Source organism: Camarhynchus parvulus, chromosome 1 (assembly GCF_901933205.1).
Source record: "Camarhynchus parvulus chromosome 1, STF_HiC, whole genome shotgun sequence".
In the NCBI taxonomy this organism is placed as follows: domain Eukaryota; kingdom Metazoa; phylum Chordata; class Aves; order Passeriformes; family Thraupidae; genus Camarhynchus; species Camarhynchus parvulus.
In genome coordinates, this window is record NC_044571.1 from 100,095,992 (window position 1) to 100,168,080 (window position 72,089).

General features: G+C 42.8%; 1 protein-coding gene across 2 annotated transcripts; it reads left to right on the forward strand.

Moving 5' to 3' along the window:
- The first annotated feature begins 22,733 nt into the window (after nt 1-22,733).
- LOC115906116 (transforming growth factor beta activator LRRC32-like) lies at nt 22,734-41,653 on the forward strand. 2 transcript variants are annotated; one of them, XM_030953039.1, is made up of 3 exons: nt 22,734-22,832; nt 34,184-34,274; nt 39,281-41,653. In XM_030953039.1, exons 2-3 carry the CDS (start codon nt 34,188-34,190, stop codon nt 41,219-41,221), a joined length of 2,028 nt encoding a protein of 675 aa, XP_030808899.1. In that variant the 5' UTR covers nt 22,734-22,832; nt 34,184-34,187; the 3' UTR covers nt 41,222-41,653. The 2 variants fall into 2 exon arrangements, with proteins under 2 accessions (XP_030808899.1, XP_030808889.1); XM_030953029.1 differs by lacking the exon at nt 22,734-22,832 and adding an exon at nt 30,192-30,329.
- Nucleotides 41,654-72,089: the final 30,436 nt, after the last annotated feature.

Sequence of the window (72,089 nt, forward strand, 5' to 3'; positions counted from 1 at the left end):
GCCTGCTCTCTTTTTAATTATCTTTTACTTTCTCCACAGCTCTGCAGTTGTGTGAAGTAATTTTTAAAGTTTCCTTACCTGGGAACAATGAAGTCCAGGGTCACCTCTGTCATTTGTAGGGAAAATAACTTCTGTCATCCAGGAAAATATTAAATAAAGGAATTGGAAGAATGCATCCTTCATGGTGGAGAAAAGTGTAAAGAAGGTAATGCTCTAGTTCAGCTTTATTTAGTGCTTTAATGGCTTTATTTAGTGCATTGGTGATTTAGTCACTGAAGGATATGGAACAAACTAGAAAATTAAGAATATTTTAGCAAGATGATTAAAAGAATAATGGAAATAGGCTGAAATATATTTATTTTACCAGCATGTGCCCTCGTTTGGGGACACTACACAGAACGCCTAAGGCAATGATGTCTTAACTAATCAGAGGAGTGAAGTAATAAATAAAATAAAGGTTTCATTCCTCCTTTGGAGTTGATCTGTAGCATTGAGGGGATGACATGGACAAATGACAGTGCGATGAGGCCAAAGGGATGACCAACACTGTCACAGCAACAGGGAACCCCAGTGTCTGGAAATGGGCACTGAAGTCCAGGCATGTGGATTGTCCAGCTGCCAGGGGGTCACAAAGGCAGTGGTGAGCCATGTTTCTGTGTCTGTAAGCTAGTGAAGGGGTCAGTGTGATGATGGGCCCAGGTATTGGCAGAGCAGGGATCCAGGGGGTCACTGCTAGCTGGATGCTCACTCTTCCTGTCACCTTGGCTGGGTAATGGGGGTGGCTGCAGGTGGCAGGTAATGGTCATAAGCCTTCCAGTGCTCTGAGAGTGCTGGAAAGGGACTTTGGACACGGGTCTGGAGTGACAGGACAAGGGGAATGGCTTCATGCTGACAGAGGGCAGGTTTAGATTGAATACTGTGAAGAAATTTTTTCCTGTGAGGGTGGTGAGGCCCTGGCACATCTTGCCCAGAGCAGCTGTGGCTGTCCTATCCCTGGAAGTGTTCAAGGCCAGGCTGCATGGGTCTTGGAGCAATGCAGTCTAGTGGACAGTGTTCCTGTCCATGGCAGTGGGGTGGAATTGGATGATCTTAAACCTCCCTCCCAAACCAAATAATTCTGTGATTCAGTGATGATTCCATAAAACAGACTGATGTTCAAGAAATTTCCCTAAGGAAATTTGCAGAGCTTCTGTGAGGAAAACCCTTATTGGACCAAGGCTCGTAGAGCTGAGCACATTGCAAAATACAGCTTAGCCCCTCTTGTCTCTATCTCATAATTAAGATGATTTGGATTCTCTGTTGGAGATGTGGAGTTTGTCTGTAGATAGAATGTTCTTCAGCCTTGGGCACAAAAGTCAAAGAAAGTCAAGGTCAAACACACCTTGCTTTGGGTGTTCTCCATTCAGAGGGTCCCCATGTGGACTGGTCATTTGGGATCCTTTTCTGGTCTGTGGGGAAAAGGTACATTTGGGGTCACGCAGGTCCTTTGCACTGAGGAGAAGTTGAGCCATGTTATGGAAATGCCCACTTCTCTAAGGGAATTCAGGGAATTGGCTCAGGAGCAGTCCATCAGCCTCCTTGTTTTGCTAGATTACAATCTTTGATACCCAAAGTCCTCCTCACTGTTTTTCATACTCCAGCTGCCACTGGTTGGATGCTTACAGCATTTTCCATGGCCATTGCAGTTGTGTTCTGCTGTTGTTGCTGATTTTCAGAGGAAAATGTAGAATTTCTTTTGACTTCCATGTTGTTTCCTGGTACACAAAATACTAATGATAATAATTTTCACTGTAATTCTTTTGGCTGATGGAGGACATCATCATGTTCTTTACCGTAGTAAGAAATGTTTCATGACATTCAAAGATGCAGTAACAAAAAAGTCAGAATGAGCAAGTGGCTTCAGCTGAGATGAGGGGGACACACCCTGGCAGTTTACAGCCCTTATACGTCTTTATTTTACGTAATGTAGCCCTACAGTTGTATTATTCATATAAACTGATGCTTTTTGGTTTTGTCCAGGAAGGTTCAGACAGTGTGTGCAACTCTTTCCCATTTATTTTACATTTAAAATTCCCGAGGTACAAAGATTTTCTTCCTTTTTAACAGAAGTACTTTGTGGCTTATAAAGATTTAATGCAGAAAGGCCTATTCTCCCAAAACCTATGGTATATGCTTGTTTGCTGCAGAAAAAAATAGCAGCATTTTGGAAACTTCCAACAACTTTGATTCAAGCCACAAAAGAGCTGCTACCCTTTCATGGGCACAAATTCCTTGGGAATTTTTCTATTTTCTCTAACAGTGTGTAAATCATAACTAAGACAATACTTGTAAGAAAAAAAACCCCTTGTGTTTGTTAGGTTTAAGCTAAAAAAGAGGAGAAATCAGGCTTAATTAAGGTTTTATGCCATTCCTTGGTTTCCTTATCCCAGTTTAAGAGAGGGGAAATAAAGCTCACTTGGAAATGTTTTCTGCATGGCCATGAGTAGTTCAGAGTAATGGTTGATCTCATACAATTTCCGAACTTTATTAAATCTCTGGTAATTTTTAGATAGTTTTACCTTTCACCAAGAAACTCATCTCCATAACCATATAGGAGGAATCCATTTAATATTACTAATAAATAGATTTTCTGCCACTCCAAGATTTAAATGCAATTGATATTTTGTTTACTCTCTACCTCTCACCTAATCTGATCTTCTCCACTTCTCATCCTTTTTTTTTTCCAAACTGGTAAGCTTTGAGGGTGTAATTTATACAAAAAATTCTGTGCTAATAAAGAACCCAAGATAGTTTATTGTACCAAAATAAAATTCCCAGCATGTGAAGTCCTTAAAATTAGCATTGATTTGAAGTTGTTTTCAGACATATTAGATCAAATTCTCATCCCTTGGGGCCTGTTGACATGGATTACAATCATATTTTTCCATCCTGGTCCCCAACAGAACACAGTAAATCAAAATGAAACAATTAATCTGAAACATATTTTCCTGTTAACAGAATAGTTGCAGAAATAACTCACTGCTACTTTGGAGTTAACATGGTTTTCCCCTTCCTTAGTGTTATCCTTAGTGGGAAGTGCATAACTCCTGCAATAAATCAATGGGCACAGCTACTGCTGATGCTGATCTCGTTTGAGCACGCTGCCTTGCCCTCCAGAGATGCTCTCCAGGAGGTTTTCTTGGCTTGAGCCCACACATTTATTTAACCCACATGTTATTTTCCCAAAGGAGCATCGCAACAGTTTTGAATCCCCCTCCCAGCAGATGGAGACAGTACAACCATGAACTCCAGAGCAGCAAAAGAGGAATTTCCACTACCCAGCATTTGTCATGCAGTGCAAGTGGGCTGTTGTGTCAAGGCCAATGGGAATCTCTGAAGGAAGATTGGTTGTTTCTTCCCAGTGGTATCTTTGCTGTAAACCTGCCCTCTCACAGTGGGGACCCATTACGCCTTGTCCTGTCACTCCAGGCCCTTGTTCAAAATCCCTCTCCAGTTCTTTTGGAGCTCTTTTAGGCACTGGCAGGGGCTCTAAGGTCTCCCTGAAACCTTCTCTTCTCCAGGCTGAACACTTCCAGCTCTCCCAACCTGTCTCAGGAGCAGAGGAGCTCCAGACCAGAATATCTTTGTGACCTCCTCTAGCCGTGATCCAATAGGTCCATGATGTTGTAGCCAGGTGGGGATCAGTCTTTTCTCCCATGTAACAAACAACAGGACAAGAGAAAAGAGGCTCAAGTTGTGCCAAGGCTCGGGTTGGATATTGGGGAAAATTTCTTCTTGGAAAGGGTTTTTCAGCCCTAGCACAGTCTACCCAGAGTCCTGGTGGAGTCCCCATCCCTGGATGGATTTAAAAGCCACATGGATGAGGCATTTGGGGACATGGGTTGGTGGTGGGTTTAGCAATGCTGGGGGAACAGTTGGATTTGATGATCTCAGAGGGCTTTTCCAACCCAAATAATTCTGTGATTTTATATCCTATGATTGTCAGAGCAATTTCCCACTTGAATTTCTGATTGCCTACAAGCAGAGATGGTGTTCCTCATGGTGGAGTCCCTGGACACTCATATTAAAAATCTTTCCTGTAAACATTTGGGAGAAGTTGTATTTCCAAACGCGGTTGGTTTGAAATACTAATTCTTACACTTGGGGGGCAATAACAGTAAAAACAGTGCAAATTGGTCTCTCAGTGACTAGGAGCTCTTTGGAGTTTTAGGAATGCTTTTCATAATAATTAATATCCAGGGACAAACACAAACAAGGCTTGCACAGCTAGGGCTGGAGCATGCTGGAGCCTCAGGCAGCCTGAGCATCAGATGGCCTGGGTCCTAGAGAGCATGCAGTGGGACTTCTAATGAGATTAAATCCTTTCAACTCTACTTTATTTTCCAGCTCTGCCCTGTGAAGGATCTCCAGGGGACCTAGGCTGTAGAGGAAGGTTACACTTCAGGCTGCTTTGCGGATGTGGGGCATCATCCTAGAACCATTTTTTTGTCCAGCTGTAAGTAAACTCATGAACACCACTGTGTTCTGTGGATGTCCCAGGGTACATCAAGAGTTTTCATTTTCCTAATTAGGACTTGCTGGGAAATACTTTCATTTTCACATCCTGGAGTTAAAGAGAAAAGATTCAGTGAAGCATTCATTTATGTTAAAAAATTCTTACATTGAGGCTTTCTGAATTAACTTTTACTCTCTTTATTTAGTTTTTTCTTAAAATTAAAAAACATGTCTGCATGCCTTTTTTAAACTATTCATGGAATCACAAAACCACAAAAACATAGAATCACAGACTGGTCTGGGTTAGAAGGGGCTGTTAAATGTCATCTAGTCTAACCTGCTGCCATAAGCAGGGACATCTTCCACTATACCACGTTGCTCAGAGCCCCGTTCTCTCCTTCAGTAGATTCCTTTACTGGTTTTATAGAGCATCCCCTTCTTCTACCCCTATCTACCCCGTTCTCTCCTTCAGTAGATTCCTTTACTGGTTTTATAGAGCATCCCCTTCTTCTACCTTGGGGGAAGGGGGTGGGGGGTTCAAATTCCCCAATTTGAACATTTGGGGAGTTCAAATGTCAGCTCTGCATTCACCTTATCTTCTTCCCCTTCACCCTGCTCCCTACTAGAGCTGGGCATGATCCCATACAGGACCAAACAAATGCCTCAGGAATAATGATCCCAGCTTGCCCCAGTTTAAAAATTTACTTACCCTACCATTGACTTGGAATTTCAAAAGTTTTGGGTAGGAAAATACTAATTTCTTTTTATGGAGATAAAGCAATTGGTGTCACTCTTCAGGTCCACAAGCTCCCCACTCTTCAGTTTTACTAAGCATGCACAATCAGCTCTTAATAAAATAGTGGAATAAGAGCAGATTAATAAATGGATATGCTGTGAATATGGTGAGTGACATGGCTGTATCTAATCTCTATTTGGATGCCATAAAAATGCATTTCCCTGCAGCATGTGAATTTTATACAAATTGCAAGAACAAGAACTGAGAGAGGTACAGGGTCAGGGGGACAATGACACCCTCCTTCCCCATTGTCTTTGTGTTTTTCCTGTGCACCAAGCATGTGCTATCCTGTTACAGAGGGGTGAAGAACTTGGTGTGATTCCCAAAAGCACAGTCAGTCTCGTGCAGCTCATGCCACACAGCCTCCAGGGTGCTGTTCAGGTGAGCAGCCCCAAATTTACAGGTAGAGATGTGAGTTTTTTGGGGAGTGGGGTGAGAGGGGGGTGTCAGTGGGTTGATTCAAGGGGCAACTCATCTGAACAGCCCAGACTGGACAAATGAGGAAACTGAGGCTGGTGAAAAGCCACAGGACCCTCTCAAGGTGCAGATGTGGGTGATCCCAGCTCATACAAATCCGTGAGCAGTGGGAGCCCAGAGCTGGCTGGGGTTTCGTTTTTTATTTTGCTTAGCAAAAAAATTTCAGTTAAAGTAATTATTTTTAATTTTCTCACTTTGCCCAGAGATATGCATAGAAATAAAACCAATTTGGAGGCCCAGGACTCTCTGGTGAGCTGCTGGGCTGCAGGATACAGGATGTTCACGTCTTCAGGTATTCCAGCTCTGGGACTTCACACGCTCCCGACTGGCGTGGAGGAGTCTCTTCCTTCTGTGCTCTAACACTGCCACCCCCTGGCACATCGACTCTTCCCGGGATGGGGCAGCCACAGCTTTGGGCAACCCTCACAGGGGAGAATTTCTTCCCAATATCTAATGTAAATCAGAGAATCACAGCATGGTTAGGGTTGGGAAGGGCTTTTAAAGCTCATCTCATTCCAAGACCCCTGCCATGAGCAGGAACACTTTCAATAGACAGGGACACCTTCCACTAGACCAAAGTGCTCCAAATTTTGTGCAAATGACCTTGAATATTTCCAGGGATGGGATATCTACTACCTCTCTGGGCAACCTAAATTCCTGAATTTTGCACTGTGACTCCAGGAGCATCCAAAGAAGCCACCAGTGTGTGCATCAAAATGTGTGTTTTAAAGGACTTGTTTTATTTCTTATTATCCTGCTCTGATTTTGTTAGCAATAAATTCATCTTATATTTCAAAGTTGAGCCTGTTTTGCCCTTGATGGTATTTGGTGAGTGATCTCTCCGAGTCCTCATTTCAATTTACAGACCCTTCATTAAATTTTCTCTCCACTGTTCAGCTGCAGCAGGGAAGTGAGTGAGTGGCTTTTTTTGAGTTCCGGGCATCTGGCCAGCATCAACCCATGGCATGTGGAATATCACTCTGGCCAGTTTGGGTCAGCTGTCCCAGCCATGCTCCCTCCCTTGTGTAGCTCCTCACTGGCACAGCATGGGACAAGGAGAAGTCCTTGATTTAGAGTAAGCACTACTGAGCAAAAATGTCAGTGTGTTCTCAACCTCATTCTCGTACTAAATCCAAACCCCAGCACGTTGCCAGGTACTGGGAAGAAAATTAACTCTATCCCAGCTGAAAACAGGACAATGGAAAGTATTGGCAGGACAGGAAAACATGGGGCCTGCCAGGAGTGGAGTGGAGGGGCTGCACAAATCCTTGACCACCTGAGCACCAGAGAGAAGGGAATATGAGGAGGCTGAACCAGGAGGGATAACATGATGTTGATGGAAAAGCAAAGGCTGCTGTGTGTAGGGGAACCACAGGCAGATTGAAGGGAGGTAGATGAAGATCTTCATTCACTGCTCAGCAGGAAAGAACAGACAGAGGAGGATGCAGAGAATGCAGAGGAGTTTGGTAATTTCTTCTTTTAGCTTTAATCTTCATAAAAATGCAGATAATGAACGGGAAGGTGAGAAAACAGGTCACAACAGGAGAGGTAGGATAAAGGAGAATGTAGATGTATACCATGTATTCAGTGTGGGGTGTCTGGGAGAGATTGTGAACATGCTGGAGAGAACAGGAGGAGGAACAAGCCCAGCCAGAAAAAGAGAGTTTATCAACCCATCTTCAGGGTGATATTGAATAACTGTTCACTGGATGCTTTTGTGTTTGAGACCATTTGTGCCACAGAAGATGATCTCAGCAGGTTTTTGGCTTATGGCATGTCTGGGTGTCCCTGTCAGATGAAAATCCAGAGTCCCTGAAAACAGAACTATTGCTAAAACCCAGACAGAAAAGAGATCCTAGAGGTGTGCATGTACAGCAATCACTGCATTGCTATGACTGGTGTATGAACTCTGGCTATTTGGGCTTGTGCCATGTCCCCAGCCCCAGGCCCTCAACATTCCCTCCAAGGACCAAATCTCCATTGGCTCCTGAAGAGAATGATCAACTGGAGGCCAAGTTTTGGGGCATCTTGCAGGAGTTTGATGAGGGCTGTTCTGAAACTGGGGGCTGGGTTAAATCACAGTGCTGAAACTGTGGACAGTTACCTTCAGGAGCCAGTTCCATGCACACAGGACTTCAGATGGCTTCATGGAAGGGGTAATTTGGAAGGGGTAATTTCTCAAGGCTAAGGAAGTGAAAATCTGTGGTTAATCCCTTAGTGGAGCCAAAATAGGGTATCATTCCCCACTGCAGCCCACAGCATCAGCCAGGCAGACTTCCTCTCCTCATCCTTAGACCTCTTGTTTCCGAGTCAGTCCCAGAGAGAAGTTGGGAGATTGGGCTCAGTCCAGTGATTAGGTAGGTCCCATGAAAGTGAGGGGCTGCAGGGTGCTGGCAAGAGTGCTTAAGGTGGCCAGACTGGACGTGTGAACTGATGTGAGCTGGTCATGGCAGGTACCCTGAATGGTCTGTGGGGAGAAGCAGGAGCTTCCCTGAGTTCATTCAGTCAAAAAAGATACAGAGCCAAGGACTAATTCTGATATATACACATAGGCCTGATGGCCAAATGAAGGCCACAATACGATGCTTGAAATTCCAGTTGGTCTTCAATATTTATTAAGGATTAAAGTTTTTTTTTTTTCTGCAGATGTTCTGCAGTTTTCAAGTGGAAAATGGTCTGGTCTTCAAAGTTTGTTTGCCAGACACCTCAGCTGCCTGCCCTCTGGGCTATCACAGTCACTGATTCCAAAGCAACCCTGGAGAGAGTTTGCTTAGATCCAAACTCCACATCTGATTTCCTCCTTTATTTGTTTTTCTTTTTGTTCAAAAGCTTGAACTGAAATAACATTTCAAAATATTGAAATGCTTCAGGAAACCAACTAAATTTTCTCCACTCTAGTCAGAAAACTGTGGGCAGGAAGAGAAGGCAGCAAACTGACTCTGCAGGGCTGAAGCTCCAGCCTTGAGGCCTTCACTCACCAGGAGCAATGTCTGAGCATTGCAGAATAATAATCTGATGCATCTGATTGCAGATGTACTGAGATTAACATCTTTAATAACCATGGCTTATTGAAGATTTCTTCTGCTGCAGTACCAGATGACTTAAGCCATGAACTGTGAGTCTGGTGCTGTAAATCATAGAATCACAGAATATCCTCAGTTGGAAGGGACCTACTCAAGTCCAATTCCCAGCCCTGCACAGGGCACCCCAAAAATCCCACCATGTGCCTGAGAGTGTTTTCCAAACAGTCCGTGAGCTCTGGCAGTCTTGGGGCCATGATCATTCCCTGTTCAGTGCCTGACCACCCTGAATGAAAAAACTTTTTCCTGATACCCAAACTAAACCTCCTGTGACTCAGCTTCAGGCTATTCCCTTGAGTCCTGGTTACAAGAGGGAGGAGATTGATACCTGTCCCTCCACTCCCCTTCATGATGATGTTGAAGATTGCAATGAGGTTTCTCCTCAGTCTCCTTCAGGCTGAACAGACCAAGAGAACCTTGGCCGCTCCTCATCCTCATATGGAGCCTTAAGGCCCTTCACCATCCTTGTTGCTCTCCTTCAGATTCTCTCTCCTGACAATGTCTTCTCTATTTCATGGTGCCCAAACCTGCCCCAGCACTCGAGGTGAGGCTGCCCCAGTGCAGAGCAGAGCAGGACAATGTCCCCTCCTGCCTGGCTGGCAATGCTGTGCCTGATGCCCCCAGGACATGGATGTCCCTCCTGGCTGCCAGGGCACTGCTGACTCGCGTTCAGCTGGCCACGGACCAGGAGCCCCAGGTCCCTTTCTACAGCTGCTCTCCAGCCTCTCCTTCCCCAGCCCATGCACACAGCCCTGTCCCAGCTGCAGAATTTGCTTGTACACAGAATCACAGAATGGGCTAGGTTAGAAGGCACCACAGGGGGTCATCTGGCCCAGCCTTTCTCCTCAAACAGGGTCATCTCAGAACACGTGGCATAGGGTTGTGTCCCGACAATTGTGGAATATCTCAAGTGAGGGAGACTTCACACCCTTTCTGGATGATCTGTTCCAGTGCCCAGTCACTGCACAGGAAAGAAGTTCTTCATGTTCAGGTGGAACTTCCTGTGCATCCATTTCTGCCTGTGGCCTCTTGTCCCATTGCTGGGCACCACTAAGCAGAGCCTGGTCCCTGCTCTGACCCCTCCCTGCAGGCACTGACAGACACTGATGAGGTCCCCTGCCAGTCATCTCCTTTTGAGGTTGAACAGCCCCAGCTCCCTCAGGCTTTCCCCATAAGAGATGCTCTGGTCCCCTCATCATCTCGGCAGCCTCTGCTGCACCTGCTCTAGGACCTCTATGTGTCTGTTATCCAGAGGAGCCCAGAACTGGACACAGCACTCCAGAGGTTCCTCACCAGGGCTGAGCAGAGGGGCAAGATGAGCTCCCTTGACCTGCTGTCAATGCTTTCTCTTCCTAAAGCCCACAGGGATTGCCCCATTGGCCAGTGCACCCAGGCTTGGAAGCACCTGGGGAGAAGGAACCAACATCAGCTTTCATATCTGTCATCTCCATTGCACAGTCCCAGAATCACAGATTGAACTAGGTTGGAAAAGACCTTTGAGATCATCAAGTCCAACCTATGACCTATGCATGCCAATGCACCCACTGGCCCCCTTGGCCCCCAGGGCACTGCTGGCTCAGAACATCATGTTGTCCACCAGGACCTCGAGGTCCTTCTCCACAGAGCTATGCTCCCTTGCATGTGAACTCTGCTTTGGTACATTATTGCTTTAAAGAACAAACCTGCAAACTGTTGATGTAAAGAGTTCTGATTCTAAAGGAAGTTCAGGCATAGCTCTGAGCATGCATTTTGTGACTTGTGGCTGTTTGCAAAAAGAAGCATCAGAGGAGCACAGCACTCCTTGCCAATCCTTGTTTTGAGCTCTCTGTGAAATCTTGGCACCATGTCCCAAGAGCACAGCATGGAAATAAAGCTTTTGTTTAACCTACTTATGTGGGCTCACCTCCCATGGAGGTGACTGTCTGCCTGATGAAATCTGTAACCCTGGCTGCCTGAACACCATGCAGAAAGCTGGGGGGAATAACTGCAGGTTATTATCCAAATAAGGTGCCAGAGTTTATTCATGGACAGATGTCATTGAAGATGCTCTGATTGACTGCAACACAGCCAGGACAAGAGGGAAATATGATCCCCTACTCATGGTGGGTTCATGCCTCAGGTCCTGTTTGTAGGCTGACCCCAGGAACTCCATTTCTCACACAAGGGAGGGAGGGATCAACCTGAAAACCTTCTCCTCTTTACTCCTGTAGCTTTGTCCTTGTGGCTGATATTATGAAGACTGCAGACTGTGCACACTGGTGTCTGTGGGTGTGGAGAGGAACAGGAAACATGAGAATAATGTCCTGACCAGGTGAGGTTAGAAGACAAAAAGGTTTTCATTTAGTTAGGATGAACCTGCCTTGGTTGCCCACCCAGGCACTGTTGTCCACATGTGCCCAGCCAGCAGAGAATGAGCAGGTGGAAAGAAAATGAGTGAAGAATCTCTCCAGACAGAAAATCCTCCAGCTGTAATGAGACAGGAGGTTTCACATCCTGAGAGGTCTCTAGCAGATCATTCCCCATATCTGGAACAACAGGAGGCCCTAAGCAATGAGAGGAACAAGCCTTGCATGTTGCTTCGGTGGACTCAGAAAAGGAAAGGCACAAATGGATGCTCCTCAGAAAGCACTGGAGATGCATTTGTGATTAAATGGCATCTGCTTGGTACCTTTCCCTGGCCAGCTAATAAACTGCCTTCCCCTTCCAAACACCCAAACTCCATGTTTGGAATATCCAGATGTGCCAAATATCCAGATGTTTGGCCCCAGATGTGCCCCAAGGTTGTTTACGGTGGTGCTTGTTGGGCTGCAGGGACCAACTGCCCATATTTTATGGACAGTTTTATGAAAAATCCTTTTGTTAGGATTTTTTCTCCTGAGAAGCTGAGACACCTCAGAAATGAAATGTAAACAATAATTATCTGCTGCTGTGGAATGCAACAGGTGCATCTTTGGTCTCATGTGGTTGTTTTTAATTAATGGCCAATCACAGTCCAGCTGTCTCAGACTCTCTGGTCAGTCACAAGATTTTATTATTATTCCATTCCTTTCTATTCCTTGCTAGCCTTCTGATGAAATCCTTTCTTCTATTCTTTTAGTATAGCTTTAATATATAATTTTCTTTTAATATAATATATATAATAAAATAATAAATCAGCTTTCTGAAACATGGAGTCAAGATTCTCGTCTCTTCCCTCGTCCTGGGACCCCTGTGAACACCACCACAGTCACTACAGAAAAGGCAAAAAAGTACTGCCCCAGGCACTGGACAATGTGCAATAAATGGTGGGTTGGGGCAATACGGAATCATAGATTAGAATCATAGAATATCCTGAGTTGGAAGAGACCCACATGGATCATCAAGTCCTTCTCATAGCCCTGCACAGGACCATCCCAAGAGCTCCACCATATGCCTGAGAGAGTTGTCCAAACACTTCTCCAACTCTGGCAGGCTTCGTGTTGTGACTATGTCCCTGGGGAGCTTGGGACTTTGGACATAATCTCCATGTTGCCTAAGGCTATGGAAGTCCAGAGACACAGTGTGCTGCTCCCTGTACATGGCTTCAAAACAAAATCTCAAGTAAATATGTAGTCAGAATGATAATAAATGCACTGAGTGGCAAATCAAGGTGTTGTTGAGAAGTTACTCTTGTTCACTTTCCTCTGGACATAGACAAGGCCCATCAATATGAACTGTAATCACTGTAATAGGTCATCTGAAGAGAAAAGGCTGAACACCATGTTTAGGCAATACCTCTGATATTTGTTTCAGTCACAGGAGATGCAGTGTTGAACACGTTTACCCTCAGTACCTCACACTCAGTGCTGGACACATTTCTAGAAGGTGTGACAACCCACATGGCTGCTCTCTGCAACTACAATGGGAAATGAGTTTAAAATTACTTGAAAATAAACTGCACCAAAGGTGAAAGAATATATCTTCTCCAAACTTTCCCCTTCTGTGCCCCTCTGCTATCCCATACTGGCATTGTGTAGGAAAAGGCACATCCATTCTGCAGCAGTTGTTTTTATGCTGCCCTGTATTTGCCATAAGAACTGGTCCTAGAAAAACATTTTGCTCTTGATTTTGTACAGCTCACCCAGTTTCAGCAGAGTTTATAGAGAAGAAAGGAACACATGGAGGCCTCCCTAGTGTCTCCAAGCTGGAAAAAAAATTCCATTCTAGTCCTATTATGTTCATGCTGAAATATTTAATCTGAACTAAATTTTAACCAATCACAAGAGAATCTTCAGCATTAAAAAGACCAGTTACCACCAAATGAACAATTAACTACTGCTCACTTCTGTAACATCAAACACAAGGTACAAATATGACTAAAGTGTTTTCTGCTGTATATGTCACTGCACACATATATATGTACATATACATTCATATGTGTATGTAGAAATAGATATGCATGCATACACTTAATCAGCACCCATTCACCACAAGAGGGCAGGCAAAGAATATGAAAATCAGTTGTCCTGTGTGTTCCCTGCAAATGCCAATGAGCAAATCATTCAGTGGCCAGAAAATATCACCACTGTTTTCTTTAATCATCTCCAATGATTTTCTTATTATAGAATCATAGAATAGTTTGGTTTGAGAGGCACCAAAGCCATCTAGTTCACTCCCCCTGAAATAAGCAGGGACATCTTCAACTAGACCAGGCTTCTCAGAGCCCTGTCCAGCCTGGCCTTGAACACTTCCAGGGATGTGACAACCACAGCTTCTCTGGGCAACCTGTGCCAGTGTTTCACCACCTTCATCAAAAATGTTTTCTTAACATCTAAACAAAATCATCCATCTTTTAACTTAAAACTATTACCCTTTGTTCTAGTGCAACAGGCCCTTCTAAAAAGTCTTTATCCTGAATCTCAACCCTTACAACAACCTCACAGGGCACAGTTTGATGGCTATTTTTTGTTTTGTTTACTTGTTTAGAAAGTCTCTGCATTTTTCAAGGATGAAATGGTCTGAGCTAAGAGTAGTTCATCATGGGTTAAACCCAAGAAATGTCACAAGTGAAAGATGAGAAACTTCCTCAGTGCTGTGGCTAAAACCTCTTTCACCTCTGGCATGGATGTTGGCATGTGTGTGTGTGTGTGGAGAAAGGGAGAGGTCAGTAGGAGCTGTACATCTACTCACTTTTCATTGGGCATAAGTGGATATTCACTCATGTGTGGTAAAAGGACTGGTCCCTTAGCAAGAATGTCTTGCCTGGGAGCTGAAATGACTGACATCCAAACCTAGCATGGATAGGTTTGTCCATGCTCATAGTCCTGAGTCCTGGGAACAGCTGATTCCATCCAATAAGTTGTGAAGTGTGCTATCAGCAAGAGGGACCTTTTGAAAATGTCCAGTGAGAAAAGAAGAGCTTCTTTTCACTCATGATAGGGAGAGAATAAGAATACAGTAATCTTGATGCCAGAGAGCAAATCCAAAGAAGCACACTCCTTCATCCAGGAGATGCTTATAATATGGCATGGACAGACCTTCCGGATGGGCTATGAGATCTGTAAGGATCACTGTCTGAAACACAGTGCCTTTGATCTGAGGAGGAAAAGGGGTGTACAATCTAACCCCATAAGCTGCATCCCACTTTCTTAACAAAGATCTTTACATTTTTATATGAGGACATGCTTTATAGGGGTACTGAGGCTCTTCATGGAGGAATCCTGTTCAGTGGGATGATGGATGTCAGACCCTCAAAGCAACAACAGAATGGCAGAGTCACTTATAACATTTGTAACACATCCAGAGATACCATCATCAACTGGCTTCTCTCAAGGAAACCTGGAAATTATCTTAAGGAATTGATATATCCAACCTGGGCTGAAAAGCTGGGATTTACACCAGCAAGAGGTACACCCACATCCAGCAAAAAATTTCCCAGATTCTCTGTTTCCTGACTACAAGAGGGACTAATTTCCCTTAATTTTCAATCTATGTCTGTGTTAGTCATTCACCACTCCCTTGCTCACAGGAGAAAGTTGGAGCTCCTTGTGGGTGATTAATCTGCTGGAGAATGAGGTGAATCACAAGCAAGAAGAGCTTCTATTTCCCTCCATAAGCTGTGGAGGTTATCAGAACCAGTGTCCTTTGATAGATACTAACCTTGTACGTGTCTGTATTTGATCAGAGATATCACATCTTTTTCACCTATGACATCATTCTGGGGTTACGATTTTCTATGAGAAAAAGGAGACCAGGAGTTTACTCAGCTCTTCAAACTTGCTGCCATCACTTTTACCTGTCAGGGAGCTGGTGATACATATTTGAGCATAATTTGAAAATAATCTATGCTTCTGTGTTGTCCATATTTCACCATTCCAGTGCACTAAACTTCCTAGTGGAAAAGTTGACTGTACCCTGGCTCTGAAGTTTTTGCTGAGTGCATCCCACCGCTGAAATCAAGATATTCAGCAGCAAATTAGGTTTCAATGTTTGGAAAAATCAAATAGATGTGCAGGATTGTTTCCTTCAGTTTGTTGCCCTATGTCTGCTTTCTCAGTCTATTGAACTAACTCCAGCATTCCCCTATGCCTCCCAGTGCATTCCCAGCTTCATTCTTTGGTCCAAAAGGGTTGTTAGGATTTTGGCCTTTATATTTTTCAAATCCTGTACTGCATTAGTGCATAAGTTAACCGTCTTCACATTTTGGTCAGACAAAACCACCCCTCTAGGCCTGAAATTCAAGGACAGCCTACAGCCTCAGGCCCCAAAAAGTATAAACAACATTGAGTTAGGGAGGGAAGCAAACTCAGGGAATATGACTTCTTTACCTGAAGTTGTAATTGGGGGATTAACCCCTGATATGTAAATGGACCAAACTTATATCTGTCTGAAAAACTTGTGACCGCTGTCCATCTTGGGTGTAGCCTCTCTCGGAGGCTTTCCACTACCAAAGGTGTACCTTTTTACACCCAGAGGTGTGCCTTTAATAAATACCTACTTTTCATTCTCCTAATCTTGTCTAGCCTCTGTTCTAGGTAGTTGTTGGGGGGTGGGTTTTTCTGTTCTTTCCCTATTATCTGTGGAATTTTGTTCCCATGGAGTTGCCAATAAGCAGTGATGGCGGGGAGGGGGAACTCCTTTGTTTTTTTTGGGAGTTTCTCTAGGGGTGGAGGGGGAGGAGATACTGTGAGAATGGGGCAGGTAAAAAGCAGGTAAAAAAGGAGACAGGGTTGCGAGTGTTATAGATGGATAATGGGAAGATTGGCTCTTGCAATTAAGGGATGAATATTGTGTGGATATTAAGAGAAGCTTTATTGATGTATAGTTATGTTATTGTAGTTTGTTGTTTAGATGTCCTCTGTTCTCCCCATAGTCCCCTTTTCCCCCCTCTGTATTGCTGCCATCAGACAGCCTCGGTTATCCAGGACAGGCAGAAAGAAAAGGTGTACAAAAGGTTGTGCTGGGGGGTGTGGTATGACAACACCTGATCTCCAGTCAAGTTGCAAGAAAGCAGTCTCCACCAATACATGGCAAAGAGGAGTTGACTGACAGATTTTGGGAGGGGCCAGGGTTGGCTGATGCACGCCTTCATCCCCCCGCAGGGTATAAAAGGTGAAGCATCCATCTTGAAGATGCGCCACATGATAGGCAGACATGAGGGAGGCTCCAAAGCCTGTTTCTCCTTATTTAGTCCTTTTGATGTAGTTTTTATTAAGGTTTTAATAAACCTTTTAAAGCTTTGAGAAGTGAGTGGTTGTTTCTGTGAAAGATGTGTATTTTATGATTGGCTTTTTGCAAATATTAAAATGAATATTATATGTGCTCTGTTAAGACAGTTATGCTGTATTAATTTTCTTAAGTAGTATGTTAAATACAGTTTTAGGTTATGACATAAGGTTAAAATAGAAACTATGCTGCGTAGGATACTTTTTTTAAAGAAAGGATTTGCACTGAGATAGCAGCCACAGGACACCCAAATGTTTCAGAGAAAGAGAATTTATTGCTCCATTATCAGAAGAAACGAACTTCTTCCCACCTCCTCAGCCCTGAAGACGCCGTTAGGATTAAGAGGAAGAAGCTGACACTGACCAGACAGAATCCTGTGTTTGAATGGAATTTATGCATCAAGTATGAGGTGTATGAATATGTAACAGGCTATTGTTTTTAAGGGTTAATCCTCTGTTAACGGGTGTCCTTTTTCGGGCTTATTTTGCCCAGAAAAAGGTACCTGGACTGTCCATAACTCTTTGTTTTCATTGTCTTGCATTGTCCTAATCCAAATTGTCCAAATTATTATTACTCTATTGTATTACTATTTTTATAACCATTTCATTACTATTAAACTTTTAAAATTTTGAAAACAAGTGACTGGCATTTTTCACGTTTCTCACAGGGGCAGGGCTCTCTCACTTTCCTGCATCAGAGGAGGACAGCCAGGCTGTCGCTTACTGTGGGGAGAATTCACCAGCACTGTTGGAACTCAGCCCTGAGACACCTTCCTCTATCTGCTCATGTGCCTAGCAGACACCTGTCTGGTAAACCAAGATGGACAGTAGCCCCTCCAAGACATCAGTTAGATGGTGCAGATATTTTTCTCCTCCTGCAGTATGTTCTACCCAAAGCAGTACACACAGGGACTGGCATGACAGACTGTCTGCGCAGCAAGGACCATGCTCAGGGTTCAAGCCAGGATTTCAATCATTTTCCTTTATGGAAAAAAAAAAATTTCCAAACTATGTCATTGGGGGTGGAAGTTATATTATTCAAGAAAAGCTAACACACTGTGCAGGAAGCAGAGGCGTTTTGGAAATAACACACCTGTAAGCTATTTTTAAAAAAATGACATAGTGATGGAACAAGGGCTTGTTATGGGGAGGATCAAAGGGTTTAAGGAACATGACAAAAATAGAGCATTTCTAAGCAATTTCTTCTGTCCCTAGGATTATGACTGCAAATTTCTTTTCTTTTCAGTGCTTGCCTAAAAAAAAACAAAATAAAAGGAGCAAAATCACACTCTCAACCAACTGTGATGAAATCCTTTTCTGCATGATCTGTGTCATCATCAGCTTCGAGGCCTTGTACACAGAATGACAGTAATCCTTTTACTAGCTTCCCTACAGTAAGACATCACATAGCCAAAATAAAGAGGTGGAAAGGAGGGGCAACAAAAAGGGAAAATTGATTATTTCAATGGTGTTTGATAGTTTAAACTGATTTTCATAAGGTATGAATCAATAGCAGGGACTGAAAATGCCAGACATGAATGACATTCATTCCCCCACCCAAAAGGAAACCAAGAGAAGGAAGAATGGATGACATTTCACACTTTAAATGGAGCAGGAGGTTTAGAGTGAAACATGATCTTTAACCCCATTAGCACAGACAACAGGAAACTGTTCTGCTGCTTGTTTGGCACCACCTGATCTATAGATCGTCCTGCTATTGCAGTGGTAGAGTAGAGTTATGAGAAATATTTGCAATAGAAACCACATCAGTCTCAATAGTGTGCAATTCAAGATAAACCAGATTTGTCCCATGGAGCACAGTTTCCCAAACCTGCTGATTAAGCGTTGGGATGTTCAAACACAGGCAAGAAGATATCCCTGGAGATAGTAGTGGGCAGAAAAAGTGGTGGACATACAGTAGCGGACAGAAACACCTGAAATCTGGGTTGGATGCAAGATGCTTCCAACTATCCGAGTTGGCAGGCAAGTGCAAGCGAGGCAGAAGCTCTCTGTCCTTATTGCCATCTTGAGACATTCACCTGGCAATTCAGATAGTTGGAAGCAGTGGTGTATGTCAGAGGTCCACAGAGGATGGAAAATAAAACAAGAGGGCCCTGGAGACCCTGGAGTTTTGTCCCCTCACACAAATTCCATTTGCCCCATTTCAACCCTCCAAAAATTATGGGACTTTGAAACTCCTGTGATATGGGTTTACTTGTCTGGAAGTTTTGCCCACGTGTTTTTCCTCTCCCTTTTCCCTTACTGCCTCACTGCTGCATGCCCCAGCAACCCTCACATCTGGGGAGATATTTCCATCAAAACTAATTTGTATTATCTTTGGTCTCACAGTCTGCAGAAGACCCTTATCACCAAAGCCATGTCATCTTTATCCTGGAGTAGTACCTTCTTACGCCAGGAGTTTCCACAATATCTGCCACTCCAAGTGATGTACAACATTCCAAAGCACTCCACAAATGTCTTGAGCACTGTGAACTTTGCATTCTTGCTCAATTTGTTTTGTCATTGCCTGCCAGGGCATCAAGCAGTGCCTGGGGACCCTGTCACCCAAGAGTGACAAGGTGAGCCAGGACTATGCCCAGGACTGTGCTCATCCTTCCAATCACTGATCCATAATATGGGTGCAGCTGACTGCTTCATAGCTGGTCATATCTGGCTGGGGGAGGGTGAAGTGCCCCAGGAGAACTAGACATTTGTCTTTTACCCTGCTTTTGGGGTGAATTTCACAGCTATTTGGGTCACTGGTAGCTGATTTGGAGCTAGTTAAGGTATGTTTCTTGTGCAGCTGTTCCTGAAGCTGTCTGCGTCTTGCAACACCAATGTCTTCATGGCCCAAGGTGAGGTGGACCTGAGGAAGATTTTGGCTGGGACCACAGAGGACTGAGCCAAGCCTGGACTAGGGAGATGCCAAGAGCAGCTGCTTCTTCTTCGAGTTCAGCTGAAGACACAGTACCTGAGAGCTGCAGGCACCATATGATGAGACTGATATGGGACAGGAATCACACCTGACACAGACTACTTCCCTTTTCTGCTCACCACCAGCATCAGCACCAAGACAAGCCAAAATCCCAGCATGTGAAACATCATCATATTCCGGGCATCAAACTTCCCTCAACACTGAAGGAATAGAAAATGGGGCCAGAGCAAAGTTCTTGGACCTCTTGTTCCTCATGTTTGTTTTTTTTTTTAAGAACAAGCTATAATCGGAGCAGGAGGAAATGGAGCATAAATATTAAACTTTGTTTAATCTTGGGAAATACAATTTATACTTAGAGTTGGGCATCCTGTTGAAATGATAAAACCTATTTTAAGTGTGAGGTGAGCACATGGTCAACCTCTAATCTTTTGCAATTGTATAAAACCTGCCAGTTCTTTTCTTGTCTTCTTTCTTTTATCTTATTTTTCTTCTTATTTTTTTTTCCTTTTTAATGTAATTTCTAGAAAGCAACTGGGCTAACATCAAGATAATGACACTTATAGAGGCAGTGATGTCTTGGAGCATCTCAGTAGCTGGAAATTTTGCTTTCTGTTCATGCATTTCTGTTTGTCCTCATGCCAGCCCCACCAACCAAGCCTGTTCATCTCAACTTTGGAAGAATGGGAACCCCATGAGACTTGGAGGGGTGAGGATATGGTGAAGATTGACTTTGTGTGACCAGCACTGGCCTGTGGGCTCTTTCTTTTGAAGTGGAATTTGCCAATTGCTACATCCTGCAGCCCTAGTACAGAAAAATGTAGGATTTGTGCATGGCAGGTACCAGCAGAAATTATTGTAGGACTGATGCTTCCAAGCAGTTTTGGAGGCAAGATCCTACAAGTCTGAAGGGTGTGGTGTCCCTCCTAGAGTGCTCAGGTTCTTTCATGGGGTATACATCAATGCTGTCAGATAACCCAGCTCCTCACATCAATCACATCGAGGGTTAGCTCTCTTGTGGGCACCCTTCCCCGCCAAACCAGATTGCTCCTTCCAAGCTGGGTGTAGTCCTTGGGTTTTCTTCAAGAAAACCTGGATCAGATTGGCTGCTTCTGGTCTGCACAGTCCTTCTGCACTCTTCTAGGACAGCTTTGCACGCTGTCCCCACCTTACTCAGGGCCCTCTAAAAGAAAGTGAAACAATGGTCTCCGAGTAGTGATGTCACTGTCCAGAGGTACTGAGTGTTACGCACCTGGACATGTCCAGCTTCCACTAGAAAAGAGTGAGGTTTGTGTGGATTAGGCCAGGGATCACTCCCTGGGAGAGATATCTCCAGTGGGAGAGATGTAACTGGAAAAGCCATCTGCACTTAGGTGTCACTGGGAATAAACCACAGGCTGACCCAAGTTTCTGGTGCCCACACACCAGAGATGGAGTCTAACAACAGCAGGATCTGTAGGAATTATTCCTGCTGCTTCCGTGTAGTCTGAAATTTCATGTTGGGAGACTTCCTGTCCTTTCTGTGATGGACTATTTTCCTATTAGCTAGCCATGCACCACCTGGGAAATACAACTGGCTGTCCACCTCTAAGCAGCAGGTCCACTGCGGTCCTCCAGGCTTGACTACTGTGACATCAAGTTGGCCATCAGGTTGTCCTGCTGTGGTGACAGGAGGGGATACAATATATGCTTGTTCCTTGGTCAGTCCATAAGCATAACAGCTTCCAAATAAGCATTGAGGTGAGTTTTGGTCCATAATAATAATAATAATAATAATAATAATAATAATAATAATAATAATAGTAAAACAAACAACAACAACAATGCATTTACAAGTACACCTGTACATAGGCAATAGTGGAGGCAGTAAAAAAAATTATTGTTTTCTTTGTTACCATTATGTACATGTTGCTATTAAATTGATTAGTCTTATTACAATCTTATTGCAACAACATGAGCAAAGGGTATTTACTGAGATATTTATCAAACCACATTTTTCACATCCGTAGATGTTTTCATCTTGAATCTCCCAGTATGCTGCAGTTCTGAAGTAACTCTGACTCAGAAGAGCTGGTGCGCTACAGAGAGCAAACCTGTTGCAGACAAGCAAAAGCTGGAGCCTGCAAATGTTTAGCAGAATTCATGAACCTGTTTGGCACATGGTATAAAAGGATGTAGCTTTCAGCTGATTTTAATAAGAAGATCTGGGAGAGGGGGACAGAATTGATGCTGTCTGAGAGGAGGGAGCCAGCGCTTCGTTTTCTTTGGGTGTAAATTCTTGGCCATTGTTGCATATCTAGAAAAAAAAGTTGATAAAGCATATGATGCAGAAGGAAAACCTCTCCTCTAAGGGAGGTCACTCAGTTGAGATGTTTCCTGATTGGTGGTCAGGTGTTGTTACACTCCACCTCTTGGTAATAAGCCAGCCTTGTCTAAATGCCTTGACTAGGAAGGCTATTACAAGGGGCAGGGGAAAGAGGACTCTGGGGGGGACATATTACAATAACATCACTATACATTTGAACATCTACATAAGATCTCTCTCAATTGTGAGAGCCAGCTATTACATTACATGTATATAACAACACCCAAAGTAAAGGAAGCAAAATTCATCCCACATTCCTTCTTAGAAGGTATTTACACCATTCAAGCATTAAATTGAATTTATCCTTTCCCCCAAGGCTGTGTTTGGCCATCCCACTGCTGTGCCATGAAGACACAAATGACCTGTTGGGACACCAAACATGATGCGCTCGCCCTACTCCCATATACCGTTTTCCTACACACCCCATCCTGCATGGACTTGAAATGTAAGTCTTGCAGCCAGCTCAGTGCCCCTGATTTACCCCAACCCCTGAGAATCTCCGGGCCGACAGCTGTGGGACAGGCATGGATGACTTCAGAGACAGGCACGTGTCCCAAAGCCTGTGGAGGGGATTTTTTGTGGTATTCACAGACTGTTTCATGTGTCAATACGAGAGGAGAGTAATTACCAGCTGAGAAACTGCAGGAAATAAGCCAAGGCTGAATGAACAAAATGGAGAATAAAGAGAAAAGCAGAGGACACACATATCTTAAAAGCATTACGGATATATGTATTTACGTAGTCTGGGGAGCCTGGAAATATAAAAGAGCTTATGACTGCAAAGGAATGAATTCAAGGACTAGTCTATGGGGAGTATTTTTTTTTCCCTGTGACTTCAAACTTCTCTCAGCGCTTGCAGAGTTTTAGTCAGCTGGCATGCAACAGAGGTACGACTTCCCCAAGGAAACTCTTCCTTGGCTTGAGCTGGAAAGGCTGCTGGGAGAGCCGGGGGAAAAAAAGGCTGCGAGCAGAGACGAAACCTTCTCCTCCTCCAGCCACAGAGCAGGTATGTGGAGGTGTGTGTGAGTCCGGGAGCCTGCTGGAAAGTTGCACTTTCAGCTGTGGGAGAGATGAGGGCTCTGGTGACTTTGAGCTGCAGCCTTTGAAACTAACCCAGATGAGGAAGGTACTGTATAAATAAAATGTTCTGTGTTTATGAATAGGCTGAGGAACTGGCTAAGCACGCTGTGTGGATGGCTCTATCCACCCAGTTTTATATTTAATCCATCAGGGACTTGTACTGTGTGAGTTAGATAATTTATATTAAGGAGGCACCACTTAGTTTATAACAGTACAGTTGTCATACACAGTATTTGTTATTATTCTTCATGTTTGCAGGAATAGATAATGGGGAGATGTTTGGTTTTCTTTTCTTCACAGGACTTCATTCTATTTATGGTACTACTGCATTATAGCCTTCTGAACTAGGAGTGCTGCAGAGATCAGCACTGTACACTAATTAAATGCCACTCAACCAGCTCTCCAACACTGAATCCTAATATAGCCTTGGGCAAATCACACAGTTCCTGGGTGAAATAGGCAAAATGCTGTTTGGCTGGTCTGCTCTTCTTCCTGTCAGTGCTGTCATTGAGCTCTCCCAGTTGGAGCACGAAGTGTGAGATGGCAGGGTTATTTTGCTGCTCTTAAGATCCTCACATCTTGAATGTCACCTTTGGGTGAACGATGATTTACTGAGTCGGCTTTGCTGGATTTGGACTGTTATCATGAGAATGAATGTTTAGGCAATATTTGGAAGTAGTAAAGTTTTAGAAAATCATAGTTTACATAAAAATCACAGTAAATTTTCTAAGGCTAATCCCAGTTGTAATTTGGATTGAAATACTTTTGATAAAAGACAGATATGCTTCCCTTAAATAGAAGCAATAATTTGGCTTTGTACAACAGTGATAATTTGGATTTTTTACTAAGATGTATTAATTTATACTTTAAAGTAAACATATTACTCTAAAATGCTGAAATCCTCTTGTTTTCAAGAACAAAAATTTACAACCTGTCATCTCTTTTTTAAGCAGATGGTTACATCTTAGTGACTGTATCAGTGCTTGGCCTTTTACTAGTAAAATGATAGGTGGATTCAAGCATGGATATCAGTATTATGTAAATCAAATCTATCAGAATTAATTTTCTTCACCTCATTTTGTTTCCTATTGGATTTTATAAAATCAGTGCACATTTTCCCAAATAGTGACCTCACTGTCTTTAAAAAATCATATTGCTGAACTAAAAGTGTATTTTATAAACTGGTGAGAAAGTACTCTGGTTTGGCTCCTGAATTTTAATTTTGTTCTCCAAGGAGAGTATTTCATGCTTAGATAGTTTAATCTGCAAATGCCAGTACATGTCACTTTTTGCTGATGTAAGAGTTTATATTTTCCCATCTCCCTCTGTCCCTTTGCCTATCACTCACAAATTCTCCAGGCTTGTGGGTTTCATTCAGTTCTTGTTCACTTACATTTTCTTTCCTGAAGAGAGTAGGAGGAAAAAGGGTGAATAAAATAGGAAACCTGGCTAAAACCTCAATAACTGGAAATGTTAACTTTTGGTGGGGAAATGCTGTTGGCTGAACATCTGATAAGCAGGCACATGGCAGAAATAGAAGGAAGGAAGGCAGCAGCTTCAAAAGACAGGACAAGAGCCTTGTTGGCTTTACAAGCGAAGGAGAAGTCTCTATTTTGATCTGTGGACCAGGAAGACTAGAGGCTGCATCTGCCTGTGAGATGCCAAGCACTGTGTAGATTGCAGGAACAAAATAAAGAAGGAGAATCAGCTTCTGGAGATTCTAGAGTTGTAGAGTGTCAGGAGCTGGAGCTGTGCCTCCTTCTCAAAGTCTGTGGCTCAGAATGGCATTGGGTATTCTTTTTAATGGGGTTAATATTAATGTTGTCTCCATCTCCCCTGTGGGATGAATGACCAGGGAGCTATTCCAGCCAAAAAGGAGCAAGACTTGTCCCACTCCTGTGTTTACAGTTCAGACCTCCTTTCTAAGGCAGGAACTTGTTTTATTTACTTCTCTAGAGAGTTTGATTAATAGAGATTGACACAGGACTCAAACAAAAGCAGTGCATTAGAAAGCAGCAGCATTATGAATGGACAGACTCCAAAAAGTCTGGAGACTCAAGACACAAAATCACCAAGACATTTTCTTGTTCCTCTGAAACCCTTGGGAACCTGCAGCAGTTCACAGACTGACTGGTAAGAGCCAGCAGCTAGGATTTGCTTTTCCTTTTTGCTCTGGGCCATGGTGGGGAAAGGGTTTGGAGGAGAGGTCTGATAAGGTGCCCCTCACTTTGGGTGACAGAGGATGAAATTCAACTGACATTGACGGAAACTCAGTAGGAAGTGACTGCTGAGATACCACTGGAAAATAAGGATTTCACAGGGTTTGCAGGTGCAAACCCTTTGTGGTGGGTTTCAGTGCTGGGCAAATGCCAGTGCACTAGAATATTCTCTCACTAGAATATACTTACTCATTTCCCACTGTGAGATAGGATTAGGAGGAGGGCAAAGCAGGCTCAAAGGTAAAAGGATATAAATAAAACTTTATTAACAGTAACCAAAAGAAACAAACAAACAACTATATAGAATGAGAATCAGAATAAAACTTTTAGAACACTTCTCCTCCCCCTACATCCTTTTCTTTCTCACTCACAACACGCAGAAACAATTCAGTCAGTTTATCACTTCTAGAATAGTTTTTCTTCATGGTTTACTTAGGGAGAGGAGTCCCTCTAGTAAATTTATGGAGACCTTTCTACAAGAAAACAGTTCTCTCATAGCTTCTAATTTTCATGAGTAGCAGCTGCCCAGAAAAATTAAATCTGCAATTGTGAAGTCCCTCCCATTTTCACAGCTTTCCCCACAGCTGTGTTTATGGGCCATGTTAAGTTATGGGATACTATTTTAAGGATAAGCTATTCAAAAGCAAAGGTTCTCTTTATTTATTTATGAGATCATTGTCATCTCTGAGAATGGAAGTCTTTTTGTTCTCTTCCTGGGGGCATAGTGTCTTCATCACTCTTCTCTCTCTCTGTTCAAGCTTTTTATTAAATTCACAGCTATTTTAACATTTGCCTGCTTTAATACAGGTTTGAACAATCCATCCCCCCATAATTCTTCAATGTGTTATAGGGAAAAACCAGTTTGATGGATCAATTAAATTTGTCTCTATAGCTTTATAAGAGGATTTCAGTCCTAGGATTAAGGCATCTCCTCATCCCTCCCATCTGGGACTTGACTTCTTCTTCACTGACCTTGGTGTCTTTAGGTTACTTCTCTACATGCCTGCACTTTGTCCTTTTCTCTCACTCGAGGGAGGATTGAAGCACTGAAAGAGTTGATATCTTGCCTAGGGTCTGCAGATGGTCAGGAGGAGGACTGAAGCACTGAAAGAGTTGATATCTTGTCCAGGGCCTGCACATGGTCAGGTGGCCCTGGCTGGGCTCAGCAGCTTGTGGCGGGAGCTATGTGGGCTGGGCTGGGGCGGTGCCCGGGAGCTCAGCAGCCGGGCCAGGGCTCAGCAGCCGGGCCAGGGCTCAGCACCAGGCCAGAGCTCAGCAGAACTCAACAGCCAGGCCAGAGCTCAGCAGCCAGGCCAGGGCTCAGCAGACTCAGCAGCCAGGCCAGGGCTCAGCACCAGGCCAGAGCTCAGCAGAGCTCAGCAGCCAGGCCAGAGCTCAGCAGAGCTCAGCACCAGCCCAGAGCTCAGCGGCCAGGCCAGAGCTCAGCAGAGCTCAGCACCAGCCCAGAGCTCAGCGGCCAGGCCAGAGCTCAGCAGCCAGGCCAGAGCTCAGCAGAGCTCAGCACCAGGCCAGAGCTCAGCAGCCAGGCCAGAGCTCAGCACCAGCCCAGAGCTCAGCAGCCGGGCCAGAGCTCCGGGGCCAGGCCAGAGCTCAGGGGCCAGGCCAGAGCTCAGCATTCAGCACCTGGGGAGGGGAATCGATGGCTTCTCCTCCCCTGCCTGGTGGCTGTGGGTGAACCCCAATGGCGGCAGAATCTTGGCCGAGCCAGCCGGGTCCTGTCTGCTCCTGGGGCCCGTTGGAGCCCGGCTCAGCGGCGGGCAGGGCTCAGCAGCAGCAGCAGCAGCAGCAGCAGCAGCAGCAGCCCGGGGTCAGCAGCCATGGCACAGCCCGGCCTCGGCCCTGTGGCCTCCCCTGCCCTGCCCTGCCCGGCCCTGCCTGCGGCACAGCCTGCCTGGGCCGAGCCGGCCCAGCCGAGACAGGGGAGCCGGGCTGGCCAAGTTATGTTGTAGATGGATAATGAGATGATTGGCTCTTGCAGTTGAAAGATAACTTGTCTGAATATTAAGAAAAAGTGATGCATAGTTATGTTATTGTAGTTTAGATGTCCTCTGTTCTCCCCACAGTTCCCTTTCCCCCCTGTATTGCTGCCATCAGACAGCCAGGGCTGTCTAGGACAGGTACAAAGAAGGCTGCACAGGTGTCCCTTGCCTGGGGCAGTGGGGAATGGAAAAGCTCAGGGGGTTGCTCAGGGGGTGCAGCATGGCCACACCTGACCTCCAATCAAGTTACAAGAGAGCAGTCTCCACTGATAAATGGCAAAGAAGAGCTGACTGACAGACTTTGGGAGGGGCTGGGACTGGCTGATGCAACCCCCAGGGGTATAAAAGACTGAGCATCCATCTTGAAGATGAACTGGCCACGTGGTATCCATGAGGGCGTTCCCAGCACTGCAGCTTTTTCCTTATGTAGTCCTTTGTTGTATTTTTGTTAAGGTTTAATAAGCCATTTTAAATTTTCAAAATGAGCAGTTGTTTCTCACATTACCTGCTCTCAGGCCAGAAAAGGCAAGGCTGAATTCCCACGATTTTCTATTTTTAACATGAGAGTTCACAGAGGTGTGGTGTATCAGCTTTCTCAGTGCTTTAACAGATTGTCGATTCTCAAAGCTAATTACTGATTGATTTTTTTTGTCAGATACAGAGGAGACTGCTAGCAGCTTCTCTTAGAACATCACTTCTGTGATGCAAAACCAGCATACCCTTTGGCATTTTTGGGATGGGACAACCCTTGCTATTTTGCGGGCAAAAAAAGCTTGATTCTCCAATCTGTGGGATGGAGATGATAATGACTGGGGCTTTGAGCAACGTGGTCTAATGTAATGAGTCCCTGCTCATGGCAGGGGGGTTGGATTATGTACAAGGTCTCTTTCAAATTGGGCCATTCTCTGATTCTATGACCCAGTCTCTGACTGATGCAGGTGACACTTGCCCTGCAGACGTATCTTACTGAGCCCATACCATGCTAAAGTTTCAACACCACTTTCTAGTGTAAACTGCTGTGTTAGCCCAAAGCCAAAAACTATTGAAAATTTGGGAAATCAGCCAAATGCTTTGGAGTCTTTGAAACTGTTTGCTGCCAGATCCCCTTTGGGAAAGGACAAAGATGGCAAGGACAGCAATGATCTTTCCCACTGCAGCGGGTGTTCTCTGAGAGTGTGGTTTTATTGAAGCAAAGCCCTGAGCAGTAGAATCAGTGCATGCCTTTTCCTCCTGCTTTGGCATTTGTTTCTGTCCAGGCTCTTCTTTACAGTTCAGCAGGCACAGCTACCTGGTTACTCAATAAAACAGCTTGAGGAGCAGAGTTGGCTTTTTGAAAAACACAAAATCTTTGCTATTTTTATCCCTGTAAATCCAAACTTCCTAAAGTGCTCTGAACATCCAGGTGTAGAAAAATTGGAAGCTGCCCCCATCCTGGCCACCTGCTGCTCTTAATTAGAGGCATGATATTTGTAGTTAAAATCAGATCAAAATATTCTAGTAAAAAAAAAGTATTTTTTTTCCTTGGAGACCTCAAATATTTGAGGTTTGCCTTGCAAGGTGTCTGTGCTTTTCAAGTGCTATTGCACACTGCTGACAAGGCAAGCTCAAAACCCAGAGCATCCAAAAGGCATTTAAATCTCTGAATAGCACAGTCATCCCCAGTTTCAACATGAGTTTCCTGCTTATCCCACGGGGATTGCAGATGGAGAGCTTGACTCAAGGGAGCGTGCCAAAGGGATGAAGTGAAAAACAGCACTGCAAAGTGAAGCTCAAGACATGACAAGCTCCAGGTGATCAAAACTAATGTGATGAGAGCCCAGTCAAGGGAAACTTTTCTGGGATTGTGATAATCTCACTGGTGGACAGTTCTCCTGAGAGCTTAATGAGTATTTTTCTATCTATTGCACCCAATCATGCCCTCCCCTGTTGCCTTGTCCTAGTATTTTTATTGCTAGACATGCAACCTGGTCCAGTGAAAGGTGTCCCTGCCCGTGGCAGAGGGGCTGGAACTAGATGAACTTTAAGGTCCTCTCCAATCCAAACCATTCTGAGATTCCATAAATCTGTGGTTTATACCTCTCGTTTCAGGGTGCATTACCAAGCAAACTAAGAGCCCAGCTCTTTGGTGTAGTATTTCAGCCATGGGAAAACTGTGTTGTGGCAGTTCAGGCTTGTGACTCTGGGAGAAAACAGCAGGGAAATCTGTGTAGAGGTGGGTTTTCCTGAAGCAGGACTTAATTAGCAAAAGAAAATGAGGAAACCAGCTGCTCCAGCTCTAGAGGGCAGCACAAAATAATAAATAAAAAGCTGAACTTGGGCAATTTGAAATCATCTTCTGCATGACAAAAGCACCCCTTTGCAGTGGGAATTCTTCCCACTGGATCCAGTATATTCAGCACTGTCTACTTACAGCCAAAAATTCAGCAGCTCATCTGAAAATGCCTTTATGGAGGCTTTTAGCCCTAATTCCTGCCTCATGCCATGAAAATCCATCAAGGGTGTTGTAGCCAGCAATGGACCCCCCTCCTGCCAGCAGAATGCAATCACACTCTCATTACTGGGATGACTGCAAAAAGAAAAGTTATTTCTTCCAGAGCATGTTTCCAGATTTTGGGGTTTATAATTATCAGCCACGAATTTTAAACAGTTAATCTGTAAGCACTGTTTCCTTAAAGATGCAGAGAGGGATTTAGGTGCAGGAGCCTACAACCCTCCAGGAATGTAACTTGCAGACACACCCAAAATAAACACACTGTCATGCCCCACGCACACAGCCAAACAATGGGATCACCAATAAGTTACTTTTTCTCTGGAGAAAACCCACAGCCTGATCCTGACAGTTCCTCTGGCAAGAATCCCCCTGTCTCTCAATGCCTGCCCCAAGGAAGGGCTGCAGGATGTCGCACAGTAGCTGACTCCGTCTCGAGCACAGCGGTGGCTAGGACCCAGCACGAGCCTGGGGAGGAGTGGAGAGGAAGACAAGCAACATGATTTAAAGCAGACACTGTCCCAAATAAGGTTATTTCCCTGAAAATGCCTTCATTCTGAAGTTATGAGTGAACTTCTAGGTGTCCTGAATGGGTGAACATGAACCCGAAGAATAATTGCATCGATACCAGGACTGAATCAATTTTGAAGAGCTGGACATGCTTTTTAAAGAGATGATAAGCACTGTTTGGGGATGCAAGAAACCCTTGAAACAAGGTAAATGTGAAATAGTCACTCTTTTTACCCCTGAAGGCTCTAACTTAACAGGAAAGTCTTGTGTGGAAAAGGATCAGACCCTGGGGAGTGTGGTTTTTGTTCTGTGTGTTCTCTTGTATTTAACTTTCCTTGGCACAGGAGAGCATCTCCGTTAATTGTCTAAGCAATAACAAAAATTACGTTTGGGGAAATCTGGAAAGTGCTGCTTTTATTATGCAAACAACATCTGTGAAGTAGTTTCTGGATTAATATTTTAATAGAGATGGAGGCAAACATTGTTCTGAAGTGGAAACTGGGAATGAATTGTTATTATTCCATAGTTTGAAATGTGTATTGAGGCAAATTACTGGTCTTTGCCTTCTCTGCCTTTCCTACTTTTTAAGTGGGCATGCTGACATGGTTAGGGTATGCTTTTTCTAGAATTATTTGACTGACTTATTAATACTCCTTGGGGATGATACTGACTTAAACCACCTTTATTTTTCAGCTGGGGTTGACACTGCATGATTTTGAAGTGCTGTGATGGAAAGCTGTGGATTTAAATAGGGTTCATAGCTCAGTCCTCTGAGTTATGCTGGGGTTTCTATCACAGCTTCCAGTGGGAGCAAACTGGCACTGATCATGAAGCTGCTTCAACTCTGGGAAAGCCTCAAAGCAATAAAAGCTCCTTTAAGTTGAATTGTTGCTGCTGCTGCTCCCAAACTGTTTTTGTAAGCTATGGGTGGAGAGATCAATGCCAACAGGAAGGGTTTAGTGTCGGTAGACATCCTCTTGCACACCAAGGGAATGAGGGTCCTGTAACCCTGAGCTTGGCACTGGGAGAATGTGGGGGGATGCTGACACCTGTCCAGAGGGTAGAAAAGAAGGGGATGCACTGATGTGTCACACTAGAGGTTGCTGAGAAGGATCTAAAGGTTGTTCAGAGGAAAGCTATGCAGGAAAAGCTCCTCCCCTGGACAGCTGAACTGAAAACTACCATGGGAAGGGAATCTCCTTGAGCAAGGAGGCTGGGCTGTACCGTGACAGGTCAAGAGGAAGTAGCTTCAGGTTGTGCCAGGGGAGGTTCAGTTTGGATATTAGGAAAACTTTCTTCACCACAATGGTTGTTAAGCACTGGCACAGGCTGCCCAGGGCAGTGGTGGAGATCCCATCACTGTAGGGATTTAAAAGATGTGTGGATGTGGTGCTTGGGAACATGGGATAGTGATGGCCTTGGCAGTGCTGGGAGAACAATTGAAATTGATAGTCTTAGAGAGTTTTTCCAAACTAAATGGTTCTGTGAGAACAGAGTCTATGTTGCCTTATGCTGGAAGAGGCCACCACATCCTTGATGAGCTCCAGTGTGTGACAACCACCTTAGAAACACCTTGAGGGACAGCTTCCTTGCTTATTACAGATTTGCCTTACACAGCAAACCATTGCATCAAATTATTTTTGTGTTCAAATACATCAATTTTCCAGTTGCTTTATAAACCTAAAATTTAGGAAGTTACAAAGTGTGTTAACTCTGGATTGTGTCAGGTTTATTATTTAAAAGGCAAAGAGACCTTTTTTTTCACTGACAGTGTGACTGGGGAAGACGCTGCAGAGCACAAGGGCCACCGACTGTTCCTCAGGGTGGTAACCTGTTGTGGCCAATATCCTCAGCTTAATTCATTTTGTATGAACAGAAAGGATTTCCCTTTGAGGGCTTGGAGAAAAGCCGTGTAATCATTGGTGTGGTCATCTTCTATTGCCACCTCAACAAACTAATACTCAAATGATAAAAATAGATTTCTCCTCCTTAAAGGAGGTTCCAGCTGCTCTAAGCATGGGGAGTGAAGAACATAGGGGGACAACAGAAACATTATAAATGGTGATATTGGCAGTTCCTCCTTCCATCAGATGATTTCAGCATATCTTGCAAACATTGATTCAATGGTAGAGAATTAATATCCTTGGTTTGGTTTTAACAGGGCGGAACACACTTCTGATCCCATGGCTGAGACCCGTTCTTTCACCTTGGGGTCACAGGTCACCATCCATCACTGGGGTTTTCTTGTGAAATGGAAGGAATACACAAACTGTACAGAGAGTAGCTGTGGTCTAATCCTTCCCAGTTTCTCTGTTCCTAGTTCTCTGGTTCAGGAGGGTAGAAATTGGGAGATTCCCATCAGGAACTTGTTGGCATTGCTGTTCAGTGACTGTCAGTGCTGTAAGGGGCCATCAGCTGCATCCATCAAAGTGACTAAGCAGAGGGATTCCATCAGCTGAGAATGATCCAATCTTTTTTGTTTCCAGTTATTCAATGCTCTGTGGGTGGAAGCCACTGAGCAACAGTACCTTGATGGCAGTGGCTTGTGCATGGGATTGGGGTTGCATTTGGAGCTGTTTGAAGCAGGAATGCTTAGGAATGCTTGCCTTTGGCTTTGGTTCTGTTTTTCCCATTGTCCAGTGACAGGCCTCCCAGAGGTGTTTGCTTCTTTTGCAGTTCTGTGCTCTTTTGCTGGAGTGCTTTCCAAACAGTTAAACTCTGATGAGTTCTCTGTTTCACACAAATCCATTATATCTGTCTCTTTGTAAGGCTGATGATCTGTCCTTGTCCATGGCAGGGGGATTGTACCAGATAGCATTTAAAGGTCCCTTCCAACCCAGGCCCGACAGAGTTCAAGAAGCATTTGGACAACGCCCTCGGACACAGGGTGTGACTCTTGGGGATGGTGCTGTACAGGACCAGGGATTGGACCCAATTATTTTTGTAGGTTCATTCCAGTTTTACGTATTTTGTGATTCTGTGGAACATATGGTTCTATGATCTCCTGTCAAATGTGTTTATAAGCCTGTCCATACCTGGAGTGCGTAAAATGAAAAATCTCAGTCCACTCCTGTTCTGGTTTGAAAGCAAAACCAGTAAGAGACTCCAATTCAGAAATACAATTTATTAAGAAAAGGAAAAAAACCCACAAAATAAATGCAACAATACAAAAGAAAAACCACGGACAGAGCCAGAATACAACCTGACACCCTGCTAGTTAGGGTGGTGGTAGCAGTCCAGAAGAAATGCTCTTGTTGAAGTGGTGATCCCATAGAAAAGATCTGGTAGCTCTTTGTCCCAAAACCCAGATTATATCCAGTGGGGATGCTTAGCTCCTCCCCCCTGGGCAGAGCATCTCTCAATGGGCTGATATCGTTCTGTGAGTCATGTGGTGGGTCCCTTGAACAGAAATGGCTCCCGGAGGGAGTTGTCTCTGAGCCATGGGCAAGGCATTGATGGGCCCATTAACAGAAGAGAAGGAAGAACAATGCCCCTCCTGGTTTCAGCAGCTCTAGAGGATGGGAATAGAATACATCTTTATACTGTAACCTAGGGCAACCTTTAAGCTGTTGTCATTAACTCAGCAAGGATGCACATGTAAAAGCTCTTTGATGCTCTGGGATAAGAAGAGTAGAAAGTGTTTGGATGGAAATGACACCTATTACCACTTCTGGTTGTTACTGAGCAGCACCTATTGGCTTTGCTCAGGATATGGCACCCAAAACTTATGCCCAGTTGAAAGCACTGGTGCTGTGTCTGGGATGTGTGGAGATAACTCAGTCTTCAGTAGTTTTCTTTCTCCATTATGCCAGACACCTTGCCCAGCTTGAACATCTGGACTTCATTGAGTGTCCTGGATATCATTTAGGCAGCAGCTGAAATCACACTGGGGAAAACCCATTAAATGCCTTGGACCTTCCTTTCAAGTCCTCAGAGATGGCTTAATTTATTGCACTGCTTGTGTCCTTCTCCATGTTAGACGATGACCTTGTGCCAACTTTTGCACGTGTTGACCACTGTGTCCCATATGAAATCTAACTGTAATTATTGTTACCCACAGAGCCATGAAACTGTACATCATCTGCTTCCTGGCAGTGGTGAGCAAAGAAACCTCTAACTACCAACTACCTGATGGGACATCCTGTGAAATGGTAAGGCTGTCTCTCTACTTAGGTCTCTTGAGATCCTGAGTGAGGCTGGGACTCCCTTGTTACAGGCACTGCACAAGCAGCTACAGCCTCTGAGAAGGGAAACCCCCAGGATCAGGCTTCCTGAGATGGCGCAGGTGGGATTTGCAGGTTTAGGGGATGCTTGGCAGTCTGTCCTCAGGCTGTGTCCTTGTTGTAGTGACAGCACACAAAGGGGAGGGGTGGGCAGAGAAGGGTCACTATCTCGGCTTTTTTCCTAAGGAGGAGCTGGTTAAAAGAAATTTGACTTGATTTCCCTAAGACTGTACAGGGTTTCTGTGGCTAAGACAGAGAAAGAACTTAGACTTAAAATCAAGTTCTTTATATCAGTTGTTCTTTGTACTTTCATTAAAACATTTTCTGTGGAATACTTCTATTCCAGCTCTTTTGTAATAACAAGTAGACAGACCTCCTCTGCCCTGACACAGCATTTCTGCCAGGGAAGTTGTACCTGACTTCTGCTGGAGTGAAGAGAAATGACAAAGACTCTTGCTCCAGTACAAAATCTGCTCCTTGAATTTTTGCAAGCACCTGGTACAATATTATAAATGTTATTTGCAGCTGAGCTTTCTCCCTTCCCTCTCCAAGTGCTTCTGACTGTACCAGGATGTTTAAAAATACTTGGTTTTTTCCTCCCTTGAACACTGAAGCTGTTCAGCACAACTCCTCAAGAATTTCCAAAATAGGGAAAAAATAATTTGCTAGCTGTACACATCTCCCTTGTGGGACTCATTCCATTCCTGCCCACCCTGCCATATTGCTGCACTTCCTGAATTCCAGAGAAATTAAGACCAAGAGTATATAAAAAAAGATCTTGGGAAGGTGACTGGGTAGCTCAGCTCCTTGGCTGGAGAGGGAACTCTGATGCAGCCACTGTAAACAGGACAGCCTGGGTCCCATGTCATAGTCACATGAAGGCTGGATGAGCCACGCAATAATCCAAGCAGTTTCATCCCATTTCTTGATGGCGCACAAACCAGGCTGATTGCTGAGAAGTAAACACATGCTTGCTTGCACTACTCCACTGTAAGCTGCTTTCATCAAGCCAACAACAAAACTGTGCTGGGATAAAATGAGCCCTGACAGAAAACACACTGCATTCAGGGGCCAGGATGCTCATGTGATGTAAATCAACAGCTCAGTCAGCGTTGCTAATGTCCATGCTGATTGCCTTCCTTCACTGGCATTTGGTGTGGCTCTAAACACAGCTGAAATAAAGAAGGAGTTGCTGGATTAGCTGGTTGGCTGTCATTGACAGTCCTGCATTGCATCACAGCCTCACTGCTTTATATGGTACTTTCCCTGTGGTGGCAACTTTAGAATAGCAAAGGCTCAGAAATGGAAACTTTAATCTCAAATATCACGGAAGAGGCATGAGTCAGAAACCTGTGCCACTTTCTGAGTCACCTCTGGTGGTTCTGTTGCTGGAAGAGGTTTTAGGAAGTAAGCAGTCCCTACCAGACCTCTGACATGGGGGTGAACTGCACTGATTACACCAGTTACAGCACATCTATCAGTTTGTGAGACAAAAAGGAACAGAACAAATGTCAGGACATTCTTCCTAACTCACATTATTCTCCAAGGGTAGGCAAAGCTTCAACTGTATCATATTTTACCTCCCAAAGAAAGATGATTTTGCTAATTCCTTTTAATTGGCAAAGGAAGAGATTTCAAATAATTCATAGAACAGAAGGGGTTTTAGAAAATTCTATTTTACCTTGCTTTGAAGTGATGCAAGGACAGATGCATAACCAGATGTCATAGGTCAGCTGATGTGTGGTACCTGGGCAAAATGCTAAGGTTTGATTGTGTAGCTAAGCCTCTCCCTGAGCAGCTTTTCTAAGAATGGTCAGGGACATCATACAAGTACAGGTCAGTGCCAAGTGGCTCCAGCCCAGATTCTTGGCTCAAATGTTCATGAATTGATAAAGGAGAACTCAAGGGCAGGCTTGAATCCAACTCCTTTTTGTAGGGCTCTTATTGAGGTGGCTGACAACTTCCACCCAGTGCTGAGTAGTGAAGAACTGGAGTCAGAAACCAAATGATGCCCAGCTTTTGAACTGTTGGGTAATTTTTTTTTTTTTTTGCAAGCATCTTAATGGGACCAAGTGGTTCTCACCCTCCAGTACTTCTTGACAACGAAACAAACTGATGGCAGCACTGGCAGAGGTGATGAAGTCAGAACATGAGATTGACAAATCTCTTTTCCAGTCTCAGGTTACCAGCCCATTGGACTAAGGGGTGACAGGCAAGATAAACCAAACAGATGCTGTTTGCTCCATCCCACAGAGACATACTTCATCTTTTTTTTCCTACTGCTGATGACAATGAAATTCATGCAGTTTGAGCCTTGGGGGAGAAAATATGGTGCAGAAGAGACAAAATAAGAAATTTAATGAGGATCAAAATAATCAGTGAAAAAGAAGGAGAGTTTAAAAAGAAAAATGGGAGGGGAAATGTTATAGGAACAAATGGTAGACAGTGTGAGGTGTAGATTTTATTAGTCACTTTTATCACTGGGAAGGTTCCATGGATGCAGATTAAAAACCAAATCATGCAAGGTACATGGAACAGTGGCTGACCTCTCCCCCATCAACTTCAAGGAAAAGCACATTTTTGGCATTAGCAGGAGTTGCATCAGGACTTTGGTAAGATTCTACCTGCCCAGGGGGAGTGGAGGGTGCTCAGCACTTGCTGGGATCTGGTTGAAAGTGTGAGAAGAAACCTGACATCTTAGGATGCAAAGCAGTTTCTGCCTTTTCACTCTGGATTTTTGTGTCCTCCTGGCTTCTTCCCCTTCCACAAATGAGTAAGAAGTGGTTTCCTGCCCTGCTATTTGTGCCTAGGAAATAAGGCCAACTCTGGGCATAATTTAACTCAAAATGAGGAATTTCACAGTGACTTTGCAGGAAAGAAATATTTTCAGGGAGAAGTCAGAAAATTTCCTTCTTTTTTTTTATTTCTAATTTTTTTTTAGCTGAGGGAGATTTGAGTGAGTTGGAGGGAAAAGAGAAAGGGGTTTAAGTTTTAATAGGCAATTTACTTGGGATCATTGGGAAAAATGTGTCATGGGAGCAGCTTGTGTACATCTAGAGTTTGAATGAGCACTTGCACTTCTCTGGCACATTCTTGTGTGGTCTCCAGAACTAAGATGATGCAAAAGAGATTTACAAAATGCTGACTAGTGCCCCACTTCTGCTAAACAGATCTGCAGCTTCATTCCCCTCAAAGTTCATATAAAATTGATGAGATTCAATATATTTGACTTTTAATATTTACTTAATTTCTGAAAAGCTTTGTGTAATGGAATCTGGATTCTGCTTCTCCATAGAAGTTAAGATTCAACAGATCTTTCTTTCTCTCTTTCTTTCTTTCTTTCTTTCTTTCTTTCTTTCTTTCTTTCTTTCTTTCTTTCTTTCTTTCTTTCTTTCTTTCTTTCTTTCTTTCTTTCTTTCTTTCTTTCTTTCTTTCTTTCTTTCTTTCTTTCTTTCTTTTCTTTCTTTCTTTCTTTCTTTCTTTCTTTCTTTCTTTCTTTCTTTCTTTCTTTCTTTCTTTCTTTCTTTCTTTCTTTCTTTCTTTCTTTCTTTCTTTCTTTCTTTCTTTCTTTCTTTCTTTCTTTCTTTCTTTCTTTCTTTTCTTTCTTTCTTTCTTTTCTTTCTTTCTTTTCTTTCTTTCTTTTCTTTCTTTCTTTTCTTTCTTTTCTTTCTTTCTTTTCTTTTCTTTCTTTCTTTCTTTCTTTTCTTTCTTTTTCTTTTCTTTCTTTCTTTCTTTTTTTCTTTCTTTTCTTTCTTTCTTTCTTTTCTTTCTTTCTTTTCTTTTTTTTCTTTCTTTCTTTTCTTTCTTTCTTTTCTTTCTTTCTTTCTTTTCTTTCTTTTCTTTTCTTTCTTTTCTTTTCTTTCTTTTCTTTCTTTCTCCTTTCCCTTCTCCTTTCCTTCTCCCTTCCCTTCCTGGAACTTCCCTTTCCCCAGACACCCAAATACATTAATAACAAGACTTTTTCTCCAGTAAGTTAAATGCTGCCTAAGCCTTTCACATTCCATCTCTTCCTGCTGCTGTATGTTCTTCCTAATAGCAAAATAGAATTTGATGGTTATGTAAGGACGGTTGTGTTCATATTTCCAATGTTCCTCATGAACATGCACATAAATTTTGCCCTTCTGCTGGGAATTGGCCTGAAAAGGCCTGACCCTAACTGCACATCCCGTCTTTTCCCCTCTCAAACACTGAATTGACATAATTTGTGTTTTCAGTGTTGTGTCACAGTGTCTTGTGTGGGTGGCTTCATAAGGTGTGCTCCCCATGCAAGTGGAAGGAACTGTTGCCTTAGGAAAAGGATAAACATGGAAGATACAAGTGGAATGAGTTTGGAGATTGGTGTCAGAAATGTCTCAGTTGTTGAATGACCCTATTTGATTAAAGCTGCCTTCCTTAACTAAACCATGGCTAAGGGAAGGCGTATTTGAACATGTGACTGTGAAGGAGAGACAGGGTTTGTGCTATAAGATCCTTATAGGTTTTTATACCTCCTTGCTCTGGAACAGATATTGCCAACAGAGTGAAGCTCTTCCAAGTACTGCTTACTATGGCAAGTGGAGTCTGCAAAATCTAATGCAGTGATGAAAGTGAGAAAATTAAACATCAGCACAAAAATGAGGAAATGGTACTTGATTGCAGAGAAACTCGGGGCTGTTCAAATGAGTCCAGGAGAAAGGTAGAAAAAGGAGAACTTTTAGTAGGTATCACATGCAGATTAAACTCTACTGTTCAAAGTCAGAAATCTCTTTAAAATGAAATGTTAGCTGCAAAGGAGCTAATTGGGATTGTTGCTCTTGCTGTCTGAACGCTCAGAAAAAGTGATCAGTGTTTTAGAAGCAGCATCTGCCTGGATGCTGAGTGTTATTTTTCTTATATTTAATGCAAAGACATTTTTCATTTGTCATGTGACAACTCCTTTTCTCTTTGTCTGGCAGGCAAACTCCCAGGCATTTTGCCACAACAAAGACCTCCACCAAATCCCTCGTGAACTCTATCCAAATGTAAACAAAATAGATCTGTCAGGAAATCTGATTCAAAGCATTCCTGAAATGTCACCATCATTTTACACTTCCCTTCAGTGCCTGGATTTGAGCTCTAACCAGATAAGTTTCATCACGCCTGGAGTCTTCGCACACATGAAGAGTTTGCTGGAAATAAATTTAGCCAACAATCACTTATATGAGCTTGCTCAAAATGGCACAGAGGGGATTGGACTCTTACCCAAGGTGGAAGTACTGGACTTGTCCCACAACAGTCTGTACAATGGGATGGCTGAGTATTTCATTAAAGAAGCTCCAGCACTGCAGTATCTTTCCTTGGCAGACAACAGTATTATAATGATTTCACAAAAGATGTTTCAGGGATCTCCCAATCTTGTGGAGATAGATCTTCAGAGCAACATCATCATGGAAATAGAAGAAGGTGCTTTTGATACTCTAGTGAGCCTGTCCAAACTCAATCTCTCAAAGAATTCAATTACTTGCATCTCTGATTTTAACCTCAGGCAGCTGGAGATACTTGACCTTAGCAGGAACAGCATTGAGACCTTCCACACCACAAAATCAGATGATGAATATAGCTTAAGGTGTTTGGATCTGAGTGAAAACAAACTGCTTCATTTCCCAGTGTTCCCTCAGGTAAATAAGCTGGTAACTCTGAATTTATCAAAGAATTTAATCCAGCTCACTGCTGAATCCCCTCATAATAAAATGGACTATGTGAAAAATGAATGGCTAAATGCTTCTGTCCATCTTCTCGACCAGAAGCAAAGTAGAAACAAAAGTTCTCTTTATTTATCACAGCTTGTATATTTAGACTTAAGTTATAATGAAATCAAATCCATTCCAGATGGGTTCTTTGAATCAATGTTGTCCCTTCACACCCTTAATCTCAGTAAAAACTGTCTTCAGGCATTTGCAGTAAGTTATGACAGTGCACTGATCTCTTTAACTGTCCTTGACTTGAGCTACAATGCTTTGCAGAACCTTCTCCTCGATGCTGGTACATTGTCAAATTTGAAGGAGCTCTATATTCAAAACAACTATCTTCAAACACTGCAATTTGACATCTTCTCAAACCTTCCTAGCCTTAGACTGCTTAATCTACAAAGCAATAACATCAGCCTTTGCAGCATGTACTCAGGACTGGCTAAGCAAAGACTTGCTGGAGAGGAAAGTGGTTGTGTATCATTTATCAATTCTCCCACTCTTCAGTACTTGTACCTAGCTGACAACATGCTGAACGTCCTACCAGCATACAGCTTCTACAAGACTCCTCTGGTTGTCTTGGACCTCTCCATTAACGCTGGACTGAAAATAGAACTTAAAGCATTATCAGGTCTGGAATTGTCTCTGGAATGTTTGTATTTATATGGTAATGGCCTGGTAGATTTAAATATTGACTTGCCTTGTTTTAGTCACCTTAAACATTTGAACCTCTCTGAAAATCAGCTGAACTGGCTGCCTAAGTGGAGTAGTGACTCTCCACTAGAAGTTCTGGACCTACGGAACAACAGGTTCAGTACATTACAGAACAGCAATATTTTAGCATTAGAAAATTCACTAAAAAACTTGTATCTCACTGGGAACCCACTCAGCTGCTGTGGAAACATCTGGCTTTCATCCATGATCCAGAACAAAAATGTCCAGATCCCCAATGTGGAGCATTTAACGTGCCAGCACACTCAGAATTTCGGGTACCAGGATGAAATGCACATCAAGAACATTAGACCAGAAGACTGTGAAAAAGAGGATCTGAAGAAAATCAACTTCCTTACTATACTAACATTTGTGTTGGTTTTATCTGTGATCATCATTGGTGTGGGTTCATTTTTTTGCTTCCGCAGGCAAAACTTTACCCATCCGTTTAAAGCATAGTAACACAAAATGTCTTGAAAACTGAAGAAATCAGGTGCTACACTGACAGTGTGTAGAAATAAGGGTAAAATTCTCATCTTTGATTTTCAGCTGTGGATTTTAAATGCTTTTGAAGTGCCCCTGAATTACACCACTGGTATGGGTTGCAGGGATTTGAAGGAGAATTTGCCATGTTTTGCAGATCCATGGTTTAACTCAAAGAGGACAAAATTGGCCCTTGTGTGCAATATATATTTAACTGAGTTTAATGTGAAGAAAGTCATCTCTGGGGTGAAGTGTTTTTTAAAAAAAATCCTGGAGCATGAATTTCAACCAGCTAACATTGAACTGAAATGTTTATATTTCTAAGAAAAACTGTTGGAAAATCACTGCATATGACTGCATTTCAATGCAGAAGAATAGTATATCTATTTTTAAAGACCACGGGAGGTTCGACTGCAAAAAAGTGTTTTGAAGATACCCATGTGAAATAATGCATAGGGAACAGAGTCCTGGGACATTATTCAGATCTGTCTTTCTGCTGACTTTCCCCAGAAATATGTTACTGTCTAGAGGATGTGCTGCAAGAAAAGTTCTGTAGGTCCTCATTCTGTGATGTGTTTAACATGGCTAGCCTGTTGCATTGCTAAAACTTGACACTGACAAATGTTGTGTCCCAACCTCTCACAGAAAATTCACCCTTTTGGAGGGAACATGACAGTGAGTGGGAGCCTGACCTGCTAACAGGGTTCAGTGGCTTTGAAAAGGAACTGTATCAGGTCTTCTGTCAATGCCAGGAACTGTCCATTCAGGCACATAGAAATAGTGGCCAAACTGAAACATGTCTAGGTAAATAACTCAAATTGCTGCTCCATTTCTGTTTCTTCCAGCTAGTGAATGTCAAAACTATCACACTACAAAATGGTGTATAATTATATTTTTTAAGCAATTATGTATGAAATTGGCTGGTTTTCATTGTGGAATTTTGTACAATAAAAACAACTTTGAATTTTGTAAAAAGCACAAGGCAGTGGATATATTAAAGCACTAGCTTGGAATGCTCCACAGATTAAAAGAAATGTCTTTCTATTTTTCTATGGTATTTGGACTCCACCTTAGACCTCTACCTTTTGGTGTTGAAGCAGAGACAGCTGCTTCATATTATAGAGTACAACCAATGGAGAATAAGGAGATGTACTGGAGATGTAGGCAAGAATTTGGGACAGATTGCCCAGAAAAGTTGTGGCTGCCCCATCCCTAGACATGTTCAAGGCCAGACTGGATGGGGTTTGGAGCAATCTGGTCTAGCGGAAGGTGTCCCTGCCCAGGGCAGGGACTTGGAACACCATGATCTTTAAGGTCCCTTCCAAACCAAACCATTCTGTGATTTCTGTGATCCTGTGAATGTGAACAAACCATCAGCAGCAATAGGGCCTGACCTCACATTTATGGAAACCAATGGCTCAAGCACCTAATCTTGTAGAAGACTTGCACAAGCAGCAATCCCAGGGATTATTTGGAAACTCAAAAGCAAGCCAAGCTCCAAGCTGTGCGCTCAGATGCTGATTTGCCACAGACTGAGTTCATGGCTTTTGTGTCAAGCATGGCAGGACTATTTCTCTGCTGTGAGAGACAGTGTTAGCTTGGCTGCTGTGACTAGAATCAGTTAATAACCTGATGACAGAGCCAAACTCATTTAATTAACAGTTTAACACTGCTATTGTTTTGCTCTACGAAAAGGAAGTTCTTGCTATTACTATGGGACTAATTATACTTCCACTGACTTCCCAGGGAGCAGAAATAGTTTTTGGAGGAATAAGTCTCAGAAGTAAAGTGCAGCATGGCTCATTTGGATTTTTCTGTTAACAGCATAAGCAACCATGTAGTGATATGAGCGTGCTTCAGCCAATTCTTTTAATCTGGGTGAGAGGAGAAGCGTGAGGGGAAGAAAAGATGAATAAATTTACAAAGAGAGGGAAAATAGGGAAAATGGGATCTCTACACTACATTGTTCAAAATTATTCAAAATAGGGATATGTAGATGACAGCCCCAACTCTTGCCTTTCCTGTGTGTTACTGTGCCTGCAAGAAGAGCAAATGACAGAGTACCCAATCCTACATCAAAGGTAGCCATCACTAAGACATTGCACATCTTTCCACCAATCAGCCCCACTGTCCCAGTAGGTTGGTGTCATGGTTTAACAAAGCAGAATATGAACCCCGTCCCAGTGGAGTCAGGACAGTAGGCATGAGAAAGCCTGCAATTCTGCAACCAAAATTGACACCTTCATTCATTGCTTTTTCATAAAGTCCTTGCAAAAACCTCTGTTGATGCAAAGAGCTCTTTCTGCTAAGCCAAGGGATATCCTTCTGTGATTCTGGCATCCATAATAGGGCATTTGGGATTTATGCAGTCAGTGCAAACTCTGTTTTCTTTAAGTTGCCACATGCAACAAATGGCTTCCTTTCTGCAGCTGTTTGCATGGGACAGGACAATAGAAACACAGAATCCTAAACTGGTTTGGGCTGGAAAGTACCTTAAAGACCATCTCATTTCAACTCCCCTGCCATGAGCAGTGATGCCACTTACTAAAACAGGTTGCTCAGGGCCCCATCCAACCTGGCTTTGAGCACTGCCAGGGGCAGGACAGCCACAGCTTCTCTGGGCAACCTGTGCCAGGGCTTCACCACCCTCACAACCAAGAATTTCCTCCTGACCCTTAATCTAGACCTCCCCTCTTTCAGTTTAAAACCATTGCTCCTTGTCCTGTTACTGTCTGCCCATATAAGAAGTCAATCTTTCTCCTTCTTAAAAACCCCTTTAGGTATGGGAAGGCAGCAATGAGGTCTCCCTGTAGTCTTCTCTTCTCCATGCTGAACAACAATAGATCTCCCTGAAGCATTTCCTACCACAGTTTGCTGTGTTTTCTTCCTGAAACAATCCTCTGTAGTGGGATCAAGTAAGTACTGGAAGCACTAGAAACACTCCCAGAGAGGGTCCCTACGAGCTCAGCAAGTCATGGTTCTTGTTGGTCATCCATGGAAAATCAAGTCTCAGTTTCCAGAAACTTGTTTTTTTCTGCAAAGGCAAGACAAAATAACACCCTCACAGGGTACCTGTCTCTGGCCACAGATTTCTGCTGGGACACTGGTCAGTCCTAAACTAGCCACGATGGGTTAGTATACACAAGAGAATAATTGCCTCCTAATATTTTGGGAACTCGAAGCATTTCCTCGCCCTATCTGCTCCCCATGTAATTCAGTACTCTTTTATTTGTCTATGGAGAAACAAACTGAAATAAAAGTATCAGTAACCAGGGAAATGGGTTGAAACTGAAATGGGAGGAAGAAGAAACTGAAAACACATGGAAGAACTTTCTGAGGAGGACCTGTCAGGCTGTACTACATTCTTTTACAAGCAAAGACATATGGAGGCGGATGCAATATGATATTAAGCAAAATCTGGGCCAATATAAGGGAACAATCCTGCAACACTGAGTCTCTTTTCTCCCAAGTTATTGTCATGGCTGTTCTGCTGTGCTGCAGAGCCAAGTTAGTTCCACAGATTCCCTCCTCCGGTCCATTTCTAGCAGTTGTCATGTCACATATCTGGGGGACAACGGGAGACCTGATTGCAGCCTTTCCATACCTAAAGGGGGCTTGTAAGAAAGAGGAAGAGTGGCTTTTTACACAGGGAGATAGGACAAGAAAAGGGGGAACAGCTTTAAGATAAGAGCAGAGGCTTAGATGAGGAAGAAGTTCTTTGCTGTGAAGGTGGTAAAACGCTGGCACAGGTTGCAAAGAAGCTGTGAATGCCCAATCCATGTAAGTGTTCAAGGCCAGGTTGGGTGGAGCTTGGAACGACCTGGTCTAGTGGAAGGTGTCCTTGCCCATGGCAGGGGACTGGAACTGGGTGTTCTTTAAGGTCCCAACCCACCCAAACCATTTGGTGACTTCATGATTTTCCACTTCACAAGCAGAATACTCTATGAAGAAATATTCTGGAAGGTGACTATGGAAGGGTATTTACTCTTTACTCTTTACTCTTCCTGAGTTTCCCAGAAAAGGAAGTGGAGAAGGGAGTCCCTGGTCCTGAAGACCAGTGAAGGAAACACTTCCATTTTCAGGTAGAAAACCCCCCAAAGGGAAGAAGTTTGGAATGGACAACTAGGCTGGAGGTATGGCACAAGGAGAAGAGAAGGGGAATAAGAATAGTTAAACCAGGAATCTGGAATCCAAGTTACACAATCACTGAATAGTTAGGGTTGCAAGGTACCTCTGGAGATCATCTAGTCCAACTCCACTGCTACAGCAGGTTCACCCAGAGCATATTGCACAGGATTGTGTCCACGTGGGTTTTAAAGATTTCCAGAGGAGGAGACTCCAAAATCTCTCTGGACAGCCTAATGTAGTACTCTGTCACCCTCACAGTGAAGAATGGGGAAGGAATGTTCTGGATGAAATTAGAACCAGAAGCAGGAAATTGTTCAGCCTGGAGAAGAGACAGGCTTGAGGAGAAGTCTTTTGTCATTAGTGGATGGACAGCTACAAGGAAAAGCATCAGCTCTGCCCAGGAGTATTCACTGAAGGGACAAGATACAACTCCTGAGAGCTGCAGCTGGGGAAGTTCATTAAACATAAACATAAGGGAATAATTCACATTAAACATAAGGGAAAAATTCTTCATAATGAGAGAGGTCAAACTCTGGAAAGGCCTTGGAGACTTTCAAAACTCATCAAGGCAAGGCCCTGAGCAACTACTTCTGACAATGAAGTTGGCCCAGCTTCAATCAGGGAGCTGGATTGGAGCTCTCCAGAGGCTCCTTCTGTTCCAAATTATTCTCCTAATCTCTGGAAAACAAGAATGGGTCATGCACTTAGGTAAAGAATAGAGTAGCAGAGAAACAGGGCCTGTAACTATCATTTGTTCCCTGCACTGAAGCAGTGGAAGGGATTTGGCAGGAGAAGTGTCCAGAAAGATGGCAAAAGTGGCTGATGATGTCAGGTGTTGACAGAGCTAGTCAGCTCATGGAAGTCTGAGGTCACACAATCTTTCCTTTTTTTTTCTCTACCAAGTTTTATAGCTCAAAATCAAAGTTAATATTTCCAAAATTTTCCATGAAAATTCTGAAAAATCTGAAGTTGGCAAATGTCTTTTTTGTAAGGCCAGAGCTTCAATTTTAATTCAGATATTCCTCCTGCTGAAAGCATATACAATTAAAAAAAAATCATTGCAACATCCATTTCGCTTTTATTATATTTGTTCTAGAGAAGATAAAGAAATATTTCAATCAGCTAATACTAAACAACATCCCTCCCAGTTATCACTAAATTAAGCAGAGAAAATAAATCAAAATAAAATAGGCATAAAATATTAGGCTGTTGAAATGATAGAAATCTTTTCATGTTTTAAAATATCAATTAGTGCTGGGACACAATAAAATAAAATAATGGTAGTTACCTTTCAAAATTCCAGAAGAGACCCATGAGGTAAGGTTTTCATTAAAAAATGTTTTATGTTGTAGAAATTCCTTCCATCATGAGTACCTACATTGTAATTAATATTTTAAAAACAATATTTACAGGATTTATGCCTTCACTGCCTTTCACTTTAAAATGTTACCAAAAAATCTGACAAGAAGCATAGATTGAAGGGTTTCAAACCCTCACTTTCACTGATGGTTTCCTCTTGGAAAACACTTTGTACCAGACTTTAGCATAAGTTGCTTGCCTCACATTTGTGATTCAAGACCCCGTGTTTTCTTTAATGTGTCCCTGTGTTATACCACAGGCATCAGGCAAGTAATTGAATTGTTAAAATGGACCCATCACCCCTAAATCAAGCTCCTTTCCTGTTTGGAAAGAATGATGCCCACTGAGGCGGAGATCCAGAAAATTATTAGGTGCTTTAATTGCCACTCTAGATATTTAAACCCAAAATATAAATCTTTACAGTCCTTGTTTAGCTGCTGGTTCTTCCACCTGGTGCCTGAAGTCTCTAGAGGACTATGTTTGATGTGGAAATTTCCTGTGAATTTCTGCTTCTTGGAATATTCAGAAGTGCCACAAACAGCACAGAACCATTTTCATATGTGTGTAAGCCCCAACAGATCTCTTATTTTGACCTTTCCTCTACCAAGTCTCCTAAGTAGATAGATATTGCCAAGGGAAGTGTAGCTGGAACTGGAGCAGCCGTGATAACTCCGTGTCTAGATGGCTAGTCTGGTTCTCTTCCCTGTCCTCATGGGTGTTTTCTCTTCTTTAAGTGCTGTCCTCCTTTCCAGGCCAGCAGGAGTGCTACATGGATCCTATCAATTTATCCTCGGTTTTGTCTCAATATGCAGAAGGTTGTGCTCCTTAAAGGAGATTTAGGTAACCTCTGGAGGACAGAACTATTCTGTCCACACAAAAATCTGACTGCTGGGACTGCAGAAGGCAGAGGGGAAGAGCTTGAACAAGACACTTGGGAAATACCATGCTCCCATGTTTAATGACATATTAATTGTCATTAAATTGTCAATGTCCTTTCCTGCAGAGGAGGACATTAACTCATGATGTGTCGTATGTGCTCTGAACACTTTGTTATAGGAGAAAAGAGAAAGAAAAATCACCACAACTTCCATCTACTGTTTTCATAAGGAAGGCTGAAGTGTGTGAACCATGAGTGATCAGTTCTGTCTCACTCTATAGCCCAGATTAGCATTTAAGTCACTGAGGGGGGCTAAAAAAAAAGTACCATCATGAAGGATTAGGACACCTGAGTCCCCTGACAGACATCTAAATTCCCATATGGTCTCTACATCCACGAGCTGGAGAGTCAGTTTGTCTGGGAGAGCCACAGCCCTGACATGGAATGTGCCAAGCCTCTCTTCAGCTTTGCTGACAAGACCTCCACAAAGAGGTGTGGGGCGTTGTGAAGGCTTGGGTGGTGAGCAGATTGTAAGTTGACCACAAGCTCATATGGTGATGTTTGCATTTATGTGTATCTTAGAGTCATGGAATTGTTCAAGTTGGAAAGGACCCCTAAGGTCATAAAGACCAAGAGTTTTCCCAGCCACTAAGGCCACCCCTAATCCATGCCCTCAAGCGCCACATCCACATGGCTTTTATCTCCCTCCACAGATGGTTGTCACCACTTCCCTGGGCAGCCCGTTCCAATGCCTTCAATTATTTTTCAATGTTCTTTCAGTGAAGAGGTTTTCCTTGTCACCGATCTAAACCCTGGCACAACTTGAGACTATTTTCTTTTCCTATTTTTTGTTACTTGCTAGAGGAGACCAACCCCCATGGGGTTACACCATCCTTTAGGAAGCTGTAGAGAGTAAGAAGACCCCCACTCAGCCCCCTTTTCTTCAGGCTGAGCCCTCCAGCTCCCTCAGACACTCCCTCAGCAGATTTGTGCTCCAGACCCTTCCCCAGCTCCATTGCTGTTCTTTGGACCTGCTTTAGCACTTCTGTGTCGTTTTTGTCATGAGTCAGTCCCAAAACTGACCCCAGGATTTGAGGTGTGACCTCAGCAGTGAGGTGAGGTGATTTGAGGTGTGACCCCAGCACAGGGGATGGCCACTGCCAGGTCCTGCTGGTCACATTATTGCTGGTACAGCCTGGAGCTTAGTCTTACCCCAGAGCTAAAGGCTTGAATTAATTGTCTAAACACAGACAGCTAGTTCAGTCTGTGGCAAGAAACTAGTGCCATTGGGAATGTTCCTGGTGTTTGGGCTGTATCAATACAGAATTTGCAGATATAATATACGGGATGGAGAGGCAAATGAGCTATACTTGTCACTCAGCTGGCATTCAGGCAGCAAAGCCCAGGGTGGCTCAAAAGCAATTGAACACTAATTTGTGGGTATCCAGTCAAACTCACAGCTGGATAAGTCAGAATTAGTTTGAAAAACAGATGTTCCAATTGCTTTGCTTTAATTGGCTGATATGTTAGATCTGATTTCTGAAGTCTAATGTCAGCTTGCCCTCTTAAAACGAATCAAATCCAAAAATCAAGACTGGCTTTCAGTGAGGAATGTTTTGCACAACTGTCTGCTGTGCACATCCAATGTCATATTGTCATCTTTTCTCACCATATAATTGCCTTTCCAAACTTCTGCTTCTTCTCAGGAGGCTTCTGAGTAGATGCAATCAAGTGCAATGGCATTACCTGTTTGTGCATTACACAATGTGTCACTTCATTTGATTTACATCCCACCCTTCCTACTGCTCTTCAGCAGACCTCTGGATTCACCCACACAAAGTATTCTCAGATGTCTCCTAGCAGAGTACCTGAGTCATGCACAGTAAACAAATCACTGAGGTCTGTGGAGCAATGCATTCACCATCTCATTACCCACACAGCATTGGTGGTTTTCCTTACCACTTCTTATTTCACAACTTGTTCGGATTTTGGTCTTGTGCAAGAGTTAATATAGGAATAAAGACCGATCTCAAAGAAAGATCTCACTTTATTTGGATGAAATAAAATGGGCAGATCTCCATAATTTAATAATAATAATATTAGTAATAGTAATAATAGTAATAATACTTTCCTAAAATAATAAAGGCCTAAAAGATATATCTAAGTTTTCCATACAAACATTCAAAACTCTCTTACTTTTCCACTGCACTATTTCAGATATCCCACAAATTTGAATATGCTATGCATCCTGGGAAGCTGTGGCAGTTATTGCTCTGGTTAAACCAGTGCAGTTTTTGAAGATGCCTCAGCTGTAAATGAACGAGAGGAATTCACAATCTGTTCAACAGCCAAGCCCTCACAATTCTCTGCACCTCTCCTTGCTTGTGAAGTAGTAGAAATCATCAGTCTAAATCATCTCCATGTTTCACTTGACAAATGGACCAGGCAAAGACTATGTCCAGTAACATTCACATACCAACTAGGGATAATTTATTAGGTCGTGAGACACAGCTCCATGGCAGCTGCTCCTATTTGCCTCCTGCTTTGCAGAGCTCCCAGGTGGGGCTCCTTAAGATCCCTTTAGGGCTCAAGAATGAGATTATAAAACATGGCAAAGTTTTCTAACCAGACACTGTGAGACAGTTCAAAGGGGATCCAGCAGCAACTGGGAAAGGTGTGAAAAATGGGACCTTTGCAGAAAGGTTATGAGAATTGTTTCACAGTGGAAGGGGGAGAATTAAAGCACATAAACAGAAATGGATACTTTAAACATTCTGAATCAGCAGGGAAGAAGGAAGAAACACATAGAAAATGTAAGTCAAATGTTGAGTGGATTTTTCTGGTGTCACTGGTGGCAGAAAAGTAAATACATGTTTGGATCAGTCCTGAGTCTGAGGAATCCAGCAGAATTTGTCTTCTGGAAGAGGATTTATGCATGAGGAAGTGAGCAGATGCTTTCCCATCGGTTTGGACTTACAGGTGTAGGAATACAAATTATTCAGGCCTTCAGAGGCAACTCTCTGTATCCTGGAGGTCAACATAAGAGCCTGAATAAAAGCTGTCCCAGAATAATTACATCAGCATTTCCAAATTCCTGCTTGGGAACAACCCTGTGGTGGGATAGTTTCTGTCCCATCAGTAAGGCACTGCTGTTGCTGCTGCTCACTTTTTGCTCTTCAAAGGGTACCAGCAACACCCAGGGGACTGATGGTGACTGATGCTCAGCAAGTTCAATGCATCAAGCAACTGTTTGGACTGTGCTCAGGGGACAATTTGAGTGAAAACCGGTGACACCAACAAAACTGAGGCTTTGTACAAAATATTCACTCTTTTAGTGCATTTGTTTTTCCTCCAGCTGCTGTGTTTATTCCATCTTGACCACTGCCTTCCTCTGCCTCTGCTTTTCACTGAATTCCTCTTATCGGTTTCAAGCTGTCTGTCCCAAACGGGACATAAACTCAACAAAATTTGATCCCAAGCTGAACTTTTGAGCTGTATCATATTTGACTGGACTGGAGATTAGGTCAAAGGAATTTATGCATACTTATTTCATCAAGATGTGAGGCCTCTCTTCCTTGTTTATTATTTCTAAAATATTTAAATCTTAAGAAAAAATATTATTGACTAGAAAAAAAAACAACAAAAAAAACCACACCAAAGCCCTGCTCTAATTGAAACAGTCATTTCAATGCACCAAATTGTTACAGTAACAGCCCAATCAGTGTTCCAAAGGATGCAGGATGAATTATAGGCTGGCACTTGGTCAAAAATGCAGCCATTGTTCTCAAAAACAGGATACAGACCAAGGGGAAATGGTGTCTAGTCTTGACTGTTCATAGCATAGCAATAAAACCCTCACCATAGTCCAATTGAAAAGGAGGAAGGTCAGATCTTCATGGGAGAATTCTTTTATAGACACATTCTCCTGAATCAGTTGATTTCCACTCTGGATCATCAGGCATAGATGAAATGAAAGCATTTGTTTCATCCATCATGTCTTGGAGTGTGTTATCCCTGACATACAGCACACAATTGATAACTTATAAACTTGGAAAGTACTTTTTAAGCCACATTTTTCACCAGAATATACTTAAAATTAATGTAAAAATCAGTGCAGTCTTTGAACCTAGGTAAAGAAAGAAGAACTGCTCTTTTTATATTCCTCTGGTGAGAACTTGTCCATGTTACAGTCATACAGAGAGTCCTGCAGGGATCAGGTGTGTATCAAAACATGTCTGAAGATCTTCTTGTCAAATTCAATCAAAATAGGTGAAAAGAAAAATAACCTGGCTTCTTCCATGTATGAGGAGGTCCTGCATAAGTTCCTCCAAGTACACAGAGAGGCTACAAAATATGCCTCCATTTACAGCATCCTCATCCAGTAAATTATCTGCTTGCACACAGTTCTCGCCCTGCAGAGTGTGTTGGTAGCTCACACACCATATTTGCAGCAAAACACATTCTGCATCGGCCAGGGGTGAAACTGTGCACCAAATGTTGTCTCTGCACTAACCTCAAGGTATATTTGCTGGATTTCTTTCAATAGCCATTTCCCAGATACCCCAGGATTGGAGCTCAAGTTGAGGCTTCCAGTTTAATAACGAGAGCAATGATCTGATCCTTGGTCAAAGTTCAGTTGAATGGTACTTCCCTGTATTGTTTTTCTGGCAGGATGGCTGCCCTCCACCCTCCCTTGGGTCAGGAAAACCCATGTGAGAGCACCTTTCTGTTGTTTAGCAATACTTAGATCCATTCAAGAGCAGGTCATCTTTGCAACAGAGGGAAGGAGGGAGGAATAGAGCAGGGAAAACAACCCGGGGGCTCAGCAGCAGACCTGCTGCCCTTTTAGGATGCTTCCTAATATCTCACTAGATAAACTTTTCTGTAGCTTAGGGAGTTATTCTAGACAAGCATTAACACACAGACCATTGTTCTATTTGTCCTTACGTTTCTACATTTTACATAACTTTTCTGCTGACCTATCTCATGGCTACTGCTTAGCTCTAATCACAGTTCTGCTGTCTCTGAGGCCTGCCTTTTGCAGCTTTCCCACAACCCTCTGATTTTATGGATTCCCACAACTCCCCCTCTTGGTTTACCGAGGAGGGGAATTATTCCCACGCTACAGCACTGCCCTCTGTTAAATTAGGAAATTAGGAAAAGTGCTCATTAAGCTGCAGCCATCTAGCCTTTTGGTCCTCTTGGGCTAGCAGTGATGGCTCAGTAGCCAGATAGACAGCTCTGACTGTCTGTTCAGCTCTTTCAGTTCTGTTTTATCCAGTGTAAGGAGGCCATCCCAGACAGCAGCAGAGCATGCTAACATGTCTCACCACACCCAGCTTGGGGATGGTGCAGCCATTGTTGCTACCATCATAAACCCAAGAGAGCTGGAGTGGTTGGCAGCCAGCTTGTGAAGGATGAGTCCTTACTCTAGATCATGAATTATTAGTTAACACAAGCAGCCCCAATTCCCTTTGAGGTCTTGGAGAAAGCTGTGGTGCTTGCAGGATAACAATGCTCCAGTGAAGAACTAGGTTTGGTGCCTGTGGATGAAGGAATAAATAAGGATGGGGCCAGTTTTGCAGTCAGCACACATAAATCAGTGGATGTCCTGCCTAAAGACTGGATTAGGTGCAGTCCCTTCCCACTGAGGAAGAGTGACCCAAACCTTACTGCAGAGGCTCCTCTTTGCCTCTGCAATGTTGTGGTTACACTGCAGTGAAGCAAAGAAGTCAGGGGGACGGGGCTGAGGCTTAAACAGTCCCTGGGAACAAACCACAGCCCTTTGCTCAGTGTGTGCTGGAGAGGGGAGGTGCAGGGAGGCTGTATAGCATCTTAGGGGAGAGGTAATTTGCTAATCCAGCTGTGTTGTTCATGCAGAATTTCTGGCTGCCTGCCTGCTCCTGACTGAGGACATTTAACAGATAACCAATTCCCTGATCATCAGCTGTAGAATAAGATAATCAATTTAACAAAAAATATTACATTTTTCTCACAATGGAGGTAGTGTCCCTTTTGGGGTGGCTTGGAAAATGCCCAAATGGGCATGAAAAATCAGGAGTGCAGGCAGAGGTCATGCAAGGTAGCAGATTCTCTTTTTCTGGGGTACTTTTAATCTTCAGTCTCTACTTGCAAAGTGTCCGGGACAATCTGAGCAGCCTGGAGTGCTTGTGGACACAGGATGCCGGACAGTGCTTTTCATGTTTTTTTTCTGTTTTCACCTTTTTCTCTACACAATTGGCAGCCATGTTTACGAAGCAAATTAAACAGCTTTTCTTCTGGAATTGCTTTCCTTTGGCTGTGTCCTTGCTCTCTGTGCAGGTGGCTCTCACTTATCACAGAGCTAGCAGGACCTCCTTGTTCATTTTTCAAATAAATTCTGGCTTGAATCACAGTGCACATGAATTGTATTGCTGGGAGGTCTGGAGGAGAGCAAGTAGCTGTCATCACTGGGTAAGAATGGAAATTACAGCCAATTAATCGCTATTATTTACTGATTTACAACATTTAAATATTAACAGCATTTGAATATCTAAGCTCCTTTCTTCTAAGATTGCCAAAATCACCACACTCCAGACACTAATTATTGGATTACAAAATGCTGCAAAATACTAAAACTGAGCCTTGCGGGAGTTAATTAAGTGGAGCAGTGTAGGTGGAAGCTGAATTTAGAAGCTGTGAGTCACAGTCTCTTGCTTGTATCCCTGTACTATCTGCATTGCTTGTACTGTTTGCAGACCTCTAACTTCTGAAACCTGGCAGCTTTAGCCAGCTCAGTAGAAATAAACAACAATCTAGAAATACATCAGAGGAATAAATAACCTAAAGAGTAAACAATACATATAAAACTGAGCTGGCAACCCAGCTGTGAAAGGTTTTGCATGTTGGAGACGTTGTTCTTCACAATGAAGTTAATTGATAGCATAACCAAAGTAGGGCCACTCGGAGCCCCAAGAATTAGAGCTCCTAGGTTCTGTAAAATTAGATTTTAAATGCACAGAAGGAATCAGTCTAAAACTTTTAAAATGTTTCTCCCTATCATCCTGTATGTATAAATCAAATCTTTTAGTACAATTACACTTCTAGCAATCTTTCTAAATCCAAAATGCCCCCTGCAGCTGCCAATAACCTCTTTAGTGGCTGGGGCTTGGCACCCTGGCTAAGAGATTTTTTCCTAAGATGAATATGTATGTGATAATTTTGATAATAATTGTATTAATCATGATACCTTGCTTGCTTCAATGTGTGCAGAGATTAATTGATAAGGCCATTAAAATAGTGGTTTTGGTTGAAAAGAGAAGGGGGGATTATGTACTTTGGACCTGATTAGCATAAGAGATTTGATAATCAGGATGCCTTGGCAAGAAAAAACAGAGCTCTGAAGATTGCAAGAAGATTGAATCAAGAAAAGAAGGTTGAGTCAACTTCTACAAGCAAGAGATGTTGCAAAATGTGTAAGTTTGTTTATGTGTGATTAACCTAACCATTGTAGTAAAAAATTACTAGACTTCCTAGTATAGTACACAAGTATATGTAGTCCACAATAAATTTGGATTCTGACCACCACAACTCAGTCTCCCCTCCTCTCTCCATTGCTGATAAGTCAGGAAATTTGAGAGCCCATTAAGGAAACTAAAGGAGTATGAAGGAAACTGCAAATTGAAACCTGATAAGGGACACTATTCATGCAGATGGGGAAAAAAAGCTTGAATATAAACAATTTTTTCTTAAAGACTCTTGATCCACTCATGCTGCTATGGAATGCAAATACAAAGACCTGTCTAACCCGGCCTTGAATGTTCCCAGGGATGGGACAGCCACAGCTTCTATGGACAACCTGTGCCAGGGCCTCAGCACCCTTGCAGAAAGGAATTTCTTCCCAATATCCCATCTAACCCTGTCCTCTGGCAATGGGAAGTTGTTCTCCCTTTTCCTGTCACTCCAGGCCTTTGTCCAAAGTCTCTGTTCAGCCCTCTTGGAGCCCCTTTAGGCACTGCCAGGGGCTCTGAGGTCTCTCCAGAGCCTTCTCTTCTCCAGGCTGAACACCCCCAGCTCTCCCAGCCTGCCACCAGAGCAGAGGGGCTCCAGCTCTTGGAGCATCTCCATGGCCTCCACTGGACTCTCTCCAGCAGATCAATATCTTTCTGATGTTGGACCCCAGAGCTGGAGGCAGCACTGCAGGTGGGGTCTCACCTGAGGAGGACAGAGGGGCAGAATCCCCCCTCCCTGGTGCCGACATGGTGGGATCAGCCTGGGGTTTAAGGAGTTTCTGGATGCCACCACACATGGCCAGGGCATGTTGAACTTCTCATCCCTCAGCACCCTCACGTCCTCCCCAGGGCTGTTCTCAATCCATTCTCCAGTTTTCTTTTGTTTGTGCTTGGGATTGCCACAACCCACGTGCAGGACCTTGCACTCAGCCTTGTTGCACTTCCTGAGGTTCACACCATGCCACTTCTCCAGACTGTCCAGGTCCCTCTGGATGACATCTCTTCCCTCCAGCATGTTGACAGGCTGCAGGGGTCAGGGAAAACAGCTGATTTTCCACTCTGCTCTGCTCACCTTGAATACTGTCTGTAGGTTTGGATACCATAATATAAGGAAGACATTAAGCCATTGAAGAGCATCCAAAGGAGGGCAACAAAGATGGTGAGAGGCCTTCAGGGGAAGCTGTCTGAGGAGTGGCTGAAGGCACTTAGTCTGTTCAGCCTGGAGAAGGGATGACTGAGAGGATACCTCACTGCAGTTACAACTTCCTTGTGAGGTGAAGAAGAAAGGCAGACACTGATGTCTGCTCTTTGGTGGCAGTCCTGAGGGAATGGCCAGAAACTGTATCACGGGAAGATTAGATTGGATATTAGAAAAGGTTCTCCTCCCAGAGGATGTTTGAGCACAGGCTCCCCAGGGCAGCAGTCACAACAACAGCCTGACAGAGCTCAAGAAGCATTTGGACAATGCTCTCAGGCATGTGGTGTGACTTTTAGGGATGGTGCTGTGCAAGGCCAGGGATCAGACTCAATGATCCTTGTGAGTCCCTTCTAACTCATATTCTGTGATATTCTTAGCTTATTTCACTTGAGATAGAAACATTGAGTTTCAAAAGATTTCTGAAGACCATCAGATTGAACTCCAGTTGCAGAAGGTATTTTTCAGTGGGACAACCATGGTTATTGTAGAGAAGCTAACATCATATAAAAATGAGTTGCATATGGCCATTGTGGAACATTTGCCTGTGGATAAAATATCATCGCTTTGTGAGAGGTTACCACGGAAATGAGGAGAAATGGCAGCACCAGTCATCAGCTCTGCAGACTTAATTCAACCCAATGTGCCAACATTATCCCAGAACTACTTACAAGGCTTCACATATGTATCCTTCAGCAAAAAGGAAGGCTCATTGTGCATTATCCTACTCATCTGGGACAAGAGGAAGTGGAATGGAGCTTTGATCACAAACCCTTGCCTCAAGAAGCCTCAAGAAACCTCAAGAAGCCTCAATGCACAGGTACATGGCTCCAACAAGGCTGAGATTATCTTAATTTTTTTTTTTTCTGAAAAAATCACATCAGGCTGACCTGAAATCATGGCTGCACCTGTGCTGTATGTCCTGCTGAATTTCACCAAGAAAATTTTCATCAGTAACCACATAAAACCAGCATGAAGATGCTGATATCATTGATTACTGTTGAAGACACATGACAGCTTCCCTGATGCTACTACTGGATTTTCTGTCACAGGGCAGCCTCGTCCAAGGGGACAGATTCCATGACAAAGAAGGGCAGACATGGCATCTCAATGCCCATCTCCTGCCTCCAAGCCTGCACCCAGACTACTGCGCTACCAGGCACTCTGGAAAGGAGGAGAAGGAGAAGGAGAAGGAGAAGGAGAAGGAGAAGGAGGAGGAGGAGGAGGAGGAGGAGGAGGAGGAGGAGGAGGAGGAGGAGGAGGAGGAGGAGGAGGAGGAGGAGGAGGAGGGAGAAGGAGAAGGAGAAGGAGAAGGAGAAGGAGAAGGAGAAGGAGAAGGAGAAGGAGAAGGAGAAGGAGAAGGAGAAGTGAACCACCTCAGCAGAAGATGGTTTAAAAATTTCATTTGAAGTTGATACAACTAATCTCTTTAGTTTATTCCATGTAACTAAACCAGGAATATAATTTATGTGATTGATCTTAACCAACCATATCTCTACCAGCTCTAATCTAGACAGAGACAGTTACCCTTAAGAGCAGCATCTGCAGCCTTAGTTGGGCCCAGGAACAGTTTGTTAGCTAGTAAGATGCCACATACGTCTTTCATTTCGTGGAAAATACAAACAAAACAAAAACAAAACAAAACAAAACAAAACAAACAAACAAAAAAAAAAAAAAAAAAAACCCCCAAAAAACCCCCAAAAAACCCCCAAACGAGCCAACCCCAAAAAAAATCCAATCAAACACCCACTGGAAATTTATAGCTGAAAGCAATTTTGTAGTAGTCTCAATGAAATACAAAACAGATGTCTTCAAGAAGCAAGAACAGAGCAGAGCTGACTAATGCCTCAGTGGAGCAGAAAACTTTAATCCTTATTTCAAAGATTGAACTGAGAGTAAATCTGTCTTTCTAAACTTGGTTCGTCCTTCTTTAATAAAGCAGTTGTCCAAAATATTGCATTTAGCTTTTGTTTTCTTATAAACAATGCAAAACCCCCTTACTCATTGTTTCTTATAATCTCTTTAGCCTGTTTGTGTTTGGAAATACTTGTTCCCAGTTTTGACTCCCAGCAGATATGTCTTTGGTATTTTTCTGAATGAATTAAGATTTATTGCATTCTGGTTTTGGTATTCCAGTCTCAATTAGTTCTATAGCATTACTTGAGATTAACAGGAGATCTGGGATTCACAGAAATCCAGATGAAGCTTAAGTACAACTGGATGAGGACTTGAAAAGCACTGAGTCAGTCTTTAAAGGAGCCAGCACAAATCAATGGATCATTGCTATTAGAAAATGTGCAGTTTCAGTCTCAGAGTTTCCACAATATGTAGACTGCATTCTGACACCAAAAGACATTTACAAATGTGTGCTTGGGCTTTGACAGAAAACAGGAAAATATCAGAAAACAGTTATTGGGAAAATTAGTTTGATTCTCAAAATTATATTTCCCATTACAGAAAACTGTTGCCTGTTTCATAATGGGTTGAGCTAGGAGAAATGTCAAAAAAGGGGAAAAAAAGTCACAGATCATTAATGAGTTCAATACCTGCAAGAAATGCACTGATCCTGGTAATTAGAAACATCACCAAGCCTAACAAAATAGACTATCATCAAAGGAATCTTATATTTTAAAAAACATGCAGATTACAAAGGGAGACTGTTAATGATTTATAAAAGTTGCATAATAATGTAATGACTAACAAAGTGTCATATGAAATCTTGTCTTAGACACTTAAGTTATTCCCTTATTTATGTAATTGTTGTCCTCATTTCTTTCCACAATATTTACTTCCTCAGACATTTCGCAAAGTTAGTAACAGAACTGTGAGGTTTTGGACTGTATGTGCACCTCTGTTACTGAAAAATCCTGTATAAAAATGAGGTGTTGGTTTGACCTAGGACCTCTGAAAGGATCAAGATGGGCCATTTACAGCACTGAAACTGAGGAAAAAACCCTAATAATTTCTAGGAAGAGCCTTTTGCTTCACTTTGTATATTCTTTTAAATATTTTTTCTCCCCCCAAACCTGGCATGATTTTGGTCTGGAATCTTAGCACCTTCAGGCTGACCTTATGAAAATGGTTCATCAGATCTGGGCTCTGGGTCCTGGCCTGATGGTGGTCAGATTCATTCCATCATACTCAATGCTGGGTAGATAATTTAAGGTGTTGGGTGTTGGTTTAAAACCAACAGCGATACAGAGTTACCTCCAGAGGAGTTGCATACCAAGAAATGATTTTACTTATTTGGGGATATGAAGGATGTTTGTCATTCATTTGCTCTTTCCATGGCCAACAGTGGAAGAACAACTTAAAGCAGGTACAGAACTTTTCAGAAGCTGAAGTTAAGTGGCAGATCCAGCCATTAACACTTAACCAAATAGGGTGGGATTAAGCCATCTTAATGTCTTTCCTACTTTTATATTAAGTCTTTTCTACTGAACTCAACACTCTACCTGATCTTTCCCTTTTATTAGAAGAAGCACTTGCTAAGGGAGGTCCAGAAGCGCTTGATCCACCCTTGGAAACTGACTGAGGATACTGGTGACCTTTTCAGGACTTCCCCAATCTTTATTTCTGTAAGACTGTATGGGGTCAGTTGCTGGGTCGAATTCTTCTACAATCAGTCTCTAAAAGTACTTCTTTCTCCCCAGTCGCAAAACTACTGAGCTCAGACACAAATATGAACATCACATACATTTATATTTAATCTGGCAAATCCCACCGATTTGATTCAAATATAAAACACATATTGTGCAATTTAGTCTTGAATACTTGTAGTCCTGAAAGTGTTCCTGGTTATCTCCTCTGTTCTAGCAAAGGAAGACCTCCAAAGCCATTGCTATGCGTGTGATGTTTATTAGAAGTAAAATGTCTGTGATATCTGCTATTGAGTGATTATATGAGAGGATGAAGATCAATCTCACAGTTAATAATTCAATACACTTTTTCTGATTGTCTAAAGGCCAGATGTTCAAGCAAGAAGATGATCAGCACTGAGTAGGTGGAAGGTTTGAGGAGAGAATGCTAATGTAGAATCGAAAATTGCACATTCTCTAGAATCTTATGTGACTATATGTCATGGTGGGCTTCTTCAGATTGCACTGGGGGCCAAATTCCATGTATGTCCTCCAACAAAATGAAAAATTCTAACAGTGAGAATAGTTACAGTCTGGCTTTGAACAAGCAGGTGTTAATAAACTCATAGGATCAAAGAAATCTATTTGAATGTCAAGGTAACATAATTTAAAAATAAACCACTGAAGATCATGTTCTATTATATTGTTACAATGAAGCTGAATGGAGAGATGAGTGCAGCACATAATAATCAAAACAATTCAAAGAATTAGTCTTTGGAGAAGGCAAAGATTTCTTCATGTGTGTATGAAAAGGGTTAATTATATCCTTCACTCATAGTCTGGGGTCTTTCTGTTGAGTCCTCTGCTCCTGCTGTGTCTCTGGTCTCCTGGGTTGTCCCACAGGTCCCTGTGGTGCCCTTTGTAATGCAAGGAGTTGGTGCCAGCCTGTGTCCCACTGCCTTGGGTTCCTACCACCCTGCAGAGCTCACCCTGCAGCTTGCACACCCAGCCAAGAGGTGATTCCATGGGGGAGATTGCTCACTCATGGAACACTGACTCCATCAGCCCACCAAATCAAAAGAAGAGGAAGACTGAGCATGCAGGTAAATTAGCATGAGAAGTAAGAGAATCATTCAACCAATAGAGGGTAGGACACTAATTAATAAGAGAACTAGGTAACTTGTAGCCAATGAACCAAGACTTCCTTGGCTAAAATGTATATACGGTGTAAAGATTTGAGACTGCTAACTTTCTGTGGGTTAACTGCCTAGCACCTATCTGTGAAAATATAAAATAATCAAATACCTCAGCTCTGCGTGTGAGGTTGGCTGTCTGCACACCAGGTGACAAATCCCAAATATGGTAAATGGGCCATTAGAAAATGGGTGGCCACTTGCAGAGTTTCAGGTGGAGGGCACGTCTTGGGTTACAAATCCCAGCCATTTATAGGAACAGCACCTTTAACTTCAGCTTAATTCAAAAGAAATATAACTCCTATTTCACTTCATTTCTAAGCCTGATGACACATTAACTTTACACTACAGGTTGGCAACTTGAGGTATGTTTTTTCTAACATGCTCAAAGCCAGTGGTAAAATTCTGGCATCAAGTAAGAGCAAGGGCTTTGATTTGAATGTGGCAAAATTTTCTCTCGATTTCTGACCTGTGGACATTTCTCCCTCACTCTGGACATTTTTGATACAGTTCTAAAGGTTGTGGAAGGACCTTCAACTAGGACTGGTTGTCTCAAGCCCTCAGGCAATGTCCTCTTGCAGTGCTCACGTGTCACAGCAGCAGCAATATCATTGTCCAATAGCAAAATGATGTGACAAAATGAGTTTTTCACAGAGACTGGATTTACAGACCACAGAGTATTTTCCTTTAGAGCTATGAAAGATATAAACAGGATCAGAGCTTTCTTCCTGCAAGGATTTATGTATGTGTTATGCTTCATTTATCAGAGGGGGCTAATTGACATCAGACACTTGTGTACATTAAGTTAAATATGTATATAAATACTATCAGCATGAGGGGGTTGAAAAGTAAAAGAAAGCCCTTAGGCTAGCAGTTAAATATAATCAAGTGGATGATTAAGAATTGTCATCTTAGCTCTGGTACTTGGCTTGCGCACATTCCCAATGTGCAGGAGCACGACTTGGCTCTGACACGCTGGCAGGGCAGAGATTTCAGCAGGAGCATTTCCCTGAAAAACTGAGCTGGGCTGAGAGCAGGAGCATGCATGGTGAGGAGACCTTAACAACCAGCAGCATTTGGAAAAGGTCAGGGGGGATGTGTTGCCAAACCTGAGCCATCCTGCTTCAAACCCACTGAGAAGGTTTCTGCTGCAAGTGATTGGAGGGATTGTGCAGGGGATCAGGAGTGAGCTTCTATTTTAGCTCAGGGAGCTGCACAGATCTTGCTGTAGGTTTGGGAAAAGGTCTTGTCACCCTCTTGAAAAATAAATAACAATTTTATCTCAACACTATCTCCTTCCAGAAGGAGCAACACGCAAAACATTTGCACGGCTGAAGTGATTACTGCCATTACTCAGAAGCATTTACCTTAACACCATTTATCTTGACTAGCAGGACAATCTAAAAGAGGCACTTTCAGAAGTTTTTCTTTCTTAATCAGTGTTTTTTTTTTTTGTTGCCAAACCTGCACTCCTAAGTGTTAGAAATGGCATGCAAGCTGACAAACTTGAGTGTAAAACATATTGCAAGCATTTTCAGTTTGTCTGAGTCTCCCTCATCTATGTGGCTAAAACCAGGTAGGTTCAGAAAAGAGAGTAAGACAGAGAATTTTATGTGACAAGCAATCGTGTAGGGGAGGGAGGACTGTGTTCTCAGTGGTTTGTTGATGCCAAAGTGTACATGCTGAAATAGAGGCTTTCTGTGATTTTCCATAAAAGGCCTGGAAGGATATAATCCCAATAAACAAATCTGACAGCACACTGGGTCTGGCAGCATGCTGAATAAACCTGAGTCATGTGAGTTACAACAGTTCCTTCACCAGAAACACAGGAGTGCACTGGGAGAAAGGAAACAAGGATCACAGCTCTTGGCACCATCACAGACTGCACACCAGACTGTGTCAGGGTGACTCTCACTGCATATCTGTTAAAAAAAAGTTTTGCAAAGCAGAGAGGATTAAAAAGAAATATTGCTCAGGACCACTTCTGATAGACGTGGGGAATATCTACAAATATATTAATGCATATATATTGAGATAGACCTTGCCAAGGTCTATTATGACTGGTTTTGATCTATTAATATATTAATGTATTTATTATAATAGATCTTTGCAAGATCTCTGAGGAGTAGTTTTGAGCAATACTTATTTTTAAATTTTACATTTCCTCTCCTTTGAAAACTTTTTTTAAAATTAGCTTAAATATTGGTCTAAACTGCACAACAGGAGCTGAAGCTCTAAAAATCACATCTGATTGAGCTGCTTAGCTCTGGGGCCCCCCAAAGAAGAACCTGGACCTGCTGGAGGAAGTCCAGAGGAGGCCATGGAGCTGCTCCAAGGGCTGGAGCCCCTCTGCTCTGGAGACAGGCTGGGAGAGCTGGGGATGTTCAGCCTGGAGAAGAGAAGGCTCCAGGGAGACCTTAGAGCCCCTGGCAGTGCCTAAAGAGGCTGCAAGAGAGCTGGAGAGGGATTTTGGACAATGGGCTGGAGTGAAAGGACAAGGGAGAACAGCTTCCCATTGCCAGAGGACAGGGTTAGATGGGATATTGGAATGAAATTCCTTTCTGTGAAGGTGATGAGGCCTTGGCACAAGTTATCCAGAGATGCTGTGGCTGCGCCATCCCTGGAAGTGTCCAAGGCCAGGTTGGATGGGGCTTGGAGCAACCAGGTCTAGTGGAAAATGTTCGTGCCCACAGAAGGGAAATGGAACTTGATGATCTCAAAGTTCCCTTCCAACCCAAATCATTCAGGGATTCTTTGATTCTGTGGCTGTATGAACAAAAGGATGTGATACTCTGAGCTTCAATGTGATCTTTTCGTTGAGGTTTCCACTCAGACTTGCCAGGATCACTTCTGTGACCAGACATCCTTCCTCAAAGATGCAAAATCATGAATGGCTGGGCACTTTCAAGACCCTAGAAAGCAGAGGTCAGCACCCCAACGGTAGCTGGCTACAGCTGATACCCATAGCAGATATCCCACAGTGTTCAGGCCCAAACAACTTTGCTTAAAATTGTGGATATAAGTGGAAACCTGCACTTTCTCATTGAGCTTAGAAAAAAACTTGTCTTGAGCCTTGAAAGGTTCTGGAGAGGAGGATAAAAGTACCTTAAGAATAAGTTATCAAAGTGTGTACCCTCCAGAAAGAGGTTGGGACTTTGCTAATGAATTGAAGGGAACAAGATTTCCCCTTCCTTGAGCAGTCTCATAATGATAAAGGTCAAAGATCTTGGTTCTAATCCTGATATTTACTCCTTTTATTAAACAATTAATTTAATTCTGTGTTCTCAGCCTTTGTATTTCTTACTAACACAGGGTGCCAGATTTTCAGGGAAAGTTTTATTGTATGTATGAATAGTGCCTGGAGGGAAATTATTTGTTACAGAGATAGTGAACCAGTTCTTTCCTGGGGCATAACCTCTACCTGTTTTGTGAGTTGGATTGTTCAGCAAAAAGTGGCAGATTTAACTCTATTCCTTGAAGTGCAAATGCTGCCAATAATGCTCTATTCCTAGCTCTTTTTAATGCTGGCACAAAAATAAGAATTTCAAGTCTAAAATTAGAAGGCAAATTTATTCAAACTCAGGCGTTTTAGCTCTTGTGCTCTGGTTTGGATAAATTACAACGCCTCCATAGCAGAAAGCTGAGGTCTTATTAACCAAAATAGTCCAGCAGTTATTGATTACAGGCTGTGATGAATGAACAGGGATTATATCCCTTTGTTGGTGACTTTGGACCAGTTAGTTCTGGTCAGACCTAAAAATGTCCTAAAAAACCAAGTCCATTTTGCTTCAGATGACTTCTAGTCCTGACTCCTTTTTGTACGTATGGTACACAGTCACACCTTTCTTTACATGTAAAGTAACAACTGTCTCCTTAGTTCATTGCTCTGTGGTACTGTCCTAGGGAGTGATGACAATCATAAAATTACAGAATCATAGAATGGTTTGGGTTGGAAGGGACTTTAAAGCTCATCTCATTGTAATCCCCATTCTCTGTCTTTCTGCACCACTGCAAGAGAGGGAGAGTTGGAGGGAAGATGTTTTCAAGATTTATTTTACTTCTCATTTTCTTGCTTTGATTCTGTTGGTAACAAAATCAATTAATATCCCCAAGTTCAGTCTGTTTTGCTCATGATGGTGTTCAGTGAGTGATCTCTCCTTTATTTCAACTCAGTTCCTATATTTTCTCTCCCCTCTCCAGTTGTAGAGGGGAGTAATAGAGCAGGTTTTGTGGGTACCTGGTATCCATCCAGAGTCAACCCAGCACACATGCACACTTCCACTAGACCAGGTTGCTCCAAGTCCCATCCAGCCTGGCCTTGAACACTCCCAGGGATGGGATGTTTTGTTTAATACAACAGTAAAGATTGGCTGTATATTTACAAAACTTTGCCCTCTTCTTTTTTGGTGTTTTCTGGTATAGTATTTAGTATATATATATATGTAGGTATACATTATATATATATGTATATAGTTTCTTGTCACAGAAGAAACTAACAGCAAGGGTGATCTTTCATGCTTCATTAGGCACTGCAAAGCAATGACATTTTAAAAAAATAATTTTAATTAGTCACAGCTTCCATATTTCTGAGTTAGCCATAGTTATCTTTGGCTGGTTGCAAGTGTTGGTATGAGCTATCTTAATATTTGAAAAGTGACTAAGAAGCCCTGCTGGTCATCTTTGAACTTTGACAGAGTTCAGAGGGCCAGTACTGTCTCCTCAGAAAGCATTGGTGGGCTTTGCATTGCTCATTTTCTGTGAAAGAAAAGTTGTGGATGAGCAGAGGAGCAACACAGGTCTTCAAAATCAGCAGTGAGTTATCTTTCTATGGGACCCAAAGCACCACATCAAGTGGCATCAGATATGGAATCAGATAATGCCTTTTCTGTACATAGTAGTTTCCTGCAACTCCAAGCCATAAATGCACTCCTTAAGGGTTCAATGGCAAAAGATTGCCCACAGCTCCCCAACTTGGAATATCCCAATCCTCTGGCACCTCAAAACTTTCTAACAGAAGGGGTGTGAAATACAAAGCACTCTCAGAGGCCAGGATGGAACAAGTTCCCCATAAAGAGCCCTCCCAAACAGTCCAACTATAACACATTTCTGACCTCCCACCTCTAAAATAAGTACAGAACACTAAAACCTCCCAAAATACTTCCAAGACAAAACAGCCCACTCTATCTCCTTATTCCTTAGAGAGAATGAGAGAACAAACACATGATACATTACTCATAGGCTCTAAGATCAGAGGGGACCAAGATCATCTTGTCTGACTTATTGTGTAAGAGGTCATTAGGATTTTGGCAGTTAATTCAGGCTCAAAATGGAGAAAAATATCCTGTTGTGATTTGGAGAATTATTAGCAATGAAAATTCAGTCACATTCTCTGTTCTAAGCTGCTCCAATGACTTGTTACACATTTAGATCCAATCTCCATCCTCTAGGTCTCATTCTACTATTTTCTCCTAAGACTGAAAATTCTCCTGTTATCTTCCATAGCACCCTAACAATCTGATCAAGACACTTTTTTCTCCTAGCTATGACAGCTACACAGTCTCAGTACTTTGTGACTTTTGCTACTAGGCAAATTTTTAACACCTTAATTATCCTTGGTTCTTTTGCCTGAATGTTTCCAAACTTGGTTGTTGTGTTTAGTTCCCCTACTAATGCATTCTGAGATATCATGAGATGGTCATGTTCATCTAAGCAGAAACTTCACAAGTCTTTGCAGCCTTGGTACTTTCCATAATCTTCATCATGTAAGTGTGCCTTTCGGTTTTGATACTCTATGATTTTGTGTTTTCTTATGGTATTAATTTCCCCCTTTATCCTTTGCTTTTTTGCAGTGTTTTTGTCATCTGTGAATAACTGATCATGGGTTTCAGGGACATCAAACTGCTGGGATTATCAAACTGCAAATGGTCAAGATATCTCTCCCAAGACCTGGTATTCCCTAAGAAAATTAGTAGGGAATGATAACTGAAATAGCAGAGTATGGAAAGCCTTGCTTTGATTAAGCTTTTATGAATATTGTCTCTGGAAACTGAAGGAAATGAAAGGAATAGAAAAGAAAAGAATGATAATAAAATCTTGTGACTGACCAGAGAGTCCGAGACAGCTGGACTGTGACTGGCCATTAATTAAAAACAACCACATGAGACCAGTCAAAGATGCACCTGTTGCATTCCACAGCAGCAGATAATTATTGTTTACATTTTATTTCTGAGGCCTCTCAGCTTCTCAGGAGAAAAAGTCCTAGCAAAAGGATTTTTCATAAAATATGTCTGTGACAGTTGTCCACTGTCATTACCTTTTCACATCAAGTTGCATCAAGAGTGCCTCATTTCAGTCCTGGATAGATCAACATTTGAAACATGACAGGTTTCATTCTCTGGGGAAAAGCCCAGAAGTTTGTTCATGGTGCCCTCTCTGCACAAGGGTTGTCCTTGGGTCTGTAGTTTCCCTTTCCCACAGAGAAGACCCTCCCTTTGGATCTTCTGCTGGCTATGTAGAGATGTTTGGGACAAGACAGTGCTGCTCTTTCATGCCCTGCTCATGCTGGATCTTTCCTCATTTGGAGAGATGCTTCCATCAGATGAGCTGATCTGATGGTTGGCATGAGCCTGAGGTTGTCTAAATGAAATTTGTCTTCCATGAGAGGATGTTCCCTAAGGATGTGTGTTCCCAGGGGCCCAGGCTTCATGGGATGCTACTGCAGGCCCATGAGCAAACTCCTTGGAGCCCTGGGCCCCAGTCATAACCTTTGTCCACCCTGCCCCATTTGAGCACAGAAATCTGGCACCCAGCACCCCCCAGCACTGGGAGGAGAATTTTGGTGAGTAACTCTCTCCTCCAGGCTCTTGGCTGTTTGGCAGTAGAAGCTAGGTCTTCTCCAGCATTTAGGTTTTACTGAGGTCCCAGATCAACTTCCCTCCTTTTTCAAGTATCAACCACTCCAGCAGCTGACAACTCCACCCAAAGCAAAACAGAGACCTTTCCTTCTGCTATGGGACCTAGCTCAGCTGCTCCAAACACATGGTTTTACCATCCTTCAGCCTCCTTCAAGGAGTTTATCAAGTTCAGCTGGCACAAAGCAAGCCATTAACACTTATAATTTATTAAAAGCAAGGAGAAAAAAAAAAAAAGGGTATGACAAATACAGGAGTCTCATATTCCCCACAAGCTCATTTCCAGCAAGCGTTGTCCACAGATTTTTCTCCAAGTCATTACAAGCAACACTATTTTCTTTGATCCCAAGTCATTAGAAATTTCTACATGAGTTGGCTTACCACAAAGCCCTCTTGCACACACATAGCTTTTACCTCAAAACCAACCCACTGATTTGGTCTTTGAAGAGAAAACTAACACAGCCCTTTCATGTGAGAATGTCCCAGAACAAAGACTTTCATACTCTGAGCGTGGGGTCTGATCCAGCAAGGAAACAGAACAGACCCCAAATGACCAGCCTCCCTGAAACAATTTTTTTTGAAAAAAGGAAAAAACACCCCAAGGCCAAAAAAGTGCTTAATTTACTTAATTTGAGAACAATGTCATAGCTTTCAGAAAAGGATGTACTTTGTTGAAAATTAAAACTAAGCTCTTGGAATCCTTCAGTGGCTATAAATTAGTTAACTGAGGATCTTATACACATGTGTATAAATAATATAAATAATGCAGGCAGATAGCAGAGTTGTGATAAAAAATTAAAGGCTATTCCCAGCTGAAAAAAGATATGTGTGCAGGGAGGTTGAATCACAGCTCCAAGGGTACGCTGTGTGAATTGCTACTCTGAGCCAAAGTGGAAGCAGTGTTTTTGTACTTGGAAACCAGACTTTTTAGAACTTGATGCAGGATATTTAATTCTTCTTGGCTTTATTTTGTCATTTTTCTCATTACAAGGAAAGAAGAAATATGCAGGTCAAATTTTACTTTCATTTATATCACTTCAACCCCAAGGAGTCTGCAGAACCCTCCAGAAGCTCCTCCATAGGCTTGTCAGGAATGGGAAGGTTGAGCATAACTGACTCATCTGCCTCTTCAGTTCCTTGAAACCCCAGATGTGGTGCCTGATGCAAGAGGAAGCCCTTTGTGTCATGCTCCTTCTTGGAACTGCTTGTCTTTGCTACCACAGCTCTCATACTTATGGGGCAGTGAGTTCTGTGGAGCTTATGCTTGTAAAACACCCTGGATTTCCTTGGCGATGTTGGGAATTGAGCTTTCTTCAGGATTTCACCTTTGCTCGATTTTTTTTTGGTTAATATTTTATTAGTTATGTTAAGCAACTGTTGAAAGCAACTGGGTGACATCTAATTTTCTTGAAAGACCTTTTCTCTGCCCACCCATCCAAGAGGACTGGACTAGCTGGATTCAGAAAAGGACAGACACCTGCTCAGGGTCTGGTGATGCCATCCATGTATGACTTTGTTCTCAGTCACACTATTACAATGGAGTTTGATTCATAGATTATAAGACCAGAGTGGACCAATTTGATTTTTCTACCTGATTGCCTGCATCATGCAAGGAACACGCTCCTCTGAGCAAGCTTCTATTTGCACAAAAGAGTACTTATAAGAAAAACATTCAATTTTGACTTAAATATGGCCCTGATTAAATGTTACAGAAGAGAAATTTTTTCCTGTTTTTTCCCTGCATGCTGCTACTAATGTGTATTTAATTGATTCTACACTGATTAAAATAAAAAAAGGTTTAATAAGGAACATAAGGAATGTTTAAGTCTAAGATTATAATTTGCAGTTTTTTACTTCTGGGGAAAAAACATGCAGCTAATTCATGATCTAGGCTGAAGTGTTCATGCTTTTCAAAACACTAGAGAATTCAAAAAATTCAGAAGTGAGGACACACTGGTCTGTATTATCCTTGAGTTTTTGGTGACCTTCCTCCAGGATTGGTAGTGAAGATCAGGATAAGTTCACAATTCTTTCCTGATTTATGAACATGATCCTGATTTATGAACATGAGATGCTCAGATTGCATCTTAGCAGATATTCCCAGGAATATTTCATATCCCATACATTTGTCTGTCCTAGCAGTCACTTTTTGTTCAGCTGGTATATTTTGAAGTCAGGAGGATGGAGGAACTGGGAGGGGTTCGTGCTGTTTTTATTAGTTGCAAACATTTCCGTAGTACCTTATATCATGTATGTCATCTGGAGGCAAACAAACTATAATTCTAACTACCATGAAAGAGTAAAAATAACGAATAAACCTGCTGCAATGAAGTTCAAAAATCAGTGTGATGTTTTCCCTTTGAAAGGATGGAGCTGTCAGGGATGGTGATGGAAAAATAAGCTGCTCAGAAGAGCTGGAGGACGTGTGATGTTCTTGGTCAAAGCAGAGATTGAGTCTCCATTTTTACAAGACTAAACCACTGAACGGTTCCAGGCAGGACTGTTGTGATACTATCTCTTCATCATTACCTTCATCTCCTGCTCTAAAGCTTCCTGTTGAAACTATCTGGCAAATTCTGCCAAAATTTGGGATTAGTTTGAAGATCAGCAAAATAATTTTGCCTGGTGCTTAAAAATTATCCATAATATCAGTTTTCCCACTTCAGTTCTTGCAATATATAATTATAGAATCATAGAATACCAGCCTGGTTTGGTTTGGAAGGGACCTTAAAGCTCATCCAGTTCCACTCCCTGCCATGGGCAGGGACACCTTCCACTAGACCAGGTTGCTCCAAGCCCCATCCAGCCTGGCCTTGAACATTTCCAGGGATGGGGCAGCCACAGCTTCTCTGGGCAGCCTGTGCCAGGGCCTCACCAGCCTCACAGTATTTAGTGCCCAACCCATGGCTTGCCAGTAGGACCTGAGCTCAGGAGTTCAGCTCTTGTTTCCAGCATGAGGTCTGAGGGATTGCTCTTATGTTCCCTTACAGATCACCAAGAGCCACATTTAACATTGAACATTGCAGCGAACGATATGACATACCCTATTATATTTGCTGACTAAATAGCCTACTCTCACTCCAAAATATGCTTATTTATCTGTCTCATTTGTAAGCTTTTTGAGAGAAAGGTTGTCACTCCTCACACCTTTCCATGGTTCCTTGTGTAGCAGGATCCCATTTCTGTGCATCTCTGTACAAGGCCACGGCCATTGAAGCTCTGCCAGCAGGTCACACACACACATCAAAGGGAACACGACCCTCTGTCCTGTATGCCACTTAAAGACTGTAAAAAACCAGGAACAACAGGTGCCAGTGAGAAATTTAGAGCAAGCAGACTGCATGTGAAGAGTTTACAATAAAGCCTACTAATATGGTTTTGAAAGCAAAACCATGCTTTGGAGACTTTTTATCTCTTCTTTGAACTGTAGAGCCAAGTGTATTTTCCTTTCACATTCCATGCTCTCTGAGGATTATTGGGATTTTCTGTCAGACTCAAGGCTATCTCATCTTCATTTTCCGAAGAACAAATATTTTTATGTGAATTGTGGTTATCCAACAATGATACTCTAAAAGCTCATTTGAAAGGAAAAAGAAGGGAATCATCTCTTCACCAGACAAGTCTCTGCACTTATCTATCAGAGCTCATTAGCCTGGAAGCCCTTCACCTGCACAGTCTTGCCAGGGATGCTCCCAGCAGGCATTTTTGAGGCAAAGTTCCCAGCAGAGGACTATTGCTGTGAGAGAAAAAGAAAGTACTCTTGTATTTATTGCTACTATCACATCCTTCTCTAGTTCCAGTTTTAAGTTGTTTTAAAATTTCTCTGTTCCCTGGTAATTTTTTTTAACATGGTGGAAAGTGGTTACACCATTAGGTTTTGAGAAATTAGGAAAGAAAGCTTTCAAAATTTAGATGCTAAATTCCACCAAAGGACTAAGCATCTATTTGTTACTTCTGGTGCTAGAGCAGCGCCAAACCCCTTCAATTAGCTGCTTGTTAACCCTAAAGATCCCTAAAACCCCAGTTGTCTATGTTCCCAGTAGTGGCATTCCATAGCAGCCTATGAAACTCTCCTGGTGGTAAGAAAAGGATTGCATAAGTTTTGGCATCAGC

Bases quoted from the DNA above. Each gene is read 5' to 3' on its own strand.
- LOC115906116 (XM_030953029.1), top strand. From the start codon at position 30,307: ATGCAAGAAACCCTTGAAACAAG. The intron at 30,330-34,183 runs GTAAATGTGAAA...TGTTACCCACAG, and splicing joins CAAGAAACCCTTGAAACAAG to AGCCATGAAACTGTACATCA. The intron at 34,275-39,280 runs GTAAGGCTGTCT...TTTGTCTGGCAG, and splicing joins ATGGGACATCCTGTGAAATG to GCAAACTCCCAGGCATTTTG.